Source organism: Chiloscyllium plagiosum, chromosome 27 (assembly GCF_004010195.1).
Source record: "Chiloscyllium plagiosum isolate BGI_BamShark_2017 chromosome 27, ASM401019v2, whole genome shotgun sequence".
Lineage (NCBI taxonomy): Eukaryota > Metazoa > Chordata > Chondrichthyes > Orectolobiformes > Hemiscylliidae > Chiloscyllium > Chiloscyllium plagiosum.
Genome location: NC_057736.1, coordinates 25,474,672 through 25,546,760, shown reverse-complemented (window position 1 = coordinate 25,546,760; position 72,089 = coordinate 25,474,672). Strand labels below are relative to the sequence as shown.

Here is a 72,089-nt window from a genome sequence, read left to right as displayed (position 1 = left end):
TGTCATTTGGTTTTGTTCTTTTTAAGCTGCTTAAAAAAAGTGAGCTTTGTTATTTGCAAGTTCAGTAAGAATGTTAGCATTCAGAGCCATTAAAACAAAATCTTCTTTCAATTCCATAATAAGTTGTTATCCTCATTTTCCTGACTCTTCTGTCTCTCTAAGGTCCTCAATACTGTGAGGGATGGTATTAGCCGTTTCTGCCTCCAAGGCGTGGAGCTTTGGCTTGGCTGCTATCAGCAGGTCTGATGCAGACTGGAAGGCCTGAGGTAACTCATGCACAATCCTCCTGAGAAGGTTATCAAACCCAGCTTTTATGCCTCAGAGCAGCTTGTGCATGCTCTTTTGGGATCTCCCTTTGCCCAAACCACGGCTCAGACCAACCAGATTAACTCTCCTCGGTATCAACACCAAACATACTAACTCATCCCCTTCAGCAAATCAGTTTCTTTATTTCTCTTTGTGAATTTTAAAAATAAAAAGCAGGCCTTTCTTCCCCTCCCCACTATTAATTTTGTAGATAAGTAGAGCTGAGTTGGAGCAGGCTGCAGTTGACTGGGCACTGAGCCAGCCTTTATAGAGCACTTTGTTTTAAAAGAGAAACCAAACTTGTAGCTCAGTTGCAGTTATGTAGCAGAACAGATTTAATTCAGTTCTGTTCATCCCACTCCAAGTCTGGCCCCTTCAGTATTTGTTCAGTACGTGTTTCCTAAAAGAGATGCCAGTGATGCTGCTTTGACTGTTATACAATTGAAGTAGTGTAGAGTTGGTGGAGGCTAGGAACGGAGGAGGAAGTGCTGCTATGGAAAAAAGAATCAAATATATTTACACAAGGCAACATTTTCAATTCCTCTCCTGATTTGACTTTTTTCCTTGCCAGGCTAGTGACCAATGCATTAATGGCATCCTTCTGGATCTAGTGGGGCGGAAGGCACTTTGCCACTGATGACTTCAGGCTGGCAAACTGGCCCATACAGGAAAGCTTGAGTGCAGTTGGAAGAGGATCTGAATGACTTACCTGTTTGAAAGTTCCATCTTGGCAACATGTCATTAAAAGGATGTTTTTTTTTTACTATTTTGAATGGTCCTGATAAAGCAAATAACCAAAAATTATTTCCATTGGTCAATGAGTCAATACACAAGTGCAAACATTGGATAGAGCTAATCTCCAACATAATTAAAGGGAACTAAGAAAATGTTTCATTGCCCAGGAGGATGGTTTGAATTTGGAATTCTCTGCCACAAACTGTTGTTGAAACAGACCCCATTAAAAACTTTCAAAAAGGAAAATATCTAGTTGCTTGACAAGAGGGACATAAGGAGTGAGCTGGAGAATGGAATTAGATCGGATGGCTCTTAGAGAAATCACCAGTATAGCCTTAATGGGCTCTGTTTCTGCGCTATAGCATTCTAGGATTCCACCAGACCACAACAAATCAACATTGCTTTAATGTGATAATTTGAAACTGACTGCAGGAGGATTTTTGTAGTGTAGAGTTTACAAGTTGACAATTTAATACCACTTAGTAACTTTTCTTAATGTGTAACATCGCTACCGAAAATGATGATGAAAACATTTCTGATTTTAAACAAGACCCCAGCCTGCTCTTCTTCTTTTGAAAAATAAAGATGTATTTTCTCCTCTTTATCAAACATCCTGTTGCATGCAACAATCTCAGAAAATAACGCAGATTTCCTCCAAAGATTTTCTGTTCTGGCTGCCAGGGGCTCTGGCAGAGCAACAACTTAGGCGGAGGGAAAGAGAGCTCAGTACAGTAGTGGATAGACATTACTGGGAAGAGGGAGGACACAATGAACATACAAAAATTTGCACCTATAGAGAGGCTTCTGAGGATGCTTCACAAATGGCCACTCAAAGTACAGAGAATTACTACATTGGTAAATGCAGTAGCCATTTCCCATACAAACGAGAAGCTGCAAAGAATGCCATAAAGTACCATTTCAACTGTTCTCAGCAGTTAAGAGAAAGATGTTGGCCCAATCCCTACTCTACCTTGAAAATTGCTGTGAGGCCTTTAGGTTGCACATGAACAACCACATGAGGCCACAGAGCCATGTCTCCTCCATGGCTAATAATTTCTCAGGCAGCATTGTCGAAGACCATAGGCAGTTCAGAATTGAATGCTATGCTGCGAATTGTAACAGTGGAGAGATTAGCTCAATGGGCCAAGTGGCCTTTTTCATAGGCTGTTTGGATTTAACTGATAGCACAAGGATGCTTGAACACTGTTGCCAAATCAAAATGAAAACAAGTTGGTAGAGGATCAAGGATGAAATCAGAGGTGGGAACTGGCAGCTTGTGAAGTAAGACAGAAGGGGACTGCTAACAAATAGGACCAGAATAGTGAGCAGACTGAAAAGCTTCAAATGAAAATTGAACAATTATATTATTTCATATTATCGCATTACTATAATTAATTGAGCTATTATGCAAAAATAACTTTAAATTTAATTGATATTTGAATGTGGAAATGACTTTAATTCAGAGAAGATTTGATTTGTACGTGAACTTGTTCAATGAATGGTGTGGCTAGTAATAGATGGTGTGCAACTGGTGAAAGTAGCACTGTAAAGTCTAAGATTTTTGATTATTTAGCTATTTCAAGACTTCAGTAATCCCATACCAATCTCCCCTACAGGGGAAAAAAAAGTGACAGAAAAGCTGGTGCCGTTATTATGTCTGTCATCAATGCCGTGAATGTATTGCTGTTTTGCTGTTTGTATTTATCTAATAATTTAAAGCATATTTAAAAATGTAAATGTAACAATATTCACAATCTTCCCATATTTTGTTGTGATGGCTGGGGCACAATGGTTGCTATAATTGGGGATGTATTGAGAAACAGAAGCAATATCATTAAGAATATAGCAGCTTTCTTTTAGCATCAGAAACTCTGTGAGGCCACTGCGGCTGAAGCCTTCACTGGCCTCCCTTTCCAATTTCCTACATTTGTTGACAGCAATATTTATATTAAATCATAAAGTAATAAAATAAGCTGAATCAGCAAAAACTGTACAGAGCTCCAGGTGTGATACCATTCTTCTGACATACGATCTGTATTATTTAGGAGTTTATTCATCCCCTCCCTGACTATTCCTTTTAAAAAAAGAGGATGTTTTTACAACAATAGTGTAAAAAGATAATTATTTTTGAGATTTACAAGCTGGTGGGGAAAAAAATTGGAAAATTGCACCATGTAGACCATAATGAGCAAAGACAGCAAAACCCTTCTCAACTTCACGGTTCAGGGAACACAATGATAGCACTTTTCAAACATGAGCAATGACCTGGAGTAGGCATTAGAGTGAGAGACAAAGATAGTTTATATTACATTCTAACTCCACAGTAGGAATGCTTTTACTACAGCTCAGATTTCTGCAATTAAAATCCTTAACATTAGCAATTGTTCAAATAATAATGTTTACTGTAAATTTTTGAATTGTTTTCGATCTCCTCCTGGCATTATTGTCTCTTCACAGTTAGAACCGTATGTTTTCGGGCAACTGGAATTACTACCTTGCAAAGAGAAAATACCTGTTGATGCAGCAAGTGTTAATTGCTATTGATCAAACTGTTGGAAAGTAAATCATTTCCTGCAAGTGCTGCCTGAGGCATCAGTGCCACTAGGTGGTGTACAAGGAGCAACCTCAGGGTGTATAATCAGAAACCCCAGGCTATGTTCTGGCAACATTCGTCTCATATACTGAAAATTACCTCCACATCTGGCAAACCATCCTCCGAGTATAAAGATCAGCTTCTCGGAGGAAAATTCCAATGACTGTGATTTAATGTAATTATCCATTATCTCACTAAAGGCTCTGTGTTAGAGGAGGAGTTTTGTACTAGCAAGTCAGAAATTCTTGTTGGTAAGCAGTCATGTGAATTTACTGCTGTTCAAGCCAGTGACATAAAATGTTGGTGGCCACAAAGGGATCCCAATGACCCATGGATTTTGCTTAAGTCTCCTGTGTCCTGAACTGGCCAGATTTTGTCCCTCAATAAAATTGACCATGTTTCAAAGTATGCCCTAAAATTATAAGTTTTGAACTCCAGTTCAGGCTAACGTACTGGTCCATATTTGTCAATGAATTTTATTGAAGCATTGAGTGTTATCATAGGGAGGCATACATATGTCTCTGCATATGTTCATAAATGAGAACTTAAAAATTTAGGATGCACACATTGAAAAGGAACAAGTTCAATAATCTTCTCATCACAAGTGGGCGGCACGGTGGCACAGTGGTTAGCACTGCTGCCTCACAGCGCCAGAGACCTGGATTCAATTCCCGCCTCAGGCAACTGACTGTGTGGAGTTTGCACATTCTCCCCATGTCTGCGTGGGTTTCCTCTGGGTGCTCCGGTTTCCTCCCACAGTCCAAAGATGTGCTGGTCAGGTGAATTGGCCATGCTAAATTGCCCGTAGTGTTAGGTAAAAGGGGTAAATGTAGGGGTATGGGTGGGTTGCGCTTCGGCGGGGCAGTGTGGACTTGTTGGGCCGAAGGGCCTGTTTCCACACTGTAAGTAATCTAATCATATTGATGTCTTTATGCCATCCATCGGTAAATAGATTTAAAAAACCGATACAAAGTAAAGTTAAAAATCACACAACACCAGGTTATAGTCCAACAGGTTTAATTGGAAGCATACTAGCTTTCGGAGCGACGCTCCTTCATCAGGTGGTAGTGGAGGGCTCAATCCTACAAAGTAGGTACTCATAAAACAGAACCTGAAAAAATATGAAGCCGCTGAAGATAAATTTTGATCCAATTCATACTATTTTAAAAGAAGCTGTTTAGCAACAGGTTAACATGTTAAAACATCTGCTTATTCTTAATATCATTAATCTGCACACCAGCTTATAACATGCTACACCATCACAAATAACTTCAACAAAACAATAGTTCTTAGAATATAAAACTAATTTATTTGTTTATGTGATTATTATAACAGCACTCTCTTGTGGCCAATTTTATACATGCATATACCAGAATAAACTGGCTTTCGCTCTCAGATCACTATCCCCGTGTTGAACAGTTTTTCATCTGTTCTACAAATACATTCCATTCAGCAACAGAGTAGGACTGCAGATGTTACTCGTCAGATAAATTTGCATTGGTTAAACATCCAGCAAATCAGTAGAGGAATTTAAAGGTTTTTTTTGCTGAGAAATAATTTCACACACCTGGTCTTTATGAAAAAGCTGTTTCTTTATGACTTCTGTATATGGACCGACTTTTTAAGATGGCTGTATTGTTGGGAGACTGGGAGAGTACAATAAGAGTCTTTTAGTGCATATGTGGAGCGGGTTGAGATGTTTCTCACTGCTAGTAATATCCTGGGTATTCCTGATAATCAGTTGGTGGAAGAAAAGGATGACAATTCTGACTGTAGCAGACCAGAATTATGTAAAACACTCCAGAATTAGTTTGTTCTTGCTAAATGAAAAAGCACTTTTAGGCATTTGGAGTAAATTTGAGCTGCAAAAGATTGGAAATTTGAATATGTATTCAATTCAGAACACTGAATTAGTTACACAATGAAGATATTGGAGAGTTTATTGTGGATTTATAAAAGCTGTTCATATATTGTAATTTTGGAGGATTGCAAGAGAATACATTTTAGCACAGATTAGTGTGACATTGCCAAAGTTAGTCTTCAACAAAGCTTCCAGCAACATTCTCCATGGATGAGATGGAACATGGTGTCAGAGAAGTCACAATTAACAACTGCTAATCATCTGCTTAAGTAAATAAGCTACAGCTGGATTACATCCTACATCCATGCAGAATAAGGCACAAACTGTAAGAAATGGGCCACACCCTCAGAATATTTCTAAGCTCAGTATTTTTTGAGCTGGGTGAATTAAAACAGTAAATTCATAACAAGTTTGACAACTTTATTGCATTCACTGAATGGAGTCAAGAAGGGTGTTCCATGGATTTGGACAAAGGAGTGTGACAAAGCATTCAGGTTGTGAAAAACTAAACTGGTAGATGGTACAATGCTTGTAATTACAACAAGCCTGACAAAATTAAGATAGCATGAGGTGCCTCTCCATTTGGAGTAGGTACTGTGATCTCTCATATGTTAGATAATGGTGAGGAGAGATTCAATGTATATGCTTCATACACCCTCAGTACTAGGGTGTGAATTTATGCTCAGTTAGTGAAAAATTGCCTTTGATTTTTGGAGTAAGAAGATTTCAAAAATATTTGTGTGGCAGTTGTTTCACAATCAGGACAGATTGTAACCCATTTTGTATCCAGTATGCTCTTTAGTTGCAGCCCCATTGCAACATGGGTTCTGATTTTGTCTGCGATAAGTATGGCATTAAGTTCATGTGATCAGAATGCTGAGACAATATGTAGGTTGCCATTGTTATCTGGTATGGAACCCAACAGAGAGGATGTATTATTCTTTCCTCAATCCACACTGAGGGATGAGTTTGATAATTGTAGGAAGTAATTTCTGGCCAGTGTCAGATAAGAACATAGAAGACGAGGTGAAATCGTGAAAAATATGTCAAGCTCTGTAGAGAAGAAGCCACCATTGGTACATTTGCAACTATGGAAGTTGCCAGCCACAGTGGGGCCGAGGCTTTACAATGGTTTTGCAGAATTTGAAGGCAAAAGCTATTTATTGTGATAGATGATTGTTCCACGTGTGCTGAGGTGTTTCCAATGAATTGAACAATAGTCACCCCAACATGAGAGATTTTGCAGTTTGATTGCTGCTTATAGTTTTGCAGAGGAAATTGTGTCTGACAGTGGACCTCAGTTTTATTCAGAAGAGTTTTCAAGTTTCATGAGAATGAACAGAGCAAAGTACACTAGAGTTTCAACATATCGTCCTATTTTGATTGAAATAGGAGAGTGAAATAACTGCACAGAAGCCAATATCCCATCACCAAATCACCCTTTATTTACACGTGGACAGTCCTTGACCTTGATCCAGCTTCCTCTGAGCCGGCTTTCAGAGTGAACAGAACCGTTGACATTCCTGTTCTTATCTGTCAGCCAGGGCTCCCTAATGGGACACGATTAACAGCCCCAATCAGGGAACTCATACCGCTTGAGGTCCACCTGGCTGACCTCATTACAATCACTACAGCGGGCACACAATGCAAACTGGTAAATGTGCTTCTGTTAAACAAATGCTAAATGCAGACTACTGGAAGATATAACAGATGCCATTGAATCAGAAACTGGTGCTTTTTTGCTTAGTTTTTGTAATGCTCCTCCTACCACTTTTAGTTTTTGTAATGCTCCTCCTACCACTTTTAGTAGAAGGCCAGCTGAATTGCTTATTTGAAGCCATGTAGTGGAAGTGCCGGTGATGGACTAGGCTGGGCAAAGTTGAAAATCACACAAGGTTACAGCTTTTTTGAAGACAGCTTACAAATGAAACCACATTTAGTAAAGTCAGCAGAAGAAAAACAATCCAAGCAGAAATAGAGTCATCAAAAGGGTAGAGTGAGGGAAAGAAGGCTGAAGTTGAATGAAAAGGTTAATGTGAAAGAACTTCATTAGAAGTGGTTGAAGTGGCTACCAGGGTGAGTTGAAACAATGAACAGTCCTCATACATATTTAGTCAAGATGTTTAGTCATGGAAAGCTTAGGTGGGTCCTTGTGTAAATCATATTTTACCTTCAGATATTCATGGTAAAGAAAAGAGTTTGAAAAAAAATCAAATGACTTTGATGGATTGAATGGTCGGAATATTGGTAGATTAGCAAAGTTTACTCCAAAACAGGTTGTGCCTGAAACTGGTTCAGATCAGAGTCCGATGGACATGTCTATGAAGGGGAAGATTCAACTGAAAGTGAAAGAAAAATCAATCCTTCTCCGTCTCAGGCCAAAACAGCCAAAATCCTTTCCAAAGTTCCAAACATTTGAGTCAAGAAAAGAGATATTGTCTTAGGAATAGGAAATCTGTGGTTAAATCAGATGTGTAATTAAATCAAAAAGAGATGTATATGAGTTGTTTGGAATTTTGAACATTGTGTAGCATTCATTAAGGAAAGAGGAGTCTAATAGCACCCATTGTGACCATTGGAATATATGTATATACCAGAACAAAACTGGTTTTAGCTTGGCACTAACTCTTCATGTGCTGTAGTGTGTTTTAATCTGTCCTGCAAAGATATTTCCATTACTTTGACTGATATACATTAGTTTGGCAAACTGTGTATGAGATATTCATGCCCAACCCATTTTTACTTACTGATGTCATTTATATTCCAAGGTTCATTGCTTTTTTAAACTTAAAACTCACAATATAAAACTTTCCCCGTTGATCATTGATGGTGTGGTGAGGAGTATGGCCATCATACCTTAGAAATTACATTTCCATAGGCATGTGTTAGGTTTTTCACTTCTTTCGATGGTGTATCTCACTTGTTCTCTTATTGTGTGATCAACCAGCAGATGGATGTTTGGTTTACTTTAGGTCAGCATCAGTGTCTCCTGTAGTCAAGTAACAGGTAGCGGTAACTCTAACTATGATTCAGATTGGAAGCCACATGATGCAGATTTAAACCAGTGTCTGTTCACACTCTCAGTATTAGGGCAGTAAATGTTCAGCTCCAGTGTACTTTCTGTGCTAGTGGAAAGTTTCAGCCAAGGTGGCAATATTGGTCCTTGCCAATGATCTGCTTTCCTAAGCTCAGCAGAGCAGAAGTAAACATAGGTCATACTCTTGTTCCTGAACAGTATATCCAGTGATCTCTCCAGGAAATGCCCTCACCACAGAAATAAGTTAATCTACAAAGACTTCTTTGAACCAATAGCTTGCCACCAATCATAGCAATAAATGTTGGTTGGATGAGTTGTTTTTAGGAGAGAGTGAGGACTGCAGATGCTGGAGATCAGAGCTGAAAATGTGTTGCTGGAAAAGCGCAGCAGGTCAGGCAGCATCCAAGGAACAGGAGAATCGACGTTTCGGGCATAAGCCCTTCTTCAGGAAGAAGGGCTTATGCCCGAAACGTCGATTCTCCTGTTCCTTGGATGCTGCCTGAGTTGTTTTTAGAACAATATTTGGGAAAAGAATGCTAAGCAGAATGACTCTGCACCATTCTCTGTCTGAGAGACTCTTATATAGTTATGTTCCCAATTATCTCTTTGCATCATCAGCGAATCCACTGAAAAGTGGGCAGGTTATTTGGGGAAACTCTCCCTTTGTTTCTCCAGGGAACCATTTTGTCTTCTTTTAATATTTCCTGAGCACTCATTGGCAATGTGGGATAGAGAGAGAAACATTTTGGGGTTGGAATGGAGACAGTGGTTGGATGGCATGCTTTAAGAAATAGGGATTATAGCATCTCAATAAATAATTGTTTAATTTGGGACCGGGTGCAGAATACAATTAGTGTGCAGTTGTGTAACACTACACAGCATGTGTCCTGAGAGAGTCAGAGCAAAAATACCAATCCCTCAGAAAGCTAACAAAATATTGACTTGCTAACTAAGATAAAAACTCTACCTTACTACTGGTGTGCACTGCCTATTTCCACTAGTTTGAGATAATTTTTTTCCATCAAACTATAGTTACTCAGTGTCAATGCAATGCCCTGCCATTCTTTGTACAATCAGCATCTTTAGAAATGCAGGCCCAGGTCTTAAGGTCACTTTCTCTTCTTCACAGTAAAAAGGTGAAGGATCTTTTTTTTTAACATTGGCAGATTTCAAATGCACTCAGTTAATCTTTCTCTGACCTGAGGCAAAGTCACCCTTGGGTCAGTGCTCAGGTGTCTGTCCCCAATGCCCCATCTACCTAAATCAAGGGTTCAACCCACTCTTATTTCCCAATGCCCACAGGGGCTTGTGGGAATGCAACTGAGGGAGTGTTCTAACTGAGGACAAATGGCTATTATTTTGACTGCTCAACTAAATCATACTTCAGCTCTGACACAAAACCCTCTCTGAGGAGTGTTTACTTATTGCACCTTCAAATCAAAGTGCTATATGTACAGATATTTATTGTGCTTAGTGAAGGTGGCTCTATTACTCAGAGAGGCACTGTAATGTATCCTTTTAACTCTTATGAGGATTATATCTAAAATATTGTTAACATTTGATATTCCAGAGTTCAAATTTTGTCCCATTTCTTAAACTGAGACAAAGATGCAGTTTCATCTGACCAAATCTCTATCCTCAGTAGCTATCAGAGTATCATTTAAAGAAATGTCCAGTTGGAAGTGTTATAGGGCACCATATGCTGTGGAGATTTCCATCTCTGGGGACCAATAAAAAGAAATTATAGATAATTGCTACAATTGGAGATAAAGATCCACGCACCACTGGTTTCAGTGAACCTACGTAGGCTCTTTTTCAGTCAGGTTCATCATATCTACTCTCAGGAATCTGTTAAAAGAACTTATGTGAACTTTGTGACACAAGAATGTATGAATTCTTATTAACACCCGGCAGCAGCATTTAATCTTTTTGCAGTGGCTTTTTCTAACTTAGCTTAACTTTCATTCTGATACAAAATATATTCCTATTTGACTCTAGAAAGTGTTACTGAGCTCCTGTGGGACTGATAGGTGTCCTCTAGAATGGAAAATCTTTATCTCTGTAACTGGTGATTAATCCAATGTTCCCAATGATGGGCTAGAAATAAAGCAATGGCCTGTGGATATAAACCCTAAGGCTGTGTCTCCTGCACCACCTAGTGGCGCTACTGCCTTAGGAAACACTCCCAGTTTTCTTTTTCTGAAAATACCGACAGCAATGAGCACTTTCCAAAGCTCAAGAGCAAAAATGTTTCCCATTTCACAATTAAAATAAATGCATGGACAAAACTACTTGTATCTTATTTGAGTGTGACGATCCAATTGTATGGAAAATGGAGTTTTCAGTTGCTTGGTAATGTCTCTGTCTACAGTGAGTGCCTGCAGGCCAGCACTTCTCATCTACCTGCAGAAAGGGTGGTGTTAGCAGCTTGTCTCCCCTTGTGCTGTCCATCTGCAATATTCCACCAGATAACTAAGACTTCCATAATGCAGCAGCAAGATTTTGGCCATTGCTCTTTTTGATATAATTAATAACTTGGATGTGGCATCACTGTAAATATTGAAGATGATACAGAACTGTAGCAAATAATGAGGAATAGAGATAGACTTCAGGAGGAGACAGACTTGGTAAAATGAGCAGACATGAAGCAGATTACATTAGCTCAGAGATCTCTGAGTCCATATGTACTTCTCCCTTTTGAACCCGCACCCTCTACCATCCAGCATGAAAATTAGGTAGATAGGCACTTCCACAACTGAGATGGGATCGAGGAGTCAGAAAAATTTTTCAACTCCAGAGATCCATCCCAATGACAGATCTCTGGCCTTGTGCATCTTGTTGGTGTCTGACTGGGGTACTGCTCTTAAACTGAGGTTAATGAACATCCCTCATTCTGAACCCCAGTACACCTGCCCAGTCTATGAGATAGATCAGAATGAATGTAGTGTCACGTGTGATATAATCTGTCTGATTTTTAAAATATCATTTATTTTAACCTTGGTTTAGAGGTATGTGGGGTTTATATGAGTCTGAAGTTAATAATTCAACCTGTGTTTCTATAGCCATGGTGATTTATTTTAATCTGGTTTGTGAGAGTTGCGTGTACAGCACATATGGTTTTTGTCTTTCTTAGGATATTTTATGACTTAGTAAATTAAGCCATTACATTTTAATATCTATTTGAAATGTATAGATTCAAGGATTTTTAAGTTTTGGGAAAAGTCACATAGCTTAGAGGCAGAGAATTTTAAGAAAAGTTTTAGATTAGATTCCCTACAGTCTTGAAACAGACCCTTCAGCCCAACTAATCCACACTGACCCTCCGAAGAGTAACCCACCCTCTGACTAATGCATCTAACATGATGGGCAATTTAGCATGGCCAATTCACCTAGCCTGCAGGAGGAAAACAGAGCACCTGGAGGAAACCCACGCAGACACGGGGAGAATGTGCAAACTCCACACAGACAGTCACCCAAGGCTGGAATTGAACCCTGGTGCTGTGAGGTAGCAGTGCTAACCATTGAGCCACTGTGCCACCCTTTGTTTTGAACACTTCTGTGAAATCCTTAGATGGAGGTACTTGTGTAGAGCAGTATTCCTCAGAAGGAAGAAAATAGTAAAACTAGATTATCATCAAGTAAAGAGTTAGTGACCAGAAGCTTTGGGATAAAATCAGAAGTGATTATTTGAAGCTGACTGTATTTAAACTCAAGTGCATGATAGCTCCAGGCAGAATCTATTGGTGTTTCCAGTTTAGGAGTTAAAATCTCAGTTACTTAAGCCTATAAAGGCGCCAGGGTATTTTATTTTTCTCTTTGCTGTGCTTACTGTACTAGGGATGTTGATTTTACTTTTGGAAATTCTAAAGGAGTGTTTTGTGATTAATAGGATGGTACATTTATTGTGTGTTTAAAAATCTTTGAATTTGTTTTAAGTAAATAGTCTGGTTTAATTTATTTTTCATCATTTCTTTATATTAATAAACTTTATTGCTTTTTGTGAATTTATTGTTAAAATAGAATCTACAGCATTGCATTATTATGTTTCAGTGAAAGACTATTTGATTAAAACCCAAACTAAAAGAAATATAATCAGGTTTCAGTCTGAGATTGGACTTCTCCAGTAATAACATCAGCTGGGAGAATGACACATCAAAGTAACTTTCAGAACGTTAGCAGTCTGTGCACATGAGGAAAGATGCATGTATCTCAATACTGGAAAGCATCTATATAAAGCTATCAGAGCCTAGGAAAGGAGGTGCACACTGTGCTCATCATAGGGAACAATTATTGTTCTAAATGTTATTATGTACTTGGCAAAAAAAAAGCCTTGGGTGAATATAGTTGGGTGGGAGAGATGGTAGTACTGACTGGATTTCTCTTCAAAGGAACTACTGCAGACTTGATGGGCTGAATGGCCTCTTTTTGCATTGCACTACACTGTTCTACAGGATCCAAGATGTATTGCATCTGCGCAGGACAGTAGCTGTTGATAGTTAAAAGAAGGGTCAGGATAAGGATAACTGGAAAGAGAAACAGCACCAGGCCTCATGGTTTCTCTCCGTGGCCTTGGAAGTTGTTACAATCGTGATAATGCTGATGATTTAAAAAAATTGCATCTAATAGCTGCTTGAGAGACCTCAAGGGATCAAGGTTGGAATTATAAAAAGAGTAAAGCCACCCCCATTCTTTTCATCTATTAACTCAGCCTCACCATCACAATTAGCCTTCCAAACCTAGGATTGCCGAGCTGCTAATTACAGAAACATCCCTGTGTAAGCAAGTTGTTGTTCACCTTCAGAATGTGCCTCTCTGGCTAACTCTCCACAGTGAACTCTTGACTGGGACATGCCCAGTAAGAAAGGGACAGACTCAATTAATCGCGATTCAACTGGTAGCTGAAATTCAACATTACATCCTATTCTAGTGGCCAGATTGCTCATTAATGCTACTCCAGAGATAACATCATTATAGAATTCTACTCACTTTACTGATCTGGATTTTCGCTATAAATAAGACCCTCTTCCAACCTGCTCAGGCTTTGTGAAAGTGATCTGCATAATATTGAACATCCATAATAGTTTTGGTAACTGAGTTTTGAGAAGGTTTACTGGCTGAAATGTTGTTATTTCTAAAAATGTTCAACTCTAGGATGCTCATCTGGTGACAATACAATCTGCTTTCAGTGCATGGTAGGTGCTTGGGTGATTTTCAAGAATATTGTGTGCTCCACTGCTCTTGAGCTCAGCTCCTACTTTCTATTAGCATCAAGATTATTTTCATTGCACCAGTGAGATGACCTACTAACTACTGGAAGAGGAACATTGCCTCTATAGGATTTACCACAATACATCAAAACTATCTAAGCACAATGCCTGTTGAAACATATGGAAATTTACCTAATGCAAGCTCAGGGCAATGTAAGATACCTGACTTAAACATATAGCAGATGAACATCAGCGTAATGCTGATAGCAGAGATTGGAAGTTACTCTATAGTGCTCTGAAATCTGTTTATGGGCCTCACTAAGAAAGGAAGGGGCAACACTTTATTTTCAAAATGTTATTTTGTTATTTTGTTATTTATTTTGTTCATATTGTTATTTAGATAACCTTTTTCAATCCGTCGGTGAAGAAACAATGAACAAACTGCCCCAGGTTGCAATAAAGCATTCTTTTGGTGACCGTCTCTCACTGCCAAATGACAAAAGTTATCAAAAGCTATCCACTACTTTCGTAGAGGTCATTGAAACACTTGGTTGTTCTAAACATTCAGCGTAATGGTTATACATTTCCACACCAGTATGCTCACATGGGTTTGAGGTATCAGTGAGTCTTCTATCCCATTCCCTGTCATTAATGGTGTGAAGCAGGGCTGTATGTACTGTTCGTTCTCTCTTCCATGTTCTCCACATATTCCATAATGATGATCAAGGCATTGGAATCAGATACTGTATGGATGGGAAGCAGCCTAATCTGGGACGACTCCAGGTAAAGACCTATTTTGTGGTTTCCTGTTTGCTGATGACTATGCACTAGTTTCCATAGAATGAAGTTATACCCTAACACTTGTGACAACTGCAGCCTTAATGATCAGCAGGAAGAAAACTTAAGTAACCTAACAACCTGCTTCAGTAAAGTTTCCTCTTGAGCGCAAGGTTTCAGCCTGGGGTTGAGGAATACGTCTGCCTCCCAAAGTGAAAGTCAATAAAGCAGTAGTCCAGTTCACTCTGCACTGCACATGTGAGACTTAGTCAATGTGTCAGCCTCATGCCAAGAAACTCAACCACTTTCACTTGAGCTATCTTCAGCTATCTTGCAGGACAAAGCAGCAGACACTAAGGTGCTCACTGAAACATACCGCAACCACCCAGACCACAGCCACAAGTGGGTTGTGCTGGTCGTGTGGTCAGAATGCCTGGTATTCACTTACTAAAGTAGTTATCTGTGGTGTTCAAGTCTGGGAAGGACTTTTATGGCAGTCAAAGGGAACTCTGATAGTCTCATTGAGATGTTTGAATATTGACTCTACATCATTGGAGAAGCTAGCCCAGGATAACTGCACCTGATACAACCAAACAGCAAAAAAAATTGATTTCCTTTGAAAGCGAGTGCACTTCAGAGGCAGAAAGAAACACCAAGGAGAGGACATCACTGGCTAGCAACAGATCCAAACTTCAATAATTTGCAGTGCCCTGTCCTGTTTGCAGCAGAACCTTGCAGCTGCAGATCAGCCTTTGAAGTTACCAAAATATCCATCAAGGCCACACCAAACAAACCTAATCATGGACATGGTCACCTTCAACTTGAAGGATGAAGAACATTGAGTGATGGGTTGTTCAGGATGGTTGACAGATACTCATTTTACCAGCAGTGATCACATCCCAGGAATGAATTTTAAAAAAGAGAAAATTAACTGCTGGTGAGTCTGCAAAGCACAACAGCAAGTCTGTTATTATTTCCATTGTGCATTGTGAAAATAAATGCATTAATTTAATGGCCAGGGGCAGGATGATGTGTGCAGATAAGACTCAGATTTGCATTCTGAACAGAACATAACACAACACATTCATCCCTGGAAGTGCTTGATACTATCCTAATTTGTGAAAGTGGATACATGTTCATCCCCTCAGGCCCATCATTTCTCTCCTCAATGAGCACAAATGTGCCAAGAGATAAAAGTTTCTCTCCTGCCATTTACCCATGTTGAGAACTGAAGACATTCAGGCTGCTTCTGGTGCTACTCATCCCTCTGTTATTTCATTATTTGAACAGTTGTTTCCATGCACTTTGAGTGATCACTATCCAGTGACTAATGCAGGGATCCCTTCTGGATGGGAAATGAAAATCAGGTGCATTTATACTGTCAGAGATCCTGTAATCCGGTCAATTTTCCTTAAAAAGTAGTTCTGGAACGTCATGTGTTCAAAAGCTGCATTGTTTGTAAAGTCGTTCTTTAATATTTACAGGGCAGTTCGGAACATTTAGGGTGCAACATATTTCACAAGATGAGGGGGAGCTCAATTTTAATTGGAACTATTCCAGAAACAGGCATTGGACTAGAATTTGTTATATTAAGGTATCAAATGGCATCTCCCATTTCCTAGACAGGTTTAGGTTTCCAAAAAATTGTGCAGCAAGTTCCAGAAACTTGCCATCCAAGACCAGGTGTGAACCAGGTGTGATGATGCTGTCACTTTAAGAGATTATTTTGTCCTTTTTTTGAAGAGAGGTTGTAAAGCAGAGGTGACGAGCTGGCTACTGAAGACCACTTGAGTAAACAGATTCATTTTATGAATCCTCAGTCTCCATCATATTTTAAACGTCAGTCGCACCAAACAACAATCTTCCTATGTCACAGGCAAGTTGAAAAAACAGTTTCATAATATTGTTACTTATAATATTTGTGTTTAGTAGCACTTAAGAATAAGCTTTTAGTTTAAAAATTACATTAACAATGTAGCCCACTGTAATTACATCTTTTCTGAATGGGTAAAATAATTTTAGTTTAGTGTGTTTTCATTGGGCATGCAATTTTTTGGTAAGACATTTAGCTATTCTAGATGAAGGCTAGCTGCACACAAACATCTGATTAAGAATGTAAGTGTAAATCAAACTATTGCTTTTATGAATCACTGGCTCTCAAAGGGTTAATATTTCTCCCTTTTCCCACCAATTGGGGCCCATTCTCTGGAATCCATCACGTACGACACTTGCCATCCATGCTACCATTTAGATGAAGAATCTAACTTAAAGGCCGACTCATCTTCAGACCATATTTTGAATGGTGAATTCCCAAGACTATTGCGGATATGAAAGGATTAGGGAGACTCACTCTGTCAAAGGGCAGGATGGAAATATTTCAGAAAGGAAGGAATAACATCAAGCACATGCAGCTGGACAAAGAATGTCTTGGCATGATCTAATAGCAGAAACTTTTCTGAAAATACCACAAGAACGTGACTGAGCACAAGATTGTTAAAGCCAGCTTGTTTCTCAAGGTGACCTTTATAGTCCCTTCACCTTGAATATCTGGAATTTCTGCAGGTCCGGACAATAAGCCAGGACCTGTTCTCAATATATGATCAACACTACAGTCTCAAGCAGGACCACTCAACATTCTCACCTTTCATCTGTTATTGAACAACGTTCTCATACAGACTTGTTTTAGGCAATAGTATTCGTCTCGCCACCTAAGTATTATTCCTGCGCGATGAGGACCTGAGCATATCTGCTCCACTGAGAAATATTTCAGACAGAAAGGAAAGACAGAAAGCCCCTGTTGGGGGACAGTCACAATATTTTTACCAAAATAAATAGCTCTCATATTGACGGGAAGTCAGTAGCTGATATGATCAGAGTACAGAAGTTTTAAATTAAGCTCCTGCGCCCAGTTGAAAGGATGTGTCATACCTTGACTCTCAGCACGATTGGTGAATTCTGGCCAGAGGCCATGTTGCGTGTCTGTATGACAGGTGTTTGTGCTCCGAGATGTTTCCATGGTTACTACAGCCGCTTCTCTGAAGAAATCATTATGAGCATTTGCTTCTCTCACAGATTTACACAGCAATATTCAAATATTTTCTTTTGTGGGAACAGCTAGAAATTATGGAAGAACTTATCAGCACAGAAGTAGCATTTTGATCATTACCTCAACAGAAACCAGCATTTGTTCCCCAATTTCCATCAAAGTTAACAGTAGAAAGACAAAACCAAAATAACATGAACATTGCTATTAGCACTTCATTAATATTAAATTCATTTAAATCTATTTAATATCGATTTGGAACAATGGTCAGGGGAAAAAGGAGTTTTTACTAACAACAGATTAGAAGCCCCAAATTGTGAATCACATTTAACATACAGGGCGGAATTGTATCCTTTTTGGATGTGGTGATAGAAATGGTGTGTTGTGGAAATAATTGGGTGAGTTGGCACTGGAGAGATTATCGTCCCCTTCTCACCAGCTCACTAATGACATTTTGGTGGGAACCTCTTTGGGGATTTTCCGGAATGCTAGTGTTGAGGCCTGCAATAGGCATGAAACTCACATAAGGTCTCCTTTTCAGTCCTTACTGAGCTGATTTGTGCACAATAGGTCAAATTACCTCATTAGTCAATGGGAATGTCATGATCACAGACTCTTTTCACATCTATAGCAAGGCCACTTTGGATTTGTAGGAATATTGATCCACTCACCTTATTTTCCATACTGTGGATATTTAGTGAGATGTTCACATCATTCAGTCTCACTGCAAATAGGAATTTGGGAGCACAGCAGCCACCTCATGCAATTTGCTAAAGTGAGTCGTGGACTACTGAGCCTTTATAGTTTTTGTCACCCTGCAGGAATCCAGATTCAACATGTGCGAGAGGTTGAATTCCTGTTTCCTTCTTGAAGTTTCTGGTTGCACTTTAGTTGATCAATGGCTAGTCATAGTGGAGGGGAGCAGGCAGGCTTGGAGGGGCCAGGACACTGATCCATGATTTGGCTAATGTGACCATCAGCTGATATAGACAGTTACCATTCAAGGGAAGCACTTGGCCAACTGCCTGAATTAGCATCTCCTTCACCCTGGAGATGAGTATATGATGTCCACTGCCTCCTGCCTTTTGCAACTAATAGGCAATGAGATCTCTGGAGTGCATCATCCCCCTGGGAGTGTCAGTTTAATCTCATTACCTAAACTTCCTCTACTGATATCTAGGTCTTTTCTTACCATTTATTAGTGATGCCCATTTCAGAAAGACCACACAAGTTTCTATGTATAGTTAACTTTCTGCTTGATTGGCATAAATAGACAGAGTGATGCTATTGCTGCTGGGTTAGGAGGTGCATCTTTGTAATGTAAATAAATACTTACAAAAGCATGACAAAAATGATCATGTTTCACTTCCAGGATCAAAGGTCTGATTCAGTTTTTTATTTTCAGTGATAATTGGAACTAATCTTTGGGTTTAAAGATACACTTTTCCATATAATTTGTATAGTACCCAACATTGTCCTTGTTTACAATAAATTTGAACAATAGAAACATCACGAGACCATTTCATGTAGAGCAAGGATTTTGAAAATATCCCACAGAGTTGTAAATGTTTAGAGAATCAGAAAAAAGGTCAGATATCAAACAGATTCTCAAATATGCTTTCAATTTTAATACTGGCAGAATAGATCAAAGGAAAGTTTGCAATGCAATGATAGCTCCAAATAAGTCTGCAGTGAATGTTTAGCAATTTCAGATCAATTGTGACATGCACTTGCTTTGAATTGCAATGGTGTACAAATATCAGCACTTCTTTTTAATCCCTTGAGGAAATGGAGGCTATGCTGGCTGGGCCAGCATATATTGTCCATCCCTAGTTGCCCTTGAGATGGTATTAAGCTGCTTTTTTGAATTGCTGAAGTCCAATTGGCATGAGTACAATCACAGTGCCATCAAGGAGGGAATTCTAAGATTTTGACCCAGCAACAGTATAGGAACGGTGATATATTTCTGAGTTAGGGTGGTGAGTGGCTTGGATGGGAACTTGCAGGTGGCGATGTTCCCTTATATCTGCTACTCTTGTCCTGCTAGATGAAAATGGTTGTGGGTTTGGAGTACTCTGTTGAAGGAACCTTCACGCATTACTACAATGCATGCTGTAGACAGCACACACCTATTGTTGCTGGTGGTGGAGGGAATGAATGTTTGTGGATGTGGTGCAAATCAAGTGGACTGCTTTGCCCCGGATGGTGCCAAGCTTACTGAGTGTTGCTGGAGCTGCACTTATCCAGGTATCTGAACCTTGTTACTTTGAACAGACAATAGTCTATCACCATTATGAATAAGGACATGTGACTGGCCTGCTCCATTTTGTATTTCCACCATGGTAAAAGGTTAGTTGATAACTTTTAACTAATATTCAGCTACTCAAAACGTTCGGTGATCCATCACTCCTGTGCTTTTTGATTCACCTCCAATTTAAAATCTTCAATCTAATGTTTAAAATTCCTTAATAAAAACTGAAAGAGCTGTGGATGCTGTAAAACAGAAACAAAAGCAGAAATTGCTGGCAAAGCTCAGCAGGTCTGTGGAGAGAAATCAGAGTTAATGTTTTGGGTTGAGTGACCCTTCCTCAGCTGAGTTTTTCCAGCAAATTACTGTTTTTGTTTAAAATCTCTTCATGATTTCATCCCTACTTTTTACTGCAGCGTCCTTCACTCCAGCTACATATCTCCCCCTCCACTCACGCACCCATCTCTCCAGTCTCTCTTGTAGCCTGCGCCACAATTGGCAGCTGTGCCTTCAGCTATCAAGGTTCCAAACTGTGGATGCCTCTCTCTAAATGTCTATAGCTCTCCTCCTCTAAGGCCCACCTTAGAACCTACTCAGCAATGTGGCCATGGGATGGTTTCTACATCAAAAGCTGCTATATTCATGCACAGTTTTAATGAACACCATAAAAATCCAAGATATGCTTGTTGATTTTAATTTGAAGGGCACCAGACCTCAGCAGATCCTTCCCCTCTCATTTCATGAAGCATTTTCTAGTGCTGCCATCTGATCACAAAGGCTTTAATAACAATCAGGAAATGTATCAAATCTGATCAGACTTGAATCCAAACAGCTTTTTCCTCCTTTTACTATTGCTTTATTCCTCCAAGGATAAGTAAATAGTCACTAATTTGACTGTCACACTGCACTTTATTTTCTGTCAGAAGGAGGCTATTTGGATTCATTGATATTAGCCAATTGCATTGATTAAGTTAACCTCTCCTAAAGGGAGAAAACCAGCACCTTAACAATAGACCTGACACACATTAGACATTCCGGTTTAGCAATCATAGCAGTTTAAGTTCATGAACAGCTCAACAGAACCATCTTAATTGATTCTGTTCTCTTTTCATGTGTTAAACATATTTGCAACATGATTATAAATACACAATGAAACCAAATTGAAATAATCAGTCTTAGTAACACTCTTTGAAGTGATTTGCATACACTGATACTGCATAAACTGTAATGTACTGTTTTAAATTGTTCAATAAAGCTTTTAGTTGTTCAGTGAAATTTAACTGCTTTCAAGCTTTTAAATTATTTTTCCTTGCATTACTGTATCTCTGTAGTACCAACTGAATTTTCCTGTCTTTTTAAATTATCAAATGGTAGATTCTTGTCTTTTTCAGGAGTTCCCACCCTCTGCAGACAAGCTGAAGTTTTCTCACTTTCTTCCACATAAAATGGACATTTTTCCCACCATTCATAATCCAATATACAATGCTCTTTCTTCTGTACTCAATTTTAAATATAGAATTATGACCTTTATAAACTTTCCCACCAAAATTATGATTTAATTTGTGAGTTCTAGTCCTTTTAATTCTTAAGTTTCTCTTATTGCCTAATGACAAGACTGTCTAAGATATTTATTCTTCTGTTAGCTGTATCTTGAGCTGCAGCAATGCTAGTTTTTGAGAGGGGAGACCCTTTTATCTTACTTGCTTACGTTATGTTCCTTAACCATGCACTGTTTTCATGATTGGGAGATGCTGGTGTTGGACTGGGGTGTACAAAGTTTAAAATCACACAACACCAGGTTATAGTCCAACAGGTTTATTTAGAAGCGCTACCTTTTGGAGCACTGCTCCTTCATCAGGTGCTTGCAACCATCTGATGAAGGAGCAGTGCTCTGAAAGCTAGTGCTTCCAAATAAACCTGTTGGACTATAATCTGGTGTTGTGTAATTTTTAACTATTTTCATGAGGTTTTTCTCCTTTTCTCTCAGGAATACTCTTGGGGTTCTTACTCACTTCTGACAGATCCACTGTCATTTTCTTATTGTGGACAGTTCTTTTGTCTTTCCCTGTCCTACACTGTTCTCCAGCACCTCTAACCAATTTCTTGGTCAAGGTTTATCTTAGGAGGTGCTGAACTCACACGCTGCTGTTCCCAGTATTGGGTTCCTGTTGACTACTTGTTAGTTTTCACATTTCAGCCATTGATTGATTGAGCCTACTTGAAGCAATAATGTTTTTAAAGTGACAAATTCACTTTTCTTCATAAATAATTCCCTGTTTCTTCAGGGTCAAATGGATATCAGCGCCACCAGCATGTGGTATTTTGGTTTGTTTAGATCACTGCTGCCAATCCCCTTTTCTGTAAGAAACATCTTTAGGGCTGCTCTAAGTACCAGTGGTAGAGGATAAATCCTGGTGAATCTAAACTGAAGAGATACTTATCTTACATAACGTTATAGTTTATTGCATGATAGTGATAGGTACAGTTTGCAATAATAATCAGGCAAAATTAATCAGATTTCTCACGAGCTGTAGAGAATACATCTGTTCTCTTCAGGTAATTGGGTATTCAATGGCCTCCACCCAAAGACAGTGCAACATCTTTAGTTTGGGTGGAGCTTAATGCAATATGAGCAATGGCAGATCAGCTATGATCCTGTTAAATGACAAAGCAGGTTTGAGGGTTGGAATCGTCTACTCCTGTTCCTACTTCTCTGGTCTCATTAACATTAACTTCTTCAGAATCATCACCCTAAACATAGTCTCCTTTAGCATTGACAGTATCAGTTTCACATGATATTTAACGATAAATAAATTTAGTCAGCAATCCCTAAATCACCTATATCTTAAGACCCACACAAGTTCAAATTCCCTGTAATAATATTTAATTTTTGTGTGTCATGTAGTGTCTTTTGCAGTAACCACTCAAGAATAATAGCAACATTTTGTATCTGAAAACAAAACATTTTAAACAAAGCCCATGATGGAGCTGTCAGGCGGTACAATAAATAAAGGCATTTAAATAATTTAATAAGCCTGGTGGATCACTCGTAGGATTTCTCACAGTAATCTGGAGGATGCATTACTTCCCCACATTCATCTTTTGATTGTGTTGTTTTTTTCTCTCTCATTCCCCTTTCATTTGTCTCTGACTGCCAAATGTCTCTTTTAAATCAAGTTTTACCTCAATTCCTGTTTTGTTTTTCATTACTGTCTCCCTTTTGGTATTCTGATCTTATTTACTCTCCCTTTGTACACTTCTGCAGGACTTGTTGATCATATTGGGAGTGAATTGATAGTGACAGGTCCCACTTAATGGCAGTGAATACAGAAAGTACAGTATGTGGATTTACCATGTCTCTCCTGCTTCCAAGAAATAACCTTTCTACACTTTGTTGCTTTACTGTTTCCCATCCATGAGCGCCCTTTTCCTGTAAACAATGGTCTTGTGTCACCCATCTGTTTCCCTTCCAAATGTTCTTTTACACATTGTACATTCCATTTGATTTTGACCCTTTGTTTCCTCTTTGCCAGCTCACCACTCTGTCCTCATAATCTTTTCGATAAACATTATCTAATGTTCCTTCAAATTCTACTTCCCTTACACTATCTTGATGCAGGGCTGGAGGGGGCAATGACCTGAATCTTCTGAGAGCTTCAATCATTGTTAATTCAGGAAATAAAATGGAGATGATAATTAAACAGAACCAATTGAATGAAAGAGGCTTCATGGGACTACGAATAAGCTTTTGTGTAAAGCTTTGTTCTGCTTTCTTGTTTGCAAAATGAGCTAGATTCATTTCAAAGTGTTGGACAGGGCAAAACAACTTGACCACTGTGTTTATTACTTATTAAAAGCCACAGAAGCAGGTATTACTCTTGATATTATGTTCCCAAAGCATGGCAATTGATGTAGGTGTGATAGAAGAAACATCCAATATTTCAACGTCTTATAACAAGATTAGAGAACATAAAGTAACTAATTAAAGGCATTATTCTATTGTTTACAATGTTTAGAATCTTTTGAAGTAATTTTATTTTGTGAATAAGTACACTTTGGGTAGCAGAGTTTTTGCTGGGTTGGATGATCATGTTTGATTTCCTCTGGCCTTGTTTCTGTACACTATGCTGTACTGAAAAAGAAAATTATTGTATTAGTGTTTTATAATTGGAAAATCTAACTTTCCTATGAGTTAGATGCTGATAGCTTTGCGTATACACAATTCTCTTGAACTTAGTGCATAATGTCTCCACTGAACCCATCCTTCACATTAGCAATTAGAGAGGGGTTGACATCCTCAGATGACTATGTGCTGTGTGTATTGTTTGGTTCAGGAAAAATTGTTATGACTGAGCTTTCCTCCTACTAAGTCTGTTGGGGGGAGGTTCACTTACATTACACACAAGGGAGAGATTTAATTACTTTTGAATCCTGGATGCAGCAAACTAGTTAATTTGGCCTCAGGAAATTTCTGGAGACACCAAATGCAGTGTCAACAAAACTTGGCACCATCAGGGTTTCACACACAGAGCTGTTGTTGCAGTCCCCACAGACAGAAAAAAAAACTACAAAAAAAAATCAATTTCCCAGGGCCAATGAAAGAATTTCACAGGACTTCATATTTTAAGACATTTACTGTAACAAAAAAAATTTAAATCAACATTGACTAATCATTACCTAGAAGGAAACCACATGAAATTAATCTTTCTCCATTAATTAATTAATACATCAAAAACCCCATACCACTTCTATACAATATACTGCATTCTCAGCAGTTATGTAGCTTTGAGGATAAAGTCTCAAAGTATTCACAGCTCTAATTTCACAATACTGTGATTTTAGGAAAGACAAGCAGGAAGGGAAAGGTAGTGGGGCAACTTTGTTAGTAAAAGATTAAACAAGTACAATAGCAAGAAATTATCTAGGCTTAGAAAGTCTAGAAAAACACAAAATAATCAAACAAAGTACACATCTTCATGAAGGGGAAGTTATGCCTCAAAATTTTAGTACAGTTCTTTGAGGAGGTAACAAGTAGGGCGGATAAAGGTTTCATGAAGAGATAAAAGCCAACGGTGTTGGGGTATTAGATTACCATTGATAGAAGATTAGCAAACTAATAGAAGATGGAGAATTGAGAAAGATAGAGCATTTTTGGAATGGCAAGATGTCAGAGAAATTTGCCCAATAGGTTGGAGATCACAAAACACAGCTTGAAGTGAAATTGACAAACAGTTTATTGCAAGCGATATCGCTGGAAGAGAAAACAGACCAGCTGACACAGAACTGACAGTCTGTACAGTTGTTCAGATTTCTCTTCCCAGAGCTGAGGATGAGACCAGCTTTATAGTAATGCTGCACAATGACACTGATTAAGAAATGGGAAACTTATCAAGAAATGGAGTAATCTAGTTACAGTGATGCTAATTGGAAAACAAATATCGGATGAATGTTCTGTTCCTTCACACAATGCAACATCCTGACCATATCAACTGTTCCGTTCCTCTTTACAGGTAGGTGTTAATGTCTCTTCTGAAGTGGTGAGGTGCTTCCATTGTCCTGTTCTGGAAGCATGTCCTTGCTGGTGCCTCTCTGTCTGACCTGCTCTTTGTCTGGCTTTGGTATTGCTAGGTTGTGAAACTGCCCTTGGGGCTTTGAGATATCTGTGGTGCTCTGTCATTGTCTGTGGGAGCTGTGTATTCTCTTGTCTGCGTGCTGTCTGATTCGGCTTGTGAGTTGCTTGGGAATTCTGGGTGTTCTGGTACAGTTTGGCCAATTTTGCTTTTGTGGCCTATCATCAGTTAGCAAATCTTTTCTCACACAAGCCAAAACTAGTAGAGTGCCACAGGGATCTGTTCTGGGTCAACAATTACTAACAATATATAAATGACTTAGATTCTAGAAGCGAATGTTCTATCACCAAGTATGCAGATGATACAAACATAGGTGGGAAGGCAAGTAGTGAAGATGATGCAAACAGTTTATGGAGGGGTATAGACAGACTGACTAATTGTACAAAAACATGGCTGGTGGACAAGAACATGCAAAAATGTGAAGTGATGCATTTTGGCAGGAAAAATATAAGAGTTAAATAGAGAAAGACTTTGGAAAGGTGTAGCACGGTAAGATTTGGGAGTCCTAGTGTAAGAATCACACAGGGCCAGCATCCATGTTCAGGGAAGAAAAATAAACTGTCAGCCTTTATTTCAAAAGGAATGAAGTATTAAATTGCTCAAACTATACAAGGCTACCAATCAGATCAGGCCTGTGAACAGTTTTTGTCCCCTTATCTAAAAAATGATATACGAATTTGGTTGGCAGTCGATTGATTCTGAATATGAAGGGATTTCCTCATGACGAGATTCCCAAATGCAGTACTCAGTATCTGCTATGTTACCCAAACCATGGTTTATTTTAAGAACAATGAGAGGTGACTTTATTGAAACATATAAAATTCTTAACGTCCTTGACATATACGGATATACAGAGGTTGTTACCCCTTGTCAGAGAGATTGGGAGCAGAGGGTATAATCTCAGAGTAAATTGTTGTCCACTTAACTCAGAAATGAGGAAGAATGTCTTCTCTCAAAGAGTGGTGAATCTTTCCCAAAGATGGTTGTTGAAGCTAGATCATTATGTATATTACAAATCATTTCAAGACTCGCTGGTATATTCAAAGCTAAGATGGACTGAGATGATGGATTTTTAATGAGTAAGGGAATCAAGGGTTTTGGGAAAAGGGCAGAAAAATTGAACTGAGGAATTTTTGGACCAGCCATTTGGCTCATCGAATGGCAGAGCAGACTCAGAGAGCCATATGGTCCACTTCTGCTCCTTTGTCTCATGGTCTAATAGTTCAGATTCAACTGTAAATATTTATTTTAGACAAATGTTTGCATGTCTCTGCCATGTTAAAATGTGCAAGTGTGAATGAGTGATGCAGATGTTCACTGCAGAGAATTTAAATTATTGTGTGGGATATGTACAAACATTTATCCTCAATGAATTTCTTATAACTTGCTTAGAATAGATATAAATATAATATGATTATGAATCTATAGCCACTCTTTACCTCTCCATTGGTGCCATGATAAATGATTAGCATCACATTGCTGTTTGTGGAATCTTGCTGTCATGTTTCTTACAATATAACAGTAATGACAATTCAAAATGACTATAACAAGCTCAGGAAAGTGTTATGTAAAGTGTTTTTTTCTTTTGAATTTGGATCTCTACATATGCTCATCTTCCACCAATGTTCTGATGACATGATATTCTATCAGCTGTTTGAAATAAAAAGCTGCTTTTGAGGAAGCAGCATTAAAATGAACTTGTCAAATGCCAGGCCACCAACCATAAGATGTCATAGAGTTTCTAATCAATACAAAAGACAAAATTCTCAAATGCAGTACTCAATATCCGCTGAGGTACCATTGTCTCAGTTTATTTGAATGCTTCTGCTAAGTTTTTGTTTAATCTTTGAGAAAAAGAAAGAACTCATACATATTTCCAAAATTCTTTCTGGTAGGTGGTAGTAAATTTTCTGTATGGAGTTTTGTGGTCACAGTACTTATTCCCTCTGGTAAATTTTAACTACTTGTCTGCTACATCTTAATGATCTTAATCAGTTGACTGAATTTTAACAGCAGCCAGCATCATAGTATCATAGTCAAACATTTTGTGTAAACTTTATAGACCATTGGCAGTTCAAACTGAGTTTGTGGAGAATTAATTTCTATTGGTTTTGAATCAAAGTCACAGATTTTATGGTTGTTTGTATAAGCATTTCAACATTGCTTATCTTTTGTGGCTTTTAAGCCTTTAATGTTTTGCATTGAAATTTCTGTCCTTGGCTTTCTATGGTTTCCAATGATTCACATCCACTGTTTACCCATTGTGAGACTCCAGATGGGAACACTGAACACTTGAACACATTCAAGATGCTGTTGGGGTCATCATAGGTCGTAGTTCAATAATAAAAGGGCTCCTGCCACATGGTTCTTTATGCAAAGTCACTTTCCTATGGCTATCTGAAGATGTAGCTCTTCACATTTCTGTGAAGAAATCCAGTTTGGAAAAGTCAGTGCCAAGTGCTTCATTTGTGGTACACAAATGCCAGGCAATGGTCTTCACCAATAATAAACAATCTAACCACCACCCAATGACATTCACTGGTGTTACCATCACACAATGCCCCACTTTCTACATCCATGAGGGTTACCATTGATCAGAAACTCAACTGGACTTGGCACATAAATCTAGTGGCTACTAAAGCAGGTCAGAAACTAAGAATGCAGCAGCAAGTATCTCACCTCCTGACTCCCCAAAACTTGTCCATCCAAGGCACAAGTCAGGCATGTGATGGAATACTTCACACTTGCCTCAATGAGTGTAGCTCAAACAACACTCAAGAAGTTTGACGCCATCCAAAACAAAGCGGATTTGTACCACATCCACAAGCATCCATTTCCTCCACCACTGACGCTCAGTTGCAGCAGTCTGCACCAATTATAAAAACAGTAGAAATTCACCAAAGATGCTCAGACAGCAAATTTTGAACCCAATATCACTTCCATCTAGAAGGACAAGGGCAGCAGATACATGGGAACACCACCACTTGCAAGTTCCCCTCCAAGACACTCACCATCTTGATTTAGAAATATATTGCTGTTCCTTCATTGTCTCTGTGTCAAAATCCTGAAACTTCCTCACTAACAACATGGTGGGGGAACCTACAAGACAGAAGGCAGCTCAACATCATCTTCTCAAGGGCAACTGGGGTTGGGCAATAAATACTAGCTAGCCAGCAACACCTACGTCCTACAAATTAATTTTTAAAAAGTCATGAACACACTGTTCCCATATGTTGAATTAAATCTGGCATGAAATGGGACTTGCTTGCATGAATACTTATCTTTTAATATTTCCTGCTCACCTTTAGCTCCCTATAACATATAGCCTATGGTATGTGACTATTACCTATTCTAAAGACATAGAGTCATGGAGTCATAGAGACGTTCAGCATGGAAACAGACTCTTCAGTCCAACTTGTCTATGCTGACCAGATATCCTAAATTAATCTAGTCCCATTTGCCAGCATTTGGCCATATACCTCTAAACCCTTTGATTCATATGCCCATCCAGATACCTTTTAAATTTGTAATTGTACCAGCTTTCACCACTTCCTCTGGCAGCTCATTCCGTACATGCACCACACTTGGTGAAAAATTTGTCCCTCAGGTCCTTTTTAAATCTTTCATCTCTCTAGTTTTGGACTCGCCAACTCTGGGGAAAAGACCTTGCCTATTAACCCAATCCATGCCCTTCCATGATTTTATAAACCTCTATAAGGTCACTCTTCAGCCTCTGATGCTCCAGGGAAAAAAACATTCCAGCCTATTCAGCCTCTCAATATAGTTCCAACCCGCCAACCTGATAAGAACACAAAGATCTTCTTTTTTCAATATTCCAAAACAATGGCATAGTTTCTATCATCACTTGGGCTCAGATCTTCTGACAGGTAGACCGTTGGTGCAGAAATTTAGACAGGAGCTGTACATTAGGCCCATGTGGAAATCCAGATGCAGCTGCCACAGGAACTGCCTAGGAAGTTTGAACTTCTAAAAGGAAAATACACAATCTCTGGAACTCGCCAAAAATGTCCATGACTCTGCTCAGGATTGGATGGTTCTGATTCACTGATGCAAATACTAAGCCAGGAAAAGTTAGAGGAATTAAAACGCCTTTCAAACTTGGCTAACTATGAAACTGAACACCACTAATTCATTAGTGTCATTGCCCCTCCTCACCATAATCTCTCTCCTGAACCTCTTCTGTTGACTTGATTACTTACTCCCCATAGAACCCCTGGACCCTCCACTCCTCAAACCTATTCTACCCTCACACATTCCCCATTCTCAAACCATGAATCCCGGTGTATCATTTGGACCTGACACATCCCCCCTAACCTGACCTGGACTTTGGCTGCCATGGACCCTCCATATATTTAAATTTTTAAATCATGTCTCTTCTGATATGCTTGTTGCTTATCTTAGTATCTGTCATTCCTAACTTCTTGCAATTTCAATATAAATGGGAGCCAATGGCCGAGCAATATTATTACTAGACTATTAATCCACAGACCCAGGAAATGTTCCGGGAACCTGGGTTTGAATCCTGCCATGGCAGATGGTGGAATTTGAATTTAATAAAAAAAATCTGGAATTAAAAGTTGAATGATGAGGATGAAACTATTGCTGATTTTTGGGGGAAAACCATTCTGGTTCACTAATGCCCTTTCGGGAAGGGAACTGTTGGCCTTGCCTGGTCTGGTCTACATGTGACTCCAGGTTGACAGCAAAGTGGTTGATTCTTAATTGCCCTCAGGGTAATTAGGGAGAGGCAATGCATGCTGGCCTAGCCAGTAAAGCCCTCATCCCATGAATTGAATTGTTGTATAACTTTGGTAGTAACAACATAGTTAGGGAAAAGGTTAAGGCTTTGCAGAGTGAATACAGGAGGTTGGGTAGAAGATTAAAAAGCAAGACCTAAAAGGTAATAATTTTTGGTTTACTCCCAGTGTCACGTTCAAATGAGAGTAGGAATAAAAAAATAAGGCAGATAACTCAATGGCTGAAGAGATGGTGCAACATACAATGATTCAGATTTTTGGATCATTGGGATCTATTCTCGACCAGAAGAGATTTGTTTAAAAAGGATGGGTTTGACCTGAACTGGAATGGACTGACATTGTGGTGTGGAGATTTGCTAGTTCTCTCTTCGGAGTCTTTAAACTAGTCGAGAGAGGCTCTGGGGTTTCTAAGTAGCAGTGAAAATAGAAAGGCAAATGAGGATGATTCTGAATCAAAAAGGAGCAAGTTAATTAGAAAAGGCAGACAAGAGCAAGTCAGAGAACGAGATAACTTTGAAAAATTAAACAGCATTTATTTCAATGTCAGGGATCTTACAGCTAAGGCTGATGAACTCAGGGCATGTATGGGAACATGAGACTGGGATGTCATAGCTATGGCTGAAGGAAACCATAACTCGACTGAGGGAAGGACAGGATAGACAATGTTCCAGCTTTTGGATGCTATAGGAAGAATAGAAAAGGAGGTAAGACAGGAGCAGGGGTGGGGTTTTTGATGAAGGAAAACATTACTACTCTATTTAGGATATTTCTGCTGGATCATCCAGCTTTATGGGTAGAACGTAGAAATAAGAAAGAGATAATTGCCTTGATGGGATTACACTATGGGCCCCCAAAAGTCAGAGGGAAATTGAGGAACAAATATGTAGAATGATCTCAGATGTATGTAAGAATAATAAGATTATTATTTTAATAGGGGGTTTTAATTTTCCAGACTGTGGACTGCCATAACTTGGATGGAGAGGAATTTGTTCAATGCGTCAAGATAATTTTCTTTATCAATATGTAAATGTACTTACTAGAGAAGGAGCAAAACTTGATCTTCTCTTTGGAAATAAGGCAGGGCAAGTGATTAAGTAGGAGAACACTTTATTAGGTCATAACTTTATTAGTTTAAAAATAGTTATGAGAAAGGATAGGCCTTCCATCAAAGTTAAAGTTCTTAATTGGAGTAAGGCAAATTTTAATGGTATAAAACAGGAACAATCAAAAGTTGACTGGAATAGACTGTTTACTGGTAAAGTGATAACTGACAAGTGAGAGGCTTTCAAAAGTGTGACAATGAGAGTTCAGAGGCAGTATGTTCCTGTTAACATGAAGGGTAAGACTACTTAGAGTAGGGAACAATGGATGAATAAAGATATTGAGGTTCTGGTCAAAAATAAGAAAAAGTTATGTATTAGATATAGACTACTGGGATCAAATGAATCTCTTGAAGAGTACAAAGGATGGAGAGGAATTCTTGAGAGGGAAATCAGGAGGGCCAAAAGTGAAATGAGATACTCTTGGCAGATAAGGTTAAGGATAATCCAAAGAGAATCTACAAATACATTAAGAGCAAAACAGCAACTAGGGAGAGGATATAGTCCCTTAAAGATCAATGAGGTCATCTATATGTTGAAATTCAAGAGATGGGAAAGATACTAAATGAATATTTTACATCAGTTTTTTTCCGTGGAGAATCAAATGGAAGATAGAGAATTTGAAGAAATAAATATTGAGGTTTGAAAACAGCTCACGTTACAGAAGAGGAAGTGCTGGAGGTCTTTTGAAAACATAAAGGTGGATAGATCTCTGGGACTTGGTCAAATATATCCCTGGACATTGTGGGAAGTTCGAAAGGAAATTGCAGGGTCCCTAGCAGAGATATTAGTATTATCTATAACCATGGATGAAGTGCTGGAAGACTGGAGGACTGTAGGGTCGCTAATGTTGTGCCTTTATTTAAGACAGACTGTAAGGAGAAATGTGGAAACGATAGACCTGTGAGTCTAACATCAGTCATTGATAAGGTGTTGGAGGTGATTCTGAAAGAAAGGATCTATGTATATTTGGAGAGACAAGGACTGATTAGGGATAGTCAGCATGGCTATGTGTGAGGGAAATTGTGTTTCCAAACTTGATTGAGTTTTTTAAGGAAGTAACCAAAAAGATTGATGAGAACAGAGTGGTAAATGCTGTTTACATGGACTTTAGGAAAGCCTTTGGAAATTTCTGCTTAGTAGATTAATTAGTACAGTTAGAACTCATGGGATTCAGGGTGAGCTTGCCAATTGGATACAAAATTGGCTTTATGATAGGAGACGGGGGTGGTGGTGGAGGGTTGTTTTTCAGATTGGAGGCCTGTGACCAGCAGTGTTCCACATTTATTGGAACTGGGTCAACTTTTGTTTGTCATTTATATGAACAATTTGGATGAGAATTTAGGAGGCATGGTTAGTAAGTTTGTGCATGACACCAAAATTGGTGGTGCAGTGGATGGTGAAGAAGGTTATCTAAGATGACAAAGTTGGGTCAGATCGGTTGAGCCAATGGGCTGAGGAAATGCAGATGGAGTTTCATTTGGATAACTGCGAGGTATTGCATTTTGTTAAAACCCATTGCTTCAGTATAGGATTTGGAAAGTCATGTTGAGAATATACAGGACATTGGCAAGGCCTGTTCTTGAGTACTGTGTACAGTTCTGGCTGCCCGGCTATTGGAAGGATATTATTAAATTAAAGAGAGTTCAGAAAAGCTTTACCAGGATGTTGCTGGGAATGGAGGTTTTGAGTTGTAAAGAAAGACTGGATAGGCTGAGACTTTTTTTCCCCTGAAACATGGAAGTTTGAAGGTCGAACTTAAGAGGTTTTTAAAGTCATGAGGAGCATAAATAAGGTGAACGACAAGGGTCTTTTCACTCGAGTGGGGGGAGTTCCCTTGAGTGGGGGCAACCCTTTTACACAGAGAGTGGTTTGTGTGTGGAATGAGCTGCCAGAGGGAGTGGTAGCTGCAAGTACAGTCATAGTGTCTAAAAGATATCTGGATAAATACACGAATAGAAAATAATTTGGTGATGCCAGTGTTGGACTGGGGTGTACAACGACCTGAGAAAGGAGCAGCGTTCCAAAAGCTGGTGCTTCCAAATAAACCTGTTGCACTATAACCTGGTGTTGTGTGATTTTTAAGTATGAATAGAAAACACTTAAAAGGATATGGGCCAAATGCAGGCAGGTGGGAATAGTTTAGTTTGGGAACATGATTGGTGTGGACTAATTCGATCAAAAGGTCTGATTCCATGGTGTATGACTCTATGACTCTCCAGCTCTCTTTACTCAGGAGAATGAGGATTAAGGTATATAATTCAAGAAGATGGAATGTGAAGTAATTTAGCACATTGATAGAAGAAGCGAAGAGGTATTGGAAGTTTTGTCAGAATTCAAAATTAGTGGCCATATTTAGAAGGGGAGAGGAGAATGATTTTAAAAGGACATGGGAAGCAACCTTTTTATACAGAGAGTGGTTCATTTGTGGAATGAGCTGCCAGGTGAAGTGGGTATAATTACAACATTTCAGAAACATTCAGATAAGTACGTGAACAACAACGGTTTGTAGGGATATGGGCCAAATGTAGGCAGGTGAGACTAGTTTGATTTGGGAACATGATTGGTATGGACTAGTTGGATGGAAGAGTCGGTTTCTGTGCTGTAAGACTGTAGCTCATGAGAACAGATCCAAAATTATAGGCCTTACCTAACCTCACCCAATTTGTGCCAAGTAAGTGGCAAAACAATAGCAGAGGGAGTTTACTGTAGGCAGGTATGTGGTCATTGACTTTGGAGCTCAGAAAGATAAATTATAATGTTGCAGTTGAAGAATATATCTTCTGTTTACAATGATAATGATTCACAATTTGTGATTCACTTTGAAAGCCTGAAGTGGAGCTCTATGGCTCATTCACCGTGACACAAAGCCATATACAATGAAAATCTTTCAAATGAAAAACATGTCACTTTCTGCATGACATCAATGAACTAGTCAATAAACTCGACTGAAAGTAGGAAATACTCAATTCCATTTAAGAGGCATCAATTCTGTCAGTTCATTGTGAGGTCACAAGCATTGACCAGAGACCCATTTTCATCATTAATTTCCCATTGTATGAAATTGGTATTTCACCTTGGGATTGTTTTCAGACCTTTTCGAAAGAGATTGAGTTGCTGAACAAACAGTCAACTGGGTTTTGCTGTTCAGACAATTAGCCGTTCCTGCCCACAAGTGATTCAAGTCATGATGTAAACCCAGTCTAAACTGTTCCCATTGTTCAAGGCACAAAGCCCACCAATGAATGAAACCGGAGTTGACACAAGGAAGACCCTTTTTAAGCAGTGAGTGTTACAAGTGTACAACCCAGCAGTGTATTCAACACAAGTACCAGATTGGAATCAATTTAAGATATTTGCCTCGAGTGTGTAAGCTTATAGGAAAGGTTGCTAACCTAGAAAGGAATTTGCATTTCAATCCAAATTTCCTTCTTTTATTATAAGGAGGAAAATTTAATTAAAGGTGTACGTTGTCATGTACATCTTGAGTTACCCAAGTTACCAAACATATACAAGACTGCCTTCATGCATTAGCAACTCTGGAACCACTTTTTTCCATTTATTTCCATGCATAACGTACATGAGCTTTCAAGTGTTTGTACTTGGTGACATACACAATAGGAATGTCAACTTTTTCTCCAACGTTTGAGGGTTAGAATGATGTCCTTTTTTTCCAGCAATAAAGTTTCAACTTTGATCTCCAGCATCTGCAGACCTCACTTTCTCCTCGAAGACATACACAATAGGAATGTCAACTTTTTCTCCAACGTTTGAGGGTTAGAATGATGTCCTTTTTGATTTGCCTTCAAAAATATCTCACGTCTCTACTGTTCCAACTGCCGCCGAGACATTGACCGCCTCAACCTGTACACCCCCCTCACCCACTCCAAACTCTCACCCTCACAATGCGCAGCCCTCCACTCCCTCTGCTCCAATCCCAACCTCACCATCAAGCCAGCGGACAAGGTGGAGGGGGGGGCAGTGTTCATTTGGCACACTGATCTCTACACCGCTAAAGCCAACTTGAAGACACTCCCACCTACTGCCCCCTCGACCACGGCCTTACCTCCCAACACCAAACCATCATCTCCCAGACCATACACAACCTCATCGCCTCAGGGGATCTCCCATCCACAGCTTCCAACCTCATAGGTCAGAAACCCTGCACCGCCGGTTCTACCTCCCACCCAGGATCCACAAGCCTGACTAGCCCAGCCGACCCATCATCTCAGCCTGCTCCTGCCCCACTAAATTCATCTCTACATACCTCGATACTGTCCTATCCCACCTGGTCCAGGAACACCCCACATACATTCAGGACCCCATCACCCCGTGGCCGAATACTTCAACTCCCTCTCCCAATCTGCCGAGGACATGCAGGTCCTGGGCCTCCTCCACTGCCAAACCCTAACCATCTGATGCCTGGAGGAAGAACGGCTCATCTTCCACCTTGGAACCCTCCAACCCCATGGCATCAGTGTGGATTTCACCAGTTTCCTAATTTGATGGGCTGAATGGCCTGCTTCCACACTGTACGGATTCTCTTTTTTGAGAGTAGGATTCTTTCCTTAGCACTTACACTGACCTGGTAGGATCTATTATACCTGAGATGATTCTACTTTTAATTAAGTCATTTTTTTAGTTGCTATACAGGTTTCTATAAACTGAGTTAATGGCATTACATGCTGATCAATAGACTCCTTTTCTGTTGGCCTACAATATTCAATATGTACTGTTCATAATTAACATTCACTTGGGGTTGAAAATGTGCTTTCAAAACTTTTAAAATCTCTGCCATATGTTTTTAAGGCTCTTCAAAGAGATTAGGTTTAATATACTTTGAAACAGTTTCTTCCAAACAATGGTGAAAGTTTAGTAATTTGAAACAATTCTGGCTTGCTAAACAAGCCTGTTGCTATTACATAATTCTGCCATTGTGGAAGGAAAAAATTCCAATTTAGCTTCAAATCCTTTATCATTTGAACAATAGGGGGAGAAGTGCAGCCATTTTCTCTTAACCAATGTTTTAAATGTTGGCTTTTTTGTTTTCATTTTTTTTGTATGGCAGGTTACAGCTCCGTACATACCTGAGTCTCCAAATCAGTAGCTATGACTTCTTAGCGCTTTGCAATAGTCACCTCATTCTCACTTCTGACAGCACATTTCAAGTGTACTACAGCAGGATGTTCAATAGAATTGAAGTGAACTTAAAATGTCTGCCTACTGTATGGGCATCTCATCATTGAGGTCACATGGTTATTATTTCATTTTAATTCAAACAGAGAATGTATAAGATCTAAAATGTGTAAGATCTAGAATGTACTGTCTGAGAGTGTGGTAAAAGTAGATGTAATCATGACTTTCAAAAGACAATAGAATAATTGACTGAAGAGAAAAAATGCAGGACGAGAAGCAAAGGGCAATGGAGAGGAACCTGTTCAAAAGCTCATCAAGAGTACCAGCACAGAAATGATGGACTAAATGGATTCTTTCTATGCTGAAATCATTCTATGATTTTAAACATAAAAAGCTCCTGAATATTAGCAAAATACAGCAACATCACAAGGGGTCACTTTAACAACCTTTCAACTTTGTGTTATATATCAGTTTTCTTACTGGACATCTGTAGCCATTCAACTCTGACTTTTCATATCAGTTTAATATCCTTGGTGTCTTTGTAATTCCTTACTCCAATAAAATGGGCCACTGAAAAATTGAAACAGTAGAATGAACAATTCAGGCTATTCTGAAGGGAATATTCACCGAAAAGTTTTTGAATAGAGCTGAGCTTCTGTTGTTTTCTTGCTATTCTCCATATTGCCAAGATCATGCATGCGTCGTCTGTAGATTGGCAGGTTGAAATATCCTGACCATATTGCCTCTTTAAGTGTGTCAGACTCCACCAGCTTCCAGGTACACTAACATTCTCAATTTAAAAAGTACCTTCAAGTACTCAGAATTTATGAAATCAGCCACTTGCATGCATTCATTAATGTACCAAAAGTGCTAAGAATAAAAGGGGAATGAAAGCAGAAGAATGAGGGACAGTGTCTGTCCGTGGATACATTGCAAGCATTTTGTGCAGTAACTACATGGGTTCTGTTCAACAAACACAAAGTCATGAGGCATCTTTTGACAAATACATAGCAAATGTGCAATTACAGTAAAAACATTGAAAACATTACAAAGTTTGAATATTTGTAACATATTTACAAGAGCAACTACTTTCTTGGAACATGGCCCTCATGAATCAGACATGTAACGAGATGTATAATGAATGATTTAGGTATTTAGTTTAAAGACACAGCATATGCAAAGTACAGGGAGACCAATCAGCAACTGTAAAAAGAAAAAAATGCATTTGAGGCATGATCCTTTATGAAAACTTAACTTTGCATAATGATTCTCGCTGCTTTGGAGATAATGATGATATTATGAAGAAGTTGCACAATGAGAACAGTGCAACATCAATTGAACTAGCATTTTAATACTGAACAACATATTTAGGTTTAGTTAAAAAAAAGCATCTTCAGTATGCAGATCACAGTTTAAGATTTGAAGGTTCACCAAATTTGTTCCTGGGGATTGGGGGTGGGGATGGCGGGGGTGGGTGCAGTGGTGGTGGGGTTTTCCTCTGATGAAAGACTAAGTAAGTTGAATTTCTATTCTCTGGAGTTTAGAAGGAGGAGAGACAATTTCATTGAAACATAAGATTCTGAAGGGATTGATGCAGTAGATCGATTGGTCGGGGTGTCTAAAACATGGAGGCTGTTTCTTAGTCAGAGGCTGATCATTTAGGATGGGCTAGGAGGGAAATTTCCTCACAAAAACGGTAGGGCTTTTTTTGAATCCTCTACTCCAGAGGTCTGTTAATGTTCTATCAGTGGATACATTAAAAATTCACTTTTTCAGATGTTTGATTCCTCAGGGAAATGAGAGATATGGGAGCAGGCAGGAAAGAAGGGTCAAAGTCCAGGAACACCTATAATCACATTGAATAGCTGAGCAGTACAACAGGCCTTATTTTCTACTTGTGTTTTCTTCTTGTGCTCTTGTTAAGCAAACAAGTGTATTGCATTATGAACAAACTCAGTTACAAAATCAGGTGCCAGGACAATCTGAAGGAGTTGCAGTGGATTATGAACAGGTTAAGTGACTAATAGGAAAGCAGGATGTATTTCAAGTGATAATTCACTACAAAATGACAGCAGAGAGTTTAACCTTGTGTATCAGTTACAGAAAGTTAACTGTTGCAAGCAATTTGGAAAGCAACTGGGATTAGATTAGATTAGATTACTTACAGTGTGGAAACAGGCCCTTTGGCCCATCAAGTCCACACCGCCCCGCCGAAGCGCAACCCACCCATACCCCTACATTTATCCCTTACCTAACAATACGGGCAATTTAGTATGGCCAATTCATCTAACCTGCACATCTTTGGACTGTGGGAGGAAACCGGAGCACCCGGAGGAAACCCACGCAGACACGGGGAGAACATGCAAACTCCACACAGTCAGTCGCCTGAGGCGGGAATTGAACCCGGGTCTCTGGCGCTGTGAGACTGTTGGACTTTATTACAAAAGAATTGAAATAAAAATTGATGAGTCAAATTATGTTAGACCTTAGTGAGACAACACCTGAGAAGCTGTGAAATTTTGGTCACCTTACCTGAGGAAAGAAATATTTACCTTAGAGGGAGTGCGATGAGCATTTACTACACTGATTCTGAGATTATAAGATTGTTTGATGAAGCACGATTGAATTGATTCAGCTGATAATCCCTTTGATTGAGATGAATGAGAATTGGCCTATAAAATTCTTAAGATAGAATTTACGGCATTAATGGTAGCTACTAGAAAGAGTGTTCCTCTGAGTGGACAGTATAGATTTAGGGATCACAGTTACAGAGTAGGGGATTGACTATTTAAAACTGAGCTGAGAAGAAATTTCTGAATTCAAAGGAATGTGGATATTTAGATTTCTTTACCCCAGAGAGCTGAGGATACCTGTTGAGAGTGTGTTGCTGGAAAAGCACAGCAGGCCAGGCAGCATCTGAGAAGGAGGAGGAGAATCGAGGTTTCGGGTAAAAGCCCTTCATCAGAAATGTGGCTAGGAGCCTCGGGGATGGAGAGGTAAATGGGATGGGGTCGGGCTGGGGGGAAGGTAGCTGACAGTGCAATAGGTAGATGGAGGTGGGGTAAAGATGATAGGTCGGAGGGGAGGGTGGAGCGGATAGATGGGAAGGAAGATTGACAGGTCAGACAGGTCATGAGGGCGGTGCTGAGCTGGAAGGTTGGAACTGGGGTAAGGTGGGGGGAGGGGAAATGAGGAAACTGGTGAAGTCCACATTGATGTCCTGGGGTGGAACGGTCCTGAGGCGGAAAATAAGGTGTTTTTCCTCCAGGCGTCGATAAGGTGTTCTTCCTCCAGACATCGTAAGGCACACTACACATGGACTTTGGACCACATTCAGACCAACCCAGTTTGGACCTGAACAGGATACCCAGTACCCGCTATAAACTCCACCCCGAGGCTTCCAGCCTCATTCCTGATGAAGGGATCTGGCCCAAAATGTCAATTTTCCTGCTCCTCAGATGCTGCCTGACCTGCTGTGCTTTTCCAGCAATACACTCTCAACTCTGATCTCAAGCATCTGCAGTCCTCACTGTTTCCTACTGAGGATACTCGATTGCTGGAATATTCTAAAGGGACTATTCAAAGGTTTCTCTCTGAGGAAATATAGGACAAGGTGGGACAGTAAGGAGATCACCCCGATTGCATGAAACAACAAATTAGGCCTACGATTGCTCTTTTTTTTTGGTGTTCTTCAGCAGGGGCTCCAAGGAGTGAGAAGTACTGAGTGGGAAGGGTATAGGGAAAGAATTCCAGAATTTAAGGCCAAAATAGCTGAAGGCACTACTTGTTCTACGACATAGATTAGTGCTCTGTCACTGACTGTTGATTGCACTCAGTAACTTTAAACTAACAACTGTAAATCTTTTAATGTTCATTAGCCCATATATACCAATATGAAGCACATACAAGTAAATCACCTTTATCCAGTGGTTTGCATTTAAACCCTTTGCTAGGATACAGAATAGTTTTATAATTTGACTGTAATTGGAATTTGGTCAAATTGAGATAATGTAATAGATCAGTCTTCTTGAATCAATTCAAACTTTGAAAATAAATTATTGTCCATTCTTTACAGGTTTGAACAGATAATTCCAAAGACCAGCTTTTGAACAATTCATTATCTGTACTATCTGCTTTAGTGGGCAGAAGTTAAGCTGTATTTTAAAACTTTTCTTCATAAAATGTTGAAAACAGAGGGAAGTAAGATAATCAACCTGCTCTATTTTTCTGCCTTTATATTCTATGTTTTGGTTTATTTTTTCTGTGTTTTAAGATAGCACCAATGAGTGGAGACACTATACAACAGTTTTCACTGTATTTTGTAACAAGATGACACATGACAATAAATAAATCAAATCAACATGTTTATTGATGGAATAAATAGCAAATAGCATACTGTCTAGCTGGTCTAATTGCTGCATTATCAACCAGTGGGACTGAAGTCAAATACAAACTTTGATAAGTATTTATTACTTGGCAACTCTTACAAGTTTTGTTTTTTGCCTGGACTACTTCTCAAACACTGGACAGATTAATTTTAAAGGAGAGAGAAATAATTGTCAAGACTAATTCAAAACATGAGAGGTGCACCTCTAGTGATGGGTGGAAGGATTGACATTATAGCATCACAATTCTGTTGATTATTCCAGTCAAAAAGTGTGGCGCTGGAAAAGCACAGCAGGTCAGGCAACATCCGAGGAGCAGGAGAGTCGACATTTTGAGCATAAGCCTTTCATCAGGAATGTGGGCAAGGAAGGGGGCTGAGATAAATAGGAGGGTGGAGATGGGGCTGGGGAAAGGTCTCTGGGAAGGCGATAGATAGATGCAGGTGGGGGGTGATAGAAAGGAGAGTGGAGCAGATAGGTGGGAAGGAAGACGGACAGGTAGGACAGTTCAAGAGGTCAGTGCTGAGTTGGAGGTTTGGATCTGGGATGATATGGTGGGACAGGAGATGAGGAAACTGGTGAAATCAACATTGATGCCATGTGGTTGGAGGGTCCCAAGGCGGAGGATGAAGCATTCTTCCTCCAGGCATCAGGCGGCTTGGATTTGGTGATGGAAGAGGCCCAGGACCTGCATGTCCTTGGCAGAGTGAGAGGGGGAGTTGAAGTGGTCAGCCATGGGATGGTGGGGTTGTTTGGTGCGTGGGTCCCAGGAATGTTCTCTGAATCATTCCATGAGTTGGCATCCTGTCTCCCCAACGTAGAGGAGACCATATTGAGAGCAATGGACACAGTAGCAGAGGTATTTGTGCATGAAAATCTCTGCCAGATGTGGAAGGATCCTTTGGGCCCTTGGACGGAGGTGGGTGGGGGAGAAGAGGTGAGGGGGAAGGTGTGGATGCTGGTTTTATAAGTCTTCCAGCAGTGAGGGAAGATGCCAGGAGTGGACAGTGGAGGATGTGGACCCAATGAGGCAGGTGTAGAGGAATGGTCTGAGGAATGCTGATTGGGGCGAGGAGGGAAATATATCTCTGGTGGTGGGTGGCAGAAGTGGCAGAGGATGATGTATCCGGACGTTGTGGGGTGGAAGTTGAGGACCAGGGAGTTTCTATCCTTGTTGCAGTTGGTGGTGTGGAGTTCCAGGGCAGAGGTGCGGGAAGGGGAGGAGATGCGCCAGAGCGCATCGTTGACCATGTGGGAGGGGAAATTGCGGTCCTTGAAATAGGTCGTCTGGTCAGGTCCACATTATGATGGTCTGAATGTAGTATCGAGTCCATACGGGATAAGTTGGTTGTGTAGGCAGATGCTGAGGAAGGCGATGTGGCTATGTTTGCGAGTCTGCTTCAGCACGTGGCTGAAGAGCTTCAGGGCAGAGGAGACAACCTGGGGGGAGCAATGAGAGACAGGCTCGTTGAGATCCTTGTAGAGAGAGGAGAACTTCTTCAAGGTGGGCATCCTTGGAAGAGGCTTCACAGCAAGTTTACTGCAACTAGGAGAAAGTGAGGACTGCAGGTGCTGGAGATCAGAGTCGAAACATGTGGCACTGGAAAAGCACAGCAGGTCAGGCAGCATCCGAGGAGCAGGAGAATCGATGTTTTGGGCATGAGCCCTTCATCAGGAAGGGGGAGTGGGGGAGACTGCGATGGCGGCTGAGAGAAAAAGAAGAGGGTGGGGCTGGGGGTGAAGGTAGCTGGGAAGGCTTCAAAGGATCCTTCCACATCTGCAGAGATTTTCCTGCACATCCAAACACCTCATCTACTGTGTCCGTTGTTCTCGATATGGTCTCCTGTACATTGGGGAGACAGGACACCAACTCACGGAATGTTTCAGAGAACATGTCTGGGATCCACACACTAAATAACCCCACTGCTCTGTGGCCGATCACTTCAATTCCACCTCCCACTCTGCAAAGGACATGCAAATCCTGGGCCTCCTCCACTGCCAAATCCAAACCACCTGATGCCTGGAGGAAGAATTCCTCATCTTCTTGGGACCCTCCAATCACATGGTAATGTTGATTTCACCAGTTTCCTCATCTCGCCCCTCCCCCCACCTCATCCCAGATCCAACCCTCCTACTTGGCACTGACCTCTTGAACTGGCCTACCTGTCCATTTTCCTTCCCACCTATCCACTCCACCCACCTCTCCAACATACCACCATCATCTACCTATCACCTTGCCAGCTATCTTCCCACCCCCAGCCCCAGACCCACCTCCACTCTCCTCTTTATCTCTCAGCCACCTTCTCCGTTCCCATCCCCATTCCTGATGAAGGGCAGATTCTCCTGCTCCTCGCATACTGCCTGATCTGCTGTGCTTTCCCAGCACCACACTTTCCGGCTCTGATCTCCAGCATCTGCAGTCCTCACTTTCTCCCTATTGATTATCCCAGCCCATTCTGAAGACTGGACTATTAAAGAATAGTGAGAATGGGTGATACAATAAGATGGAGCATGTTATTGTTTAAAAAAATAGGACTTTACATCAATAAAGGCTTTTTCTTCAATTTACAAAGTCATTCCTTTGCCTTTTGCCATCCATTCACATGTTCAGCTAAGTTTTGCAAGCAACAGGTTAACTGAAAAAAAATCAGTTTAATTGTTTGCAAATTATTTTGTAGATGTTTGTAATAGTTTTAAATTTCGTAACAATTAAACAGTAAAATATTGCTTGTGTCACATTTAATATTTCCAATGATATAGATCCAAGACAACTCTTCCAATAAAGTTTGTGATTCCAACTTTTAAAATAATTGGCAACTATAATATTATAATGTTACCATATTTTATCAAAATCTGTCATGGTATCCTTGATATTAACAAATTCCTTCTGGGTTAATTATAATACTGGAGACTAATTTTAATAAATAACTGATTTATTTTAAATACTGACAAATTTCGAGCGAAATGCCATTTTGGTTGGTGCTCAACATTGATTTTTTGACTTTATATGTATGTGTACATATATACAAACAGATATATGTTGTTGCAGTACATAAAAGTGGACCATGCTGCATTTTTTATCATATTACAAATTGCACATCAGGAATTTTAATTAAACACATGATCTCAGTGATAAGTGTCAGGAAAACATTTACAATTAAATTTCTGCAAATATTTGTTAACAAAGCTTTATATTGAAACAAATTTGTAATACAGAATTGTTTTTCCTCTCAGGTTGTTTATAATAAGCATGGTACTCGCTATTTTACAGAGTAGCCATGTCTACATGATTTGTACAAATACTTTAAGCAAGCCAAAAGAAAAGTTCCAAGTTTGCAAAGGGCCAGGGCAGCCCATTTCCCCCTGTGTGAAAGAAGGCTGTCACAATTTCAGCAATTAATATTCAACCAGTAGTACAGCTTGTGCAGGCCATTTTCAGTACACTGAGCTCTCCTATAAAAACGTACATGACAATCTCATAAGTTAAAAAAAAATGAACTGGAGAAACTCAGCAGGTCTGGCAGCATCTTTGGAGACAAAAACAGAGTTAGTGTTTTAAGTCTGAACTGACTCTTCCTGAGAACTCTTTCTTTCTCCCCAGAAACTGCCAGACCTACTGACTTTCTCCGGCACTTTCCGTTTTTAATTCAGATTTCTAGTATCTGCAGTGTTTTGCTTTTAGATGATGTATTGTTCACTTTAGCTGCCCTGTGTAATGAGTCAGCCAATACTGTTTGTGTTGTACAGCACAGTCAATTTACAATTTCACTCTTAATAATGGATCTCATGAAACACTTGAGATGCAGTACTTCCATATGTTAATTTTGAAATACAGTGCTATTGTTTTTGTCAAAAGTCGAGAATCTGAATGTATGTTTTCTTGAATGCTGAGGTGCAGTCATTTGAACAGAGTGCTATTTATTTGCATAAATGTATAAATCTTAAATGAAGGCTATTAGAAGTTCTGCATCAAAAAAAAAGTTTGATTTATTTCAGCCTAAATAGATAATATGGACAAAGAAATACTTTATACATCAGCACATTTTTCTTTAATTCCATTTAATGACAATCTATATTTTAAAAAAAAGTTTAACTAATAAAAAGTATCTCTATATTTTAGACACAAAAGATATTGAGCACAGATATGGTTTTATAAATATAAGTTGTATCTAAATCTAATAATCTGGTTAATAAAGCCAACGAGAAATGTTTAGAGCCAGGATTCATAGCAGGGTCTCGCATGCCGATATCAGACATCAGTCAACACCCATACTTCCTTGTATGATCCCCCTACTATTCTCATTGAGCAAAGAACATTTCTTACTCACATTTCTAATTTATTAAATTAGCCACTTCAGCTTGTTAAATGTATTCTATGTCAAACTTAGCAGAAATGAATACCTGTCACTTTGGGTTAATACTTGAAATGGAAAAATCTAAAAGAATATACTATAATTGAACAATGTTGTCACATGGTAAAGTAACAGAACTTTCCTGACCAGAGTTGATCGCACAAGAAAGAAACAAAATGACTTTCTTAGTGTAAGGAAATGACTAATCTCGATATAGACCAAGTGATGACCATAACACCTATTATTTTATTGCGTGTGATGGGTAACAAAATTAATCCTTTATCTTCACATTAAAATGATTTCATTTTGCCTTCTCAGATGCAATCATCCTCAGAATTAGTGGGTGCAGTAGGGATAGGAGTTTGCTGGCAGTTAAAAAAAAACTGCAAGTAGAGAAGGAATCTATCCATTGCTCACTGTCAAAAACAAAATTTAAAAAGTGCTTCTAATCTTAAATATCCACATTTTGAAGATATATTAATATTGTGCTTTGAAGCACATCAACAAAGTTTGGCTTACTATTAAATCTGATCAGCAATTGGTGTACCTACAATGAAAAATGGAAATGGCATTTTCTGATGCATTTATAGACATAAGTTGCTGCTTTCCAATTTTTTGTCCCACCCAAAATGTTGAGTTTGACACATCAAATTCTCTGATGTTATGGCGAGATGACGCCTTGCTTAATGAATTTGAGCAGTTCCTTGCGGTTGTTCAAGATGGTGTCGTAACTCTCCTGCAGCCGGTTTTGATGGTCCATTACTTTCTGCTGAAGATTGCGGATCCAACGCAGCAGGGCCAGCCGTCGGTACATGATCACCTGGGTCTGATGCTTTTCTTTCTCTTGCTCTTTGAACCTTTGCTGCTCTTGAAGACTCTGGACTGCCTCAAGTATTGAGGGCAGTAGGGAATCAGCAGCTGAAATTCCTGACACATTTTCATTCTCGGTTGGTGCAGCTCGCTGCCATAGATCAAGGTTATCACTGCTTACTGTTCCACTGGCCTCCCAGATGCTTCCTTCGACACTGTCTGGACTTTCAATACTCAGGCAGCTGCTGGAATAGCCATTGTCATCTGAAGGAGAAATAGCAAAGTCTTCAAAATCCTTAACTGTGCCTGACCTGCTGGTATGGCCCATTTCAGCTCCTTCTGGTGGAACTCGGACATTCTCTACAGTGATTGGTCTTCTGCTCAATTCTAAATTTGGAGATCTTTTCATGGGAAAACAATTACTCATCTCTTTCTCCACTTGTAAAACTGGTTCACCTTTTAGGTTGAGGCTGAATGTGGCCCCATCAGAGTGAAGCTGGCCAAGGTTTTCATTTGTGTCATACACCTCATCCATAATGTTACAATTCTTATCTGGTTTGACTTCTGTAGCACAAATGGCTTGGTTTCTGATTTGATGGTCCAGTGTCCCATTGCAAAACAGAGAGTTTGAAGAAATTTCATGTGCGTTCAACTGCTCAACTGCAAACATTCTGATTTACGAAAGGTGAAAAATAATAGTAACGGAAAGAACAATAAAAATGTTACATAACAAACTTACTTCAATATACAGTAATATTTTGTAACATAGCAAGCTATTGAAAATAAGACCAATTTTCCCTACAAAATAGGAACAAATGTAGGCCATTTGACCCCTCAAGCCTGCTCTGCCATTCAATTAGAATCATGGCTGATCTGATATTCCTTACGTTCACTTACCTGCCCTTTTTCCGTAACCCTCGATTCCCCTAATGACCCAGAATCAATCTATCTCAGCCTTAAATATACACGAGGACTCTGCCCACAGCTATCTCTGGCAAGGTGTTCCAAAGACTCAACCCTTCAGAGTAGAAATTCCTCCTCATCTCAATCTTAAATTGATGCCCCTTTATTTTGGGACTACGCCCTCTTGTCCTCGACTCTCCCATGAGAGGAAACATCCTTTCAGCATTTACCGCCAGCCCCTTAAGAATTCAATTTTTTCAATGAGATTGCCTCTCATTCTTCTAAATACCAATTAGTAAAGTCCCAACCTGTTTAGCCTTTGCTTGTAAATTAATCCCTCTCCACCAGGGATCATCCTAGTGAATCTTCTCTGAACTGCCTTCAATGAACTGATATCCTTCTTTAAATAAGGGGACCAAAACTGCTCACAGTGCTCCGGATATGGTCTCACCAATACTTTGGGTAGTTGCAGTAAAATTTCCCTACTCGTATACTCTAACCCCCTTAAATTAAAGGCCAATATTCCATTATCCTTCTAATTATCTGCTGAATCTGTGTGCTATGGCCTTCTGCATTTCATGCATAATTACTCCTAAGTCCCTTTGTCTTGCAACTTTCTGCAGTTTTTCTCTATTTAATATTCTAAAATGAGTAATTTCACACTTGCTCACATTATAATGCATTTGCCAATATTTTGCCCACTTAACTTGTTAATCTCTCTCTTTATTGCTGTTTGCATCCTTCGGACAACTTGCCTTTCCACCTGTTTTTGCGTCATCATTTTGGCTACATTATGTTAACTTCCTTCTTCCAAGTCATTCATAGAAATTGTAGACAGGTGTAGTCCCAACATCGATCCCTGTGGAACTATGTTGGCCATGGATGGCCAACCTGAGAAAGAACCCCCTTATCCCCACTCACTATTTCCTGTCCATGAGCCAATTCTCTATCCATGCCAAGATACGACCTCCAACACTGAGGGCTCTTATTTTATGACAATTTTTTTGAGAGGTAACTTGTGTGCCTTTTGGAAGCTCAAATACAACACATCTACTGGCTCTCCCAATCACTCTAGTTGAGTCCGACACAATTTCTCTTTAACGCAGCCATTCTTACTCTGTTTGATTTTCCAAATGTTCCACTATTGCATCCTTAATAATTGATTCCAATATTTTTTCAACAATAGATGTCAAGCTAAATGACATATAGTTATCCACTTTTTGTCTCCCTCCCTTTTTGAAATAGGGGTGTCACATTCATAGTTTTCCAATCCTCTGGTATTTCCCCTGAATCTAACAAATATTGGAAAATTGTAACCAATGCATCCAATTTCTCTGTAGCTCCTTATTTTATGATCCTAGGATGCAAGCCATCAAGGCTGGGAGCTAGGGGTGACAGATCTTATCTGCATTCAGCCCCATTAGTTTGTCTACAACAACCTCTCTAGAGATGGTAATGGCACTTAAATCCTCCCCAGTATTCTTTAGCATTAATGGAACATTCAAAGCATTTCCCACTGTAAACACTGATGGAAAATATCTACTTAACTCCTCTGCCATTTGCTTGTTCCCCGAAACCAGATTCATTTTCTATGGAATCTATATTCAGTTTGACCTGTCTCTTTCTTTTTATATTTTTACAAAAAAGCTGTTACTGTCAGTTTTTATATTCATCCCTAGTTTGTTTCATAGTTATTTTCTATATTTTTATTATCTTTTTAATCCTCCTTTGCTGAATTCTAAATGTATCCCATTCTTCAGGGCTATTACTGAATTTGGCCTCCTTATATGCTTTTTCTTTCAACTTAATATTCTCTTTCACTTCTTTGGTTAGCCATGATTGGTTCAGTCCTCTCTTAGAATCTTACCTCCTTACTGGGATGTTAAAAGATTGTTGACTTAACAAAGAGGAACTAAAAGTCACATTAGAATAGCCTGCAGTGTGACCATAAAATGTTCCAAAGCACTTTTAACCAATGAAATGTCCTTGTTTTGTGTTTCATATTATCATGTAGAGGATCATGACTTAAAGTATTATATTTTCATTTGCGAGTTGGGTCACCTTAATAGTTCAGAACTCATCGCTGACCAGGACATGTCCTATTTAAACCATATACGCGTGAACAAATAAATGTTCAAAAATTGCAGAGGCAAAATGAACTACCCAGTTCTTAACGAGTGTGGCCTACTGAAGCAACTGACCTTTATTTTGTAATGTTGTAGGAGGACACCAATGTCTAAATGAGAATAACACTACTGTTTGGCAAACCCTGGATGACCTGGACATGGTTTCCTCATCTACAAAAAAAATCTTTGACAAAATTCAGCAGAAATACACGAATTAGCATAAAGTAATTAGATTTTAGATGGAGATTTGACATTGGATAAGAAAAAGGATCAGCCACAGCAGATAGATGTTAGAGGAAGGGGTGGGGAAGGGAGTGCTGAGTGAAATGCACCAACGCTTAATGCGAAGACCCTCACTACAGAGATTGTGGCCTAGCCAGAGTGCAATTCAAGTTAAGCCTGTCTTTCCTTGACTGTTTTGGCTACTTTGGACTCAGATCCAAGCACACTGGACAAATTTACAGCCAATATAAAACTGCCAATATAGGACTCACCTGATGAAGGAGCAGCGCTCTGAAAGCTTGTGATTTCAAATAAACCTGTTGGACTATAACCTGGTATCTTATGACTTCTGACCTTGAATATAAAACTGAGAAGTGCAACTAATCTCTGAAAGAAGCCTAGGAATTACAAAATTAATAAGGCAAACATGCAAGTGGGTGGACCAATGCCAATCACAACTTAAAATGAAGCAGCTTAAAATGCTACACAGCAGAAAAAAAGGACAATAAAATTCAGCAGGCTGACCTGCTGAGTTTTCCAGCAATTTCTGTTTTTGTTTCTAATGTCCTTGTGAAAATTGGCTATCAGATATTCACACAATATTCCAAATATGGGCTTGGCATTGAATTATTTTAGATTAAAACACATCTCTATTGTTCTTTTACGGTGTTCAAAACTTTATCCCAGTGCTTGATTAATCTCGACAGTGTTACAATGATTATTCATTTTTACTATAAATGGTGATTAATTACATTCAAATGTTCCTATGTTGTCAACAACGCCCACTTACTATGTAGATTTCAAACTTACAACAATTGACATTATATATAATAAACTAGGAGAAAGTGAGGACTACAGATGCTGGAGATCAGAGCCGAAGAGTGTGGTGCTGGAAAATTACAGCCAGTCAGCCAGCATCTGAGGAGCAGGAGAATCGATGTTTCCGGTATAAGCCCTTCATAACAAATCCTGATGAAGGCGTTATGCTCAAAACCTCGATTCTACTGCTCCTCGGACAATGCCTGACTGGCTGTGCTTTTCCAGCACCACAGTCTTTGATTATGTACAACAAATTCCATTTAGAATTCTAAATCTGCATATTCATCTCAGGTTTGGCTCTGTATCATTGAATTCCATTAATATTCCCAGTGATGGTCACCCGACTGCAGTTCGATGTATCAGCAAATTTATGAATGTTATTGGAAGTGCCCTCTAACATATTATTAGCTGGGTAATCTGTAAGGAAGCAATAGCAGACTGTTCTTGCACTCCTAAAGTATTCCAAGTGCATTCTGTCTGTTGCAAGAGCAATGTTCAATTCAGCCAATTCATTTTTAATTTATTCCATGTGCATTGATAAAATCCTCAAATTAACCTTAGAAAATCCATGTGCACTCTCTTAATGGCCTCATCTTTTAATTTAATTATCTTAGAGAAAGGAAAAGTCTGACTTCAAACACTGTGTTTTAAATGAATACTGATCCCATCCTCTTTATGTGTTGGAGGTTTTTACATATTACTCCTTTTGACTAACTGGATTATAATTTCTTGATTTTCATGGCTCTCCTTTTAGAATGAGTTCGCCAGCTCCACCTGTGCCCCAGTCAGGTTACATCTGGACAAGAATACAAAATTCTGCCATTTATATTATCTTGTTCTAAATAGCTGGAGTCTAAAATGGAATTATTGTTAGATACAAGAGTGGAAGACAGACATGAGAAAGGAAAACATTCTTAGATAAAGCTACTTTAATTCTGGGTAGTACTCCAAAAACATTAGTGGATGTGGGATTTTGTCAAGTGGACATGCAATTTCTGTAAACGTGCCATAATAAAAAGCAGCTTCTTTTCAATATATAACAGCTACTAACCATTATTCCATTGGGTGAAAACTAACAGTCCACTTTTTGCTTGCTTTGATATTTCAAAAGAAATTCCAATGCATAAATGAAGTTCCGCAATTCTTTCAGTCTTCAGTTTTGTTCAAGCTCCATGTCACATGTGACTCACATTCCTAGATGAAAATTCTTCTTTTGAAAGACTGACAGTGTATCAAGGACAAAAGATGTGGTTGATTTGTCCAAAATGAACAGTTACCCTACAGGCAGCTGTAAAAAAAGAAACGTTTGGAAAAGGAGTATATTGATGCATTTGTGGGATGGTCTAGCTTTCTCAGAAGAGAGATCTCAGCAAACTACTCTTCCATCGGTCACTTATTTGTAAGTGAGCATGTCTGGAATTCATTTAAAATGTGTCAGTATACAGAGATTCTGTTTAATGTCTGAGATAATCACAGCATCCCAAGATTATAGTCGAAGCAAAACAGGTTAGTTCTCTTGATGTACTGGTCAACATTTAATATTAACAACTGCACAATAAACAAATTTCTAGGTCATTCATCTTGTATACCATTTGGGGACCGTGTAAAAATAGTGGATGCTGTGTTTCCTTAGATTGTAAAAGGCAGTACATTTATTTTGTCTGACTGGTTTTAAAACAGCTGAATACATCCTGAGTTTCTGAAAGGAAGTATATCAATGCAAGATCTTTCTTTTGGTTTGATTACAGTTTTGCCTCTGTACAATGTAATGATGCACCCCACTCTCCCAAAGTGGTAGACGACAATGTGTGGTTCACATGATGATCATATTCAGGGTTTTTTATTTGGTTGTACCTAGCTGGTTTAAATCTAAATCAGGCAGAGAATAAAGTGCAGACTTCAGCTCCTGTTGAACTCTACCCATGAAAGTAAAAACAAGTGAGTTATACAAGTAAAGGCATTGGAAAGGAGTGCAGTTATTAAGACTTTCAAAAATAATAAACAGTTCATTCAGTTAGAGAATTTATTATGAAATAGAACTCTCATTATTTTTAAGTGTCATGAAATATTTTAAAAGAAGTGTCATTTAATTCCTTGTACAAGCATTGCCAGCACGCACCTGCACACTATGACGATCAAATTATTGCCCAAAGATATGACCTGTCTTCCAGGTAATTCAAGCCACTGCTTTCAGCTCTGAGGGTAGTATAGAATGAGCTTTCACTGATCCGTCAACTGATGTATTTTCTGCTTCCAATAGACAAAGGAAAATACAGTTTAAAAATGTTAAATAAGATCCATTGAGCACAACATGACATTAGGTTCCTTGTGGCCTGATATACCATGTAAGAGTGCTTGTTTTACTTAAGGTCCAGTGACACACCATAGTAATAGGATGTTTCAGTAGGCATCAGCACACACTGCTTTTAAAGCCAATTCAACCATAAGGATAAAATTAATATATCACTTGCAGAAACCTGTAACAGTTGCGACAAGTTGGCCAAAGCTAAATGAAATACCACACATTTTTGGGATACTGAATACATGTCTTTTATTGTTCACAGGATATCCAAGCAGTTTGATCGTCAATTTTTTTTATTTCTTGCCAGATGAGCACCAATTGGAAGACAAGAAAATAGAAGATATAAAATAGTGGCGTCTGAATACGTGATTAAAATTCTCACGTTGATTTTTGAATATTTTCTGTCTGCTCCTGAATTGGGACATTTAACTTGGGGTATGTCTGTGGTTTCAAAAGAAACATTTTTACATAGAAGAAATTAATGCAAGTATCAGTTTTTTAATCAATATTTGTATAATTTTAACAATTTTCTGAAAAGGCCATCCAAAGTGAAGGAGCATTACCAAATGACTTATGTTCTGTACTGCTAGGCTTCACTTAGGTCAGAACCATTCAATATTTTATTTGTCTTCACTTTTATTAATTTGTTTCATGAACTAGCTACTGTAGTCTAGATTAAAATGGCTGGCAAACACTTTGACATGACTTTTTGTCACATTTCCCTCTACATAGAAAAAAATGGGTTAAATGTGCATTATTCATTGATGTTTACAATCAGTAAATAACTTCGTTGATGTTTGAAAGTTTATTATGGACAATGTCATGCAAAGTTGCTTTCACTGCAGGTTGCAATAGATCTTATCATGAAAAGATATGATGTGATACCTTTGACCTCGAGGAAAGGTCCATAAAATGTGCTCAAGAGGCAGCTTGTTTGGCAATATAGCACAGACAATGTGGCCTCTGTGTTAGCTACTGTGAAATCTTGGAAGGAAATTCCTTAGTTCGTGAAAGAGCAACAAGGTAAGGCAACAATATTGTAAAGTAATACTACAGGATTGATATGGAAATTAAGGAAAGTTGGAGTTGCCAAGGCAGCTGATTTTCTTGCGATTCATCACTGCCTAGGGTAGTTTGTATTATGAATGGTGCACTCCTCATGACCCCCGAGTCCCTGCCAACCTCCATAACCTGCACTATAAGATATGGTCACTGCACCCAGGCTCTGTGCCAGAAAACTCCTCGCAGCTGACGAATACCAGAAATGGAGTCAAATACTGAAACTTTTCATTTCTTTTAACAGATTTAAACTGGGCAGATTTATTTTCTGAATGACCTTTAAGTGCGCTTTATGGAAATATAAGAAAAGCTTCCTTTTTGTCCCCACTTACTAATTTCAGATGGAAGCACTCCACAAAGTCGTACTACAAACTGTTTTCATAAACATACATAAATATTAATGCATCAACTAAAATATTGCTGAAGGTCTGTTCAAATATGCCAACAGAATTGTGACACTTTGTGAAACACTATCCTTCCAGGGAAAATAAATAGGATCACAGCATTAAAATGAATGCTATAAAATAAATTTCTCTGGTTTGATTAACCACATGTCCACTTACTATCTTTTGGCATCATATAAGCTGTTGTGAAATGAGGAAATACAGAAATAAATATCGTTGTGCATCATCATCAGAAAACATTATTAAAATTATTTTTATTGTAAATATTTTATAAAATAACTAATCAGAGAAGTGACTAGCAGCTCAATAAATTGACTGCAGTAATAACTGCCTGAAAAGTCTTACCAATTTTTATCACACTAGTAACTCATTTGTACTGTGCAGAACTGAAAAAGATGGCAATACAATGGGAAATAGAAACGTCATGCTATATACCAGCATGTTGATTCACATACTGCTCTGCATCCTTCAACTCGAGCAACATAACCATTGTTGAGCTTTCGTAGTGACTTTTTGTTTAATCAAGCGATTCTTTTATAATCTAAGTGATGGAATTCTTGACAGCTTTAAGACAAGATCTTTCCAGACCTGTGATCCTTTCATTCCAAGGGGGTCATTGTAACTAGAAAATGGTTGGATAAATCTATTTAACTGTTGAAATTCAGCATGGAACAGTACAACCACTTCAATTACTTCCTTTATATGTCAAGTTCAGGAAGAGTAGAATGGAGTTTCTTGAGAGCACATTCATCTCTTCAGATATTTTTCATTTCAATAATCGAAAAGACAGTTCAAATGTTTGGCTCAGCATTGACATTTTTGGAATTTCAAGCCAAAATTTCTCACTATGTTTGACATCATGAACACCTCAATAAAAGACACATTATTAATTGTTACTTGAATTAAATTTCATTAGAAATAGAAACGTAGTTAGGTCTTACTACTTATTCAACACATTGCCTTTTGACTTCCTACTTTGTATTTTCTGTCTCTTTTTGAATCACTGTGAAACAATTCATCATTTACAAGTTGCAAATTGCACCCAGATTACTCCCAGCAATCAGATTACTTGAAGCAATCAGACAATGAGTAATTTATGACTGCGCAGTGTAGAAACCTACCTAGGATAATATAGGATTTACTTCACAAAAATAAGATAATTTGGCCTAATCAAATCACCATGGCAACGTCTCTACCAATCAGAATCCATTTCCAACCAGTCAGCATACGTTTTTCATACAGGTAGTTCTTTTGTAACAAGATGGTTATATTCTTGCGCCTCCCCACATTATAGAAAAATCGCCCTTTAGGAATAGCATTTAAAGTGTTAGTGACGTAATCGCATTACGGCCAACATGTGTTTTAAAAGTTCATGCTTTAAAAACAATGTCCCCAATTTGTCAATCACATTACAGTGAATTCATGTTAACAAAACACACATTATAGCAGAATGATCTGTACAGTATGAAATCTTAGTTTTTCCTTTCTTTTTGTATTTCTTGCAATTGTCCTGATGAATGCAAGATGAAAACTTTGGACAAAAATGTCTTCTTTTAGCAGCACCCAAGTCTGAACTCCAAGTGACAAAATGGATACATATTTTTCTACTGAACCTTGATGTATATTTTCAATCTATGTTACAAGCATTCCAGATATAGAAAATAAAAAATGTGGCAGGTTTAGCACAAAAATAATGCATAGATTTTTGATGTCAGGATCTGTGATTGAAATCTAGTATCAGGATTCTCCTATGATAGAAGGTAGGATACCATCATATATTAGTATAGAAGCTGCTAGCTTTGTTGTTACTTTGAAAGCCATGAGGCATTAGTACAGTCAGAGTTCTGGTCCTAAGACTATGGTATACCTTTGTCTATATACTATAAAGGGAGTAAGGCAAAAGATGGAAAATTACAGGCCGATTAGCTTAACCTCTGTCATGGGTAAGATTTTGGAGTCTATTGTGAAGGATGAGACTTCTGAATACTTGGACGTGCATGGCAAAAATCGGTTAAAGTCAGCATGGTTTCCTCATGGGAGGTCATGCCCAATGTATCTGCTGGAATTCTTTGAGGAAGTAATGAACAGGTTAGACCAAGGAGAGCCAATGGATGTTATGTACCTGCACTTCAGGAAGGCTTTTGACAAAGTAGGGCTGCACAGGAAGCTGCTGAGTAGGATAAGGGCCCATGGTGTTAGAGGCAAGGTGCTAGCATGATGAAGATTGTCTGGCAGAAAGCAGAGTGGCAATAAATAGGACATTCTCAGGATGGCAGCTGGTGACAAGTGGTGTTCTACAAGGTTCACTTTTGGGACCACAGCTTTTCACTTTATACATTAATGGTGTAGCTGAAGGAACTGAGGGCATTTTGGCTAAATTTGCAGATGATACAAAGATAGGTGGAGGGACAGGTAGTATTGAGGAGTTGGGGATGCTGCAGAAGGATTTGGACAGATTAAGAGAGTGGGCAAAGAAGTGGTGGATGGAGTAAAATGTGAGGTAGGAAGAATTGAAGCATGGACTATTTTCTCAGAGGGGAGAAAATTCAGAAGTCTGAAGTGCAAAGAGACTTGGGAGTTCTAGTCCAGGATTCCCTCAACAGCAGGATGAGTCAGTAGTTATGAAGGCAAATGCAATGTTGGCATTTTATTTGAGAGGACTTAAATATAAAAGCAGGGATGCACTTCTGAGGGTCTAGAAGACTCTGGTCAGACCACATTTAGAGTATTGTGCACAGTTTCAGGCCCCATATCTCAAGAAAGATGTATTGGTCATGCAGCAGGTTCAGGGGAGGTTCACAAGAATGATCTCAGCAATGAAAAGCTTAACATATGAGGAACATTTGAGCTCTTTGGCCCTATACTCTATAGAGTTTAGAAGGATGAGGGGGATATAATTGAAACTTACAGAATTTTGAATGGCCTGGACCAAGTGGACATTGGGAAGATGTTTCCACTGGTAGGAGAGACTAGGACCTGAGAGGACAGCCTTAGAGTAAAGAGAAGACCTTTTAGAATGGAGATGAGGAGAAACTTCTTTAGCCAGAGAGTGGCAAATCTTTGGAATTCACTGCCACAGAAGGCTGTGGAGGCCAAGTCATTGAGTATATTTAAGATGGAGGTAGATAGGTTCTTGATTGGCAAATAGATCAAGGGTTACGGTGAAAGAGCAGGAGAATGGGGTCGAGAAACTTATCAGCCATGATTGAATGGCGAAACAGACTCGATGGACTGAATGGCCTAATTTCTGCTCCAATGTCTTATAACAAACCTCAGATGCTGCCCAGACAGGTAAAGCTTCTTCTTTGTTCAATTTTCACATACTTATTTACTAAAGATGTCTCCAAGCATAAATGCCAGTGCTCATCAAGATGAGGAATGAGATATCTGGGAAACAGAACAGACTTCCATTCTTGCACTGCAGTAGCAGCACTGTGCAGATCCATTTTGTCACCAGTTGCTGCTTTATCAAAACTAAATTTATTCAACATTTGTTCCAGTACACATTTTAACATTTTACGTATAAAGTGATAATTAAAAAAACTTACCCTGTTTTTTTTCCCGAAGTTTAAGCAGGCAGCAGGTTGTATTGTATCTAAAGAGAGAAAGAACTGTATGTAAATGATGCCTCATGAATGTTGTCTCATGGGACAGCTTCCATTTCTCCATCAAAACCACAACTGCTTTGTGGTTATGATTATCAATACTTAATACAGTGTATCATTAAATATTTTAAGAGGTTTCAATGCAGGAAAATAAATTAAAACAAAGCTCAAGGGAGACCAATCCCACTGAACCCAATGAGAAATAGGGTTAACTAAAAACAATTAAAAACAAATAAAATTGCCTTAAAGAAGAGTTAAATAAACATGACTTGTTGTACAGCTTACTACAAAAGATCACACATAGATTGTGTTCTAGTAGAGTCATAGAATCAGACAGCACGGAAGCAGACCCTTCCGTCCAACCAGTCCATGCCGATCATGTTCCCAGATCAAACTAGTCTCAATTGCCTGCACTTGGCCCACTTCCCTTCAAACCTTTCATGAACTTATCCAAATGTCTTTTAAAAAGTTGTAACTATATCTGCATTCATTTCCCTGGCAGCTTATTCCACACATGAACCACTCTCTATGTAACAAAGTTCCACTCATGTCCTGTTTAAATCTTTCTCCTCTCACTTTAAACCATATGTCCTGTGGTCTTGAACTCCCCCATCCTAGGGAAAAGACCCTTGTCATCCACCTTATCTATCCTCCTCATGACATTATAAACCTCAAAAAGATCACCCCTCAACCTCCAATGTTCCAGTGAACAATGTCCCAGCCTTTCCTATTTTTATGTCTCAAATCTTCCATTCCCAGCAACACCTTGGTGAATCTTTTCTGAACCTTCTCCAGTTTAATAATATCCTCCCTATAACAGGGTGACCAGAAATGCAAACACTACTCCAGAAGAGATCTTACCAACGTCCTGTACAACATCAACATGACATTGCAACCCCAAATTCAAAGGTCTGAGTAGTGAAGGCAAGTGTGCGAAATGTCTTCTTAAACACCCTATCTACCTGTGACACAAATTTCAAAGAATTATGTACTTGAACCCCTAGGTCTCTCTGGTATACACCATTATCCAGGGCTCTGCCATTAATTGTATAAGTCCTGTCTTTGTTTCTATTACCAAAACATAACACCTCACATTTATCCAAATTAAACTCCTCAATCCAATGACCCAATTGAAGAATTGTAATCTTTGTAATCTTGGTTAATTTTCTTCACTGTGCACTATACCAGCAATTTTGGTGTCAGCCATAAACTTACTAATCATGTCTCCTATATCCTCATCCAAATAACTTATAAAAGTGACAAACAAAAGTGGATCACGTACCAATCCCTGTGGGAACATCATTGGTCACAGGCCTCCAGTCTGAAAAACAACCCTCCATCATCACCTTCTGTCCCCTACCATAATATATTATTATAGAATGTAATACCATACTGGATAAAGTACTGAAAGGCATGTAACATCCACAATCTGTTCACACAATCTTTAGAGCGGCCAATGGAAACTAATGCAAATAGACCAGTACCAATGCTGCCCATAGGAATATTTTGGCACACAACTCTAAAATAATTCAAGATAAAAGAGCCATGGCCTCCCAAAAATTACTGTCTGTGCATGGTGTCATTATTCTAATGTTTTCATAATTTCCTTAAGAATGTGCTCAGATACTTAACATCTATGCTAAGTGCTGAAATGTTGGACAGCGACATTCTGTAAAATTGATTAACATCTTAACAGTGACACAAATGCTGTGTTTTGAAATATAGGTGTGCCTAAAAAAATCCCTTTAAGATAAAGTGAAACAGAGAACATTTTTAAAAGGGAGATGGTAATTTTGCAATAAACAGGACATAACAATTAAAAAACTACATTTTCATGGCCAATTCTGCAGCTCAACAAATTTTACTAGGGCGGTACTGTGGCTCAGTGGTTAGCACTGCTGCCTTACAGCATCAGGGACCTTGGTTCGATTCCCACCTCGGGCAACTGTCTGTGTGGAGTTTGCACATTCTCACTGTGTCTGCGTGCGTCTGCTCCGGTTTCCTCCCATAATCCAAAGATGTGCAGGTCAGGTGGATTTGCCATACTAAATTGCCCATAGTGTCAGGTGCATTAGTCAGGGGTAAATATAGGGTTGGGGTCTGGGTGGGCTACTCTTCGGAGGGTCGGTGTGGACTTGTTGGGCCAAAGGGCCTGTTTCCACACTGTAGGGAATCTAATCATTAAATCACATTCTTTTGTTTTAATAACGTTTCTAATGGCAGTGAAGGAACATTGAATTTTTCACCAATTTCAATAGTTTGATCTGGAGAAGACTATAGTGTAGCCAATGACTGAGCAGTGATATTGCATATCTTCAGGATTAGTGATGATACTATAACTTCAAGAGGTGCATTTTGTCCTTTTTTGTAATAAAAATAGGTTGAGACAGAGATACTGAGCAGTCTGCTCAAAACTACAAGATTAAGCAGCTTTTGAGGGCTTTGTTTTTGTTAAGGTTGGTAAAATAGAAGCAGCCTGAATGGATCAAGCTCCCACAGAACCAAGATTTTTAGTTTTAGTTTTCTGCAGTTCTGCAGTACCTGGGGTCTTGAAGTTGGATGTAAAAGTTCTTAATCCTCTGTTACAACTAAAAGCTTGGGTTCTCTTCCTGCTACTAGAATTGCATGTGAGAAATTTTTTTTTACTGAATTTGCCTTTGCCAATGGTGTGATTATGGGATGTTACTATACTGGAACAGATAAGTAGTTAATATATATATTATTTTGTTAAGCATTTAGTCAGAGCTACAGTTAAGAAAATTATTTTCTTTGTTTTTTTGTCTGTATTTTAACTGTAGCGTAAACAAAGTGTTTTTCGCTTAAAATTGATAGCTTGACCAATTGAATGTAATCTTGAATGCAATGCCTTACACATATCTTTAAAATAAAAACAAAAGTTATGGTCTAGGTTATTTCCTTGACATGTTTGAGGGGGCTTGATCTGGTACATAGCACTTCACCAATCTGTGCAATTGATATAGCTTGAAGATGCCTTCAGTTCAGGCAGGAATGTGACTGTGTGACTGTGAATACTGCCAGCTTACCATTAACTTCTACAAAACCCAACCTAAACCTATTTGCCGTTCTTGTAACTAAAATAGATAACTTCACACTTCCCCACATTATACTCCAACATTTTGGTCCACTCATCCAACCAGCCTACACCCCATTAAAGCCTTTCTTGGCCTCTCCTCACAGATTATTTTCCTACTTAGCTTTGTTTCAGTAGCTAACTTTGATATGTTGCACATAGGTCCCTTCACCTAAACCATGGATATAGATTTCAATAATTGACGTCCAAATTATGCTCACCGGAGCACTCCAATCCTGCCAACTCAATAATGATCCGTTTACCTAAACTCTCAAATTGCTGTCCATTAATCACTGTTCAATCACATTATATTATTGTCAATGCCAAAGCCCTCATATTTTGTATTTATTGAATGCGTTCTTAAAATCTAAATATACAACATTCACTGATACTCCTTATGTACTCAGCCAGTTGTATTTTCAAACAAAAAACTTTACTTGGTTTGTGAAACATGATTTTCCATTCATCAAACCACACAGATTCAATCTAATTGTACTGATTTTCCAGGTGGTCTGTTAACACAACCTTGGACTCCCTGCTACTGACTTTAGGGTAACTGACCTTTAGTTCTCTGCTTTTTCTAACAGCAGTACAACATTTGTTAACCTTCTAATTCAGGGACAATTCTAGAGTCTATGCCATTCTGGATGATCAAAGCCAATGCAAACATTATATCTTCAGCCACCTCTTTTAGAACACTTGGCCACAGTTAAATCATGTCCTTGGGGCTTTTGCGAGCTTTTTATTCTATGTTTTTCTCTTCAAAATAATAATTCTTTAAGTACTTCAGTAAGGCATTTAACCAGGTTGCTTAAGGTAGACTGTTTAGCTAGGTTAGATCATATGGAATATAGGGAGAACAAGCCATTTGAATACAGAACTGGCTCAAAGGTAGAAGAAAGAGGGTTGTGGTGGAGGATTGCTTTTCAGACTCTGACCTGCGGTTTGCCACAAGGATCCGTACTGGGTGTACAGTTTTTTGTCATTTGTATAAATTATTTGGATGTGAATATAGGAGATATGGTTAGTAAATTTGCAGATGACACCAAAATTGGAGGCATAGTGAACAGTGAAGGAGGTTACCTCAGAATACAATAGGATTTGGATTAGATGGACCAATGGGCTAAGGAGTGGCACATGGAGTTTAATTTAGATAAATGTGAGGTGCTATATTTTGGAAAGGCAAATCAGGGCAAGACTTGTACACTTAGTGGTAAGGTCTTAGGGAGTGTTGCTGATCATGGTTCCTTGAAAGTGGAGTCACAGTCTATTTATCAATTACTTGGATATTGTTTGATAACTTTTGAAATGCTCCCAATTTCTTGGCTTGGTGACAAAATCATAAACTTATCATTTTAATCTAGCATGGTCCTTAATGTCTCTCGCTAACAATGGCAGTACTTGTGAAGTTTTAATTCCTCAAGGAAATGCTTGATTATTGCAAACTTGAATTATATTGTCAAAGCTTGTCAATACATTATATGCCATCAGTATCTACTTATCTAAATTTCCAGTCTATCTCAATCAGCATACCTGTAATTCTCTGTAATTTGTTTACATCTAATAGTCAGACATAACCACATCACTTATCCAAATTAACATGGAATGCTATCATGAACATTCTTCACTAAAGGATCCTTTATTACAAAATTACTAATGAATCTCATTTCATTACATAATACTTGACCTGTGTGATAGTTTGTATAGGCATGTTCCAATGAGAGGTCATGAATCGGAAATGTGAAACACGTTTTTCTCTCTCCATAGATGCTGAACATTTCCACTTTTTTCTTAGCACAGACTATCATTACATTCCCATAAACAAAGAAAATGGAGGTGGTGAACGGATCAAGTGTTTAAGATCATTAAGTGATTTGTTGGCCAGATAAAGAAAAACTACTTTTTGCAGTAGGAAGTCAACAGAGCATAATATTAAATTTTGAGCCAGGATTGAAGTGATACATCAGTGTTTCAGATAAGGTGTGGTGAAAATTTGGAGCTTTGCTCCGCCCTTCCCTTTGAAAAGCTCTTGAGGCTTGGCCAATTGAAAACGTTTAATATTTGTTAAGTAAGTTTATTAAATAATACAAAATCACAGCAAGTGCAAATAAAATGGTATGATCTAACTGAATGGTGAAGAAGGATCAAGAGACTGAATGATCTATATTCCCTTGTCATGCCATTCTGTCATCAGAGTGAAATTGTGATGAGTCAAATTCAGATGATAGAAGACTCATAGAATTCCTAGAGTGTGGCCCATCGAGTCCACACAGACTATCCGAAGAGCATCCATCCCAGACCCACCCCTTTACCCTATAACCCCACATTTCCCATAGCTAACCCACCTAGCTTACACATTCCTGCACTGTGGGCAATTTAGCATGACCAATCCACCTAACATGCCCATCTTTGGACAGTGGGAGGAAACTCATGCAGACATGGGGAGAATGTGCAAATTCCACACAGTCACCCGAGAGTGGAATTGAACCTGGGAGCCTGGCACTGTGAGGCAGCGGTGCTAACCATTGTGCCATCCATGACATGAAACTCTGGTTGTTGAAAATTTGTCAGTCACTCCCAACAATAGAATAAGAAATCCAATAAAAGGATGCCGGTGATAAGCCAACATTCAAGCTGGTAACTCCAGAGCTGAAGTTATGCATCTTTGTCATATCGTGCACCAACCAGAGTGGAGTGAGTCCATTTTAGACCAGGTAAGCCTGTAGTGACAGCTGCAAAATGGTCTCACCCACATCCTTGAGAATGTGCACCAATAGACATGCTTAACACAGATGAAAAATCACTATTTTACTGTCTTTTATCAGAATCATCCTTAAATCATTAAAGATGGAATGTCCAATGGTTGAAAGAAAAATAAAAGGAACGTATCATTCTGTGCCAATGTAGATGTCAAGACACTACTATTGCTGTAAGTCACTAACTAAACTGTCAAGGTGACCTCTAGCATTTGGGAATATGGATCAGGAAAGTGGATAAAATGTTCCAATGAAAGTAAAAGGAAAATTTTCCCTTACTGGAGCAGCAAAAGCCATAGAGATGCTCTGGAATTTCCCACTGTGGAATGAAAAACACAGAAAACGTGGTTGACTGCAATGATAACATGGCAAGCTCCCTGAAGTCAGAACTCCATGCATCATTGAGTTTTTCCACAGCTAACTCCCAATGTTTTTTGACACCTTTTACTGTACACAGTATGGCCACTGTAAGGTGTTAACAAATTGAAAAATAAAGGCATTACTGCATCATGGCGTTTTTTTGTGCAAAGCACATTTACAGACAAATTAGGGCTCCCTCAGCTACCTTGAAGTTTAGATTAATGCAAACTCATGGACAGATGCCCTGCATTTTGACTTATCACATCCTTACCCTATATCCTGCAAATCCATGAGTGTGGCCAGTGTTTCAGGTGACCAAACATGCACATTGGACTGATTTGAGCAAGAGCATTATCACCACCATGATTGGCAGCACAGCATCATGTGACATGAAGGGTGGGGGTTAAAAAGGTATAAGTACAATGTTTTATGGTCCTTGTTATATGAAGGCCACTGCAGACAGGCCTCTGCTGGCAATTTAAATGGATGAAGTAAATAAATAGACACAGTGGTCAGGTTGGCTAAAGAGACAAAGCACTGTCTAGCACAAAACCAGATGTCCGAACACCCTAAATCACATCCTCTACCCCAGCCACACAGCCACTTCCCATTCCCCCCAACCAAAAAATGCCCCACTCTGCCATTACTTCATTTAATTCTTTTACGAACATACTTTCCATTCTCCCTCCCTGCTCTGGATTTCTGCTTCCCTGCTATCCAATGCACTCCACGACTTCTCAACATCCCCCTCCACCTGTAACACTTTTCTGCCTTTCAACATGATAAACCCTCGCTGTGACACCGCTCCCCTCTCTCCCTTATAAATCCTTCCCTCCCTGTAACATTTACCCACCCAGGCTAACAGTGTCCTCCCGCCTGGAACCTTTTCTCTCACTCCCCTCCCTGCTTCCAGAGGCTCCCCTCCATCTGCCTCAGCTCCTGCTCCCAAACACTCTTCTTCCCCCAAATTGCCCAGCGCCTCTGTTAGCTTTAAACAGCTCCTGAATAAACCGCACACAAGAACCGTCTCAGCCTTTCCAAAAGGAAGTGTCTTTCAATAATTTAAAGCCGAGGATGATTTTTTTTTCTCTCCCGAAAGTAATAGAGGGAAGAATTAAAAATCCCCAAATCCGACCCTCCAGCCCGGCTCGGCTTGTAAACACCTTCTATCTGTGATGTTCAATCAGAGACCTGGATTTCGCCGCAATAATAAATAGAATCGCTCTGCAGGCTGAACTCTCCCCGTCAGCATAACCCCGGCAGCCCCTCTCTAAACCCACATTGCTATTTGAGGATTGATATTCCATAAGATAGGGCTGACCTACCGTATCAGGAAAGGTGTGTTGCTGTTTATCGCTCAGGTCGGTCCGCAGCTTTGATTAGTTCCACGGCAGCGGAAATGCATCACATCCCAACCTCACCCAGTGCCAGAGCGAAACGCATTAGGTGCTCCACAGCGCCAGCTTCCTCACTCAAGAGCATCCGCTCAACACCAGCATGATTCATCCGTCCAAAACCCCCCTTCAGCTCTCCAGAGGAACTGACTGGGGGAGAGGGGGACACCAGTTCGTTAGGATTGTCCTGGAATTAAAATATAATCTCCACAGCCTGTTGCAAATTAACCCAGGTTGAAAAAAAAACATAGGGGCATTTTCTTGTTTTAGCACTCTAATCTTGTTTTAGACATTTTCTGGTTGTAAACTGTAAAAGCCTGTGATGTAGCTGAAAAATGTGTTGCTGGAAAAGCGCAGCAGGTCAGGCAGCATCAAAGGAGCAGGAGAATCGACATTTCGGGCATAAGCCCTTCTTCAGCCCTGAAGAAGGGCTAATGCCCGAAACGTCGATTCTCCTGCTCCTTTGATGCTGCCTGACCTGCTGCACTTTTCCAGCAACACATTTTTCAACTCTGATCTCCAGCATCTGCAGTCCACACTTTCTCCTAGCCTGTAATGTAGCCCAACTACAAATAAGCATTAGTCAGTTCAGCAGGTGGGCAGAGATGTGACAGATAGATTTCCAACAGCCCGCTGTGAGATCATCCAATTCCAATCAAAAATGGAGAGATCCCAGTAAATTTAAATATCAAGGAGTTAATAAAAGTGACTCAGCTGCTCTTTGAAAAGGCCTAGCAAACTATTCAGTTTAAGGGCAATTATAAATGGGCAAGAAATACCAGCAACATTCATATGCCCAGAGCAAAGTAAAGAAAAATTAGAGTAGTGTTGGAAAAGCACAGCAGGTCAGGCAGCATATGAGGAGCAGGAAAATCAACGTTTTGGGCAAAGGCCTTGATCAGGAATGCTCATTCCTGATGAAGGTCTTTTGCCTGAAATGTTGATTTTCCTGCTCCTCTGTTGCTGCCTGACCTGCTGTGCTATTCTAGTGCCACTCTAATCTTGATTCTAATCTCCAGCATCTGCAGTACCCACTTCTGCAAAGTAAAGAAAGGTCCCATGAAGGGTTCAGATACATTGCTGCAATGGTTTAATCAAGTGTGAAGAGGTTGGACTATCACTGGATTAGTAAACCTGAACCCCAGACTAACATTTTGGGGACACATTCAAATCCATCACAGCAGGTGGGAAAATTTGAACAAAGAACAGTACAGCACAGGAACAAGCCCTTTGGCCCACCAAGCCTGTGCCAACACATGATGTCTTTCTAAACTAAAAATCTTTTGCCTCTATGTGGTCTATATCCCTCTATTCCCTGTTTATTCATGTATCTGTCAGGAAGCCTCTTAAATGTTGCTGCTGTATTTGCATTCACCACTGCCTCTGGCAGTCCATTCCAGATGCTTACCACCCTCTGGGTAGAAACTTGCCTTTCACATTGCCTTTAAACTTACCCCATTTCACCTTAAACCTACATCCCCTAGTAATTGATATTGCTACCCTGGGATCTCTCCATTTTTGATTGGAATTGGATGATCTCACAGTGGGCTGTTGGAAATCTATCTGTCACATCTCTGCCCACCTGCTGAACTGACTAACGCTTCTTTGTAGTTGGGCTACCCTGGGGTAAAATATCTCTTTCTCTCCATTCTATCCATACCTCTCACAATTTTATAAACTTCTATCAGTTCACACCTCATCCTTTGACATTCAAGTGAAAACAACCAAGTTTGTCCAATCTCTCCCTCCAAACCAGGCAATGTCCTGATAAACCATTTCTGTACCCTCTCCAAAGCCTCCACATTTGGGTGGTACAATGGTTAGCACTGCTGCCTCACAGCGCCAGGGACTCGGTTTGATTCTAGCCTCGGGTGACTGTCTGTGTAGAGTTTGCATGTTCTCCATGTGTCTGTGTGAGTTTTTCCAGGTGCTCTGGTTTCCTCCCACAATTCATAGATGTGCAGGTCAGGTGAATTGACCATGCTAAATTACCCATAGTGTTAAGTGCATGAGTCAGGAGTACGTATGGGGAATGGGAGGGTTGGTATGGACTTGTTGGGCTGAAAGGCCTGTTTCCATACTGTAGGTAATCTAATCCTTCTGGTGGTGTGGCAACCAGACTATACACAATATTCCAAATGTGGCCTAACTAAAGTTCAATACAGCTGCAACATTATTTGCCAATTTGTATACTGAATGCCCTGGCCAATGAAGGTGAATATGCAATATACCTTCTTGACCACTTTATCCACTTGTGTTGTCACTTTCAGGAAACTGTGGACCTGTATTCCTAGATCCCTCTGTATGTTGATGCTATGTCTCCAGCCTATTGTATCCTCTTATAATCCTCCTCACTATCTACAGCTCCCCCAATCTTTGTGTTGTCTGCAAACTTACTAATCAGGCTATCTATATTCTTTTCCTAAACATTTATATATATTACAAATGATAGGGTTCCCAGACACCACGAGTCACAGATCTCCCGTCAGAGAAACACCCTTCCATCACTAATCTCTGTCTTTAATGACAAAGCCAATTCTGTATCTTCTTACCAGCTCAATCTGAATCCCATGTGACTTCACCTTTTGCATCAGCCTGCATTACAGACCTTGTCAAAGATCTTGGTAAAAACTATGTAAACAACATCCACCACCCTGCCCTCATCAATCATCTTCGTCACTTCAATAAATTCAATCAAGTTTGTGAGACATGGCCTTCCCCACACAAAGCCACACTGCCTATCATTAATAAGTCCACATTTTTCCAAATGTGAGTAAAACCTGTCCCTAAGTGCCTCCTCCAATAATTTGCCTACCATTGATGTAAGGCTCACCTGTGATTTCCTGGATTATCCCTGTTGCCATTTTATACAAAAGAACAACATTGGTTATTCTCCAGTCCACTGGAACCTCTCTTGTGACTAAAGAAGACACAAAGATTTTGAACAAGGCCAGCAATTTCCTCAGCTGCCTTCCTCAACATTCTGGGACAGATCCCATCAGGTCCTGGGGTTTGTCTACATTAATGCTTTTCAAAACTCCAATACCTTTTTTATATTGACATGCCTTAGAACATCAACATACCACTCCTGAGACCATCCACCATGTTCTTTGTGAATACCGATGTAAAATACTCGATAAGTACCTCACCTACTTCCTTTGGTTCCACACATAAACTCCCTTCTTTGTCCTTGAGTAGAACTACCCTTTCTATAGACACCCTCTTGCTCCTTATAAATGTATAAATGCCTTGGGATTTTCCTTAATCCTGTTTGCCAAAGACATCTCATGGCCCCTTTTAGCCCTTCTAATTCTTTGTTTGAGTTCTTTCCTGCAATGTTATATTCTTTGCAGGATCTTCAGTTTCCCAAAACCTTACATATGCCTCTTTCTTTTCACTTTGACGAAGCTCTCAATTTCTCTTATTATCTAAGGTTCACAAATCTTTCGATCCTTATCCTTCATTTTCACAGGAACATCCCAGAGGATTGTGGGTAATCCAAGATGGAGGATTGGAAAAATTTCAGGCTGCAACAGCTGCTCCGTTTTTGAGGTATTTTAGGTACTGGAGGTGATTTCCTCGAATTCTAGGAGCAACAATTACTGTTTTATATGCTGTTGCATTGTTTTAGAACTTTGGAAAAAAAAGGTCAAAACAATAGCATTTTAAAAGGGAGAAGAGCAGATAAAGGAAGCACATGGTGAGGACAGTGCAGGAGAGAGAGAGAGAGAGAGAACCTGCACACGTTTTGCCTTTGTTGTCTGAAGTCATGTAGTGCTGGACATCGGGTACAGCTGGGAATGGCCTTTAATAGAGTGATATGTATGTCTTGTCAGGTGTGGCAGTTTCTAGAGAGTTTAAGGGTTACTGCGGATTATATCTGCCATAAATGCTGTTGGCAGCGAATCTTATCAGATTGAATGGATCAGTTGGACAAACAGGTAGAAGCAATGAGGAATTTGCAACAGCAACAGTATGTGATGGATGGCAGTTATAGGAAGGGAGAAAAGTCTCAGATACAGTCACGTAGAAGGGTTAACTCCAGGAAAGGTAAGAGAGGTAGGCAGCTAGTGCAGGGGTCTTTTGTGGATATACCCATTTCAAACAGGTATGCTGTTTTGGAAAATGTAGGGGGTGATGGATTCTCAGGGGAACATAGCACTAACAGCCAAGTTTCTGGTATTGAGACTGGCTCTAATGCAATGAGGGGTACGTCGGGTTCCAAGAGATAAATTGTGTTAGGGGATTCTGTAGTCCGAGGTACAGACAGATGTTTCTATGGCCAGCAGCGAAAAAGCAGAATGGTGTGTTGCTTCCCTGGTGCCAGGATCAAGGATGTCTCAGAGAGGGTGCAGGATGTTCTCATGAGGGAGAGGGGCCAGCAGGAGGTAATTGTCCACATTGGAATCAAAGACATAGGAAGGAAAAAGGTTGAAATTCTGAAGGAAGATTACAGAGAGTTAGGCAGAAATTTAAAAAGGAGGTGCTCGAGAGTAGTAATATCTGGATTATTCCCGGTGCTACGAGCGGGACTAATATACTGGCAGGGAAATTTGCTGGAACTGCTTGGGAGGATTTAAACCAGTAAGGTGGGGGAGGGGGGGTCCCAGGGAGATAGTGAGGAAAGAGATCGATCTAAGAAGGGTACAGCTGAGAACAGAAATGAGTCAAACAGTCAGGGCAGGCAGGGACAAGGTAGGACTAATAAATTAAACTGCATTTATTTCAATGCAAGGGGCCTAATAGGGAAGGCAGATGAACTCAGGGCATGATTAGGAACATGGGACTGGGATACCATAGCAATTATAGAAACATGGCTCAGGAATGGGTAGGACTGGCAGCTTAATGTTCCAGGATACAAATGCTACAGGAAGAATAGAAAGAGAGGCAAGAGAGGAGGGCGGAGTTTGGGATAGCATTACAGTTGTGCTGAGGGAGGATATTCCCGGAAATACATCCAGGGAAGTTATTTGGGTGGAACTGAGAAATAAGAAAGGGATGATAACCTTATTGGGATTGTATTATAGACCCCCTAATAGTCAGAGGGAAATTGAGAAACAAACTTGTAAGGAGATCTCAGCTATGTATAAGAATAATAGGGTGGTTAAGGAAGGGAATTTTAATTTTCCAAACATAGACTGGAACTGCCATAGTGTTTAGGGTTTAGATGGTGAGGAATTTGTTAAGTGTGTACAAGACAATTTTCTGATTCAGTATGTGGATGTACCTACTGGAGAAGGTGCAAAACTTGACCTAGTCTTGGGAAATAAGGCAGGGCAGGTGACTGAGGTGTCAGTGGGGGAGCACTTTGGGGCCAGCAACCATAATTCTATTCGTTTTAAAATAGTGATGGAAAAGGATAGACCAGATCTAAAAGTTGAAGTTCTACATTGGAGAAAGGCCAATTATGACGGTCATAGGCAAGAACTTTCGAAAGCTGATTGGGAGCCGATGTTCGCAGCTAGAAGGATGGCTGGAAAATGGGAAGCCTTTAGAAATGAGATAACGAGAATCCGGAGAAAGAATATTCCTGTTAGGGTGAAAGGAAAGGCAGGTAGCTGTAGGGAATGCTGGATGACTAAAGAAATTGAGGGTTTGATTAAGAAAAAGGAAGCATATGTAAGATATAGACAGGATAGATTGAGTGAATCCTTAGAAGGGTATAAAGGAAGTAGGAGTATACTTAAGAGGGAAATCAGGAGGGCAAAAAGGGGAAACTTGGCAAATAGAATTAAGCAGAATCCAAAGGGTTTTTACAAATATATTAAGGACAAAAAGGTAACTAGGGAGAGAATAGGGCCCCTCAAAGATCAGCAAGGCCGCGTTTTTGTGGAGCCGCAGAAAATGGGGGAGATACCAACTGAGTATTTTGCATCAGTATTTACTGTGGAAAAGGATATGGAAGATATAGACTGTAGGGAAATAGGTGGTGACATCTTGCAAAATGTCCATATTACAGAGGAGGAAGTGCTGGATGTCTTGAAACGGGTAAAGTGGATAACTCCCCAGGACCTGATCAGGTGTACCCAAGAATTCTGTGGGAAGCTAGAGAAGTGATTGATGGGCCTCTTGCTGAGATAGATTAGAGTGGTGCTGGAAAAGCACAGCAGGTCAGGCAGCATCCGAGGAGCAGGGAAATCAACATTTCTGGCAAAAGCCCTTCACCAGGAATAGAACTGAGGGCTTTTGCCCGAAACATCAATTTTCCTGCTCCTCCAATGCTGCCTGACCTGCTGTGCTTTTCCAGCACCACTCTAATCTAGACTCTGGTTTCCAGCATCTGCAGTCCTTGTTTTTAACCTCTTGCTGAGATATTTGTATCATCGATAGTCACAGGTGAGGTGCTGGAAGATTGGAGGTTGGCTAACGTGGTGCCACTGTTAAAGAAGGGTGGTAAGGACAAGCCAGGGAACTATAGACCAGTGAGCCTGATGTCAGTGGTGGGCAAGTTGTTGGAGGGAATCCTGAGGGACAGGATGTACGTGTATTTGGAAAGGCAAGGACTGAGTAGGGATAGTCAACATGGCTTTGTGCGTGGGAAATCATGTCTTACAAACTTGATTGAGTTTTTTGAGGAAGTAACAAAGAGGATTGATGAGGGCAGAGCGGTAGTTGTGATCTATATGGACTTCAGTCAGGCGTTCGACAAGGTTCCCCATGGGTCACTGGTTAGCAAGGTTAGATCTCATGGAATACAGGGAGAACTAGCCAAAGAGATGTACAACACAGTAACAGATCCTTCGGTCCACCTCGTCCATGCCGACCAGATGTCCCAACCCAATCTAGTCCCACCTGCCAGCACCCGGCCCATATCCCTCCAAACCCTTCCTATTCATACACCCATCCAGATGCCTTTTAAATGTTGCAATTGTACCAGCCTCCACCACATCCTCTGGCAGTTCATTCCATAGATGCACCACCATCTCCATGAAAACGTTGCCCCTTAGGCCTCTTTTATATCTTTCCCCTCTCACCCTGAATCTATGCCCTCTAGTTCTGGACTCCCCCACCCCAGGGAAAAGAATTTGTCAATTTGCCCTATCCATGCAC

General features: G+C 39.6%; 1 protein-coding gene across 7 annotated transcripts; it reads right to left on the bottom strand.

The window, feature by feature from the left end:
- Positions 1-23,858: 23,858 nt before the first annotated feature.
- Positions 23,859-65,280, bottom strand: LOC122563668 (UPF0500 protein C1orf216 homolog). 7 transcript variants are annotated; one of them, XM_043717712.1, is made up of 5 exons: positions 64,971-65,241; positions 57,382-57,428; positions 52,188-52,315; positions 51,120-51,356; positions 43,752-46,669 (listed from the first exon to the last, which is right to left on the bottom strand). In XM_043717712.1, the coding sequence occupies exon 5, from the start codon at positions 46,666-46,668 to the stop codon at positions 45,850-45,852; it is 819 nt and encodes a 272-aa protein (XP_043573647.1). In that variant the 5' UTR covers position 46,669; positions 51,120-51,356; positions 52,188-52,315; positions 57,382-57,428; positions 64,971-65,241; the 3' UTR covers positions 43,752-45,849. The 7 variants fall into 7 exon arrangements, 4 of the variants coding, with proteins under 4 accessions (XP_043573647.1, XP_043573648.1, XP_043573650.1 ...); XM_043717713.1 differs by lacking the exon at positions 51,120-51,356 and adding an exon at positions 54,955-55,137 and having other exon boundaries at positions 64,971-65,236; XR_006315688.1 differs by lacking the exons at positions 43,752-46,669; positions 51,120-51,356 and adding an exon at positions 23,859-23,939 and having other exon boundaries at positions 64,971-65,277.
- Between the last annotated feature and the right edge of the window lie 6,809 nt (positions 65,281-72,089).

Bases quoted from the DNA above. Each gene is read 5' to 3' on its own strand.
- LOC122563668 (XM_043717712.1), bottom strand. From the start codon at position 46,668: ATGTTTGCAGTTGAGCAGTTGAACGCACATGAAATTTCTTCAAACTCT.